General features: G+C 33.8%; 5 protein-coding genes across 21 annotated transcripts; 3 read left to right on the forward strand and 2 right to left on the reverse strand.

Moving 5' to 3' along the window:
- Positions 1–10,926: 10,926 nt before the first annotated feature.
- On the reverse strand, positions 10,927–15,245 carry LOC139824006 (uncharacterized). The gene is made up of 3 exons (XM_071796501.1): positions 13,150–15,245; positions 11,727–12,091; positions 10,927–11,641 (listed from the first exon to the last, which is right to left on the reverse strand). Exons 1-3 carry the CDS (start codon positions 13,181–13,183, stop codon positions 11,168–11,170), a joined length of 873 nt encoding a protein of 290 aa, XP_071652602.1. The 5' UTR covers positions 13,184–15,245; the 3' UTR covers positions 10,927–11,167.
- A 7,238-nt stretch (positions 15,246–22,483) lies between these two features.
- LOC139823995 (uncharacterized) lies at positions 22,484–32,024 on the forward strand. The gene is made up of 2 exons (XM_071796482.1): positions 22,484–29,811; positions 30,627–32,024. Exon 1 carries the CDS (start codon positions 24,015–24,017, stop codon positions 27,780–27,782), a length of 3,768 nt encoding a protein of 1,255 aa, XP_071652583.1. The 5' UTR covers positions 22,484–24,014; the 3' UTR covers positions 27,783–29,811; positions 30,627–32,024.
- A 6,651-nt stretch (positions 32,025–38,675) lies between these two features.
- Positions 38,676–41,382, forward strand: LOC139823989 (uncharacterized). Its single transcript, XM_071796478.1, has 2 exons — positions 38,676–38,862; positions 39,058–41,382. The coding sequence occupies exon 2, from the start codon at positions 39,097–39,099 to the stop codon at positions 39,913–39,915; it is 819 nt and encodes a 272-aa protein (XP_071652579.1). The 5' UTR covers positions 38,676–38,862; positions 39,058–39,096; the 3' UTR covers positions 39,916–41,382.
- Positions 41,383–41,504: 122 nt separating this feature from the next.
- LOC139823987 (uncharacterized) lies at positions 41,505–52,921 on the reverse strand. Of its 12 annotated transcripts, none has more exons than XM_071796463.1 (9): positions 51,931–52,141; positions 51,589–51,724; positions 46,195–47,048; positions 45,148–46,099; positions 44,558–44,771; positions 43,579–44,421; positions 43,056–43,279; positions 42,690–42,852; positions 41,505–42,391 (listed from the first exon to the last, which is right to left on the reverse strand). In XM_071796463.1, coding segments are annotated over exons 3-8 (2,385 nt in total). In that variant the 5' UTR covers positions 46,197–47,048; positions 51,589–51,724; positions 51,931–52,141; the 3' UTR covers positions 41,505–42,391; positions 42,690–42,702. The 12 variants fall into 12 exon arrangements, with proteins under 12 accessions (XP_071652564.1, XP_071652566.1, XP_071652565.1 ...); XM_071796465.1 differs by having other exon boundaries at positions 45,148–45,728; positions 45,863–47,048; XM_071796464.1 differs by having other exon boundaries at positions 45,148–45,731; positions 45,863–47,048.
- Positions 52,922–53,005: 84 nt separating this feature from the next.
- Positions 53,006–59,690, forward strand: LOC139823988 (uncharacterized). 6 transcript variants are annotated; one of them, XM_071796476.1, is made up of 9 exons: positions 53,009–53,329; positions 54,144–54,277; positions 55,358–55,630; positions 56,349–56,653; positions 57,120–57,197; positions 57,275–57,809; positions 57,911–58,137; positions 58,341–58,503; positions 58,800–59,690. In XM_071796476.1, exons 6-9 carry the CDS (start codon positions 57,692–57,694, stop codon positions 58,919–58,921), a joined length of 630 nt encoding a protein of 209 aa, XP_071652577.1. In that variant the 5' UTR covers positions 53,009–53,329; positions 54,144–54,277; positions 55,358–55,630; positions 56,349–56,653; positions 57,120–57,197; positions 57,275–57,691; the 3' UTR covers positions 58,922–59,690. The 6 variants fall into 6 exon arrangements, with proteins under 6 accessions (XP_071652573.1, XP_071652577.1, XP_071652575.1 ...); XM_071796474.1 differs by having other exon boundaries at positions 56,349–57,497; positions 57,596–57,809; XM_071796475.1 differs by having other exon boundaries at positions 56,349–57,274; positions 57,596–57,809.
- The last annotated feature ends 637 nt before the right edge of the window (positions 59,691–60,327 follow it).

Here is a 60,327-nt window from a genome sequence, read left to right on the forward strand (position 1 = left end):
ACCAAGTAAACAAAGCAGAAGAAACAATGCCGCGTAGCGAAAAAGTCGAAAAATTGATACGCACACAACACTTAAACGAAGAAAAAAAGAAAACCATTATGGAAATTTGCAGAGATTACAGCGATGTATTGCATGTGGAAGGAGAACCACTGACATGCACTGATATCGTCGCGCATAAGATTACCACGAAGGCGGGCAGCGTACCGGTCAACGTCCGACCGTACCGTTTGCCAGAAAAGCACAAGGAAGAAGTGAATAGACAAGTGAAAGAGATGTTGAAAAACGGAATTATTAGACCTAGCACCAGTGTTGCGATTCGGGCTAGGCTATTTTGCGCATGCGCGGCGATACGGTGTCAGTAAAGTGTCTAGTACAAGTGAAAAGAGGCACTACTGTTACCCGGCTATTAAAAGTATCTAAAATTTGTTTAATTTATTAAAAATGTGAAGTATATACATATACATGTGAAAATAGAATTAATATATATATTTTTATTGATGAAATGGTTAAATTGTGTATATATCTATACTAATATATAAAATTCTTCAAAGAAGTTTAAAACTTAAGCACCTAGAATGTGTTATTTATGCGGAAAAGTTAAACTACCGTCTTTAAATTAACCACCCGACATACTCCTTATGTTTGTCCACAATAAGGATATTGAAACACAAATAAAGTTGTTTGAAGAAAAACGACGCCCGGGCGAAGCCCGGGTAAACAGCTAGTAAATATTATATATATAATTTAACTATTTTTATAAATATTAATTATAATAAAGAGAGAACAAGAAGAAGGAAAGGGATTATACATTCTTTAAATAAAACAATTTTTATATAAATAAAATAAAAATATTTTATTTGGCAGAGATCTCAAAGAATACCAACATTCGTTGCAAGGGTAAGGAAAACTGCCAAAAACCTTACCAGTATTCATACAACAAAAACATATATGCTATTAATTAATAACAAACATACTTAAAATGAGGATATACATATAATATTAAAAGAAAATAAAATTTTAAATATTTTATTAATAATAATTAAAATTTGGAAAACTATTAGACATAAAATAAAAATCTTAAATTAACAAACATAATATTGCAACGTATTATTAGCTCTCCTCAGGTACTTCACGTACTTATGTATATCAAATCATAAATATTAAATAAAAAATATAATAAAATCTGAAAAAATAAAATAATATTAATTCTTATACATAACTAACATGCATGGAAATTATATTGGCTAGATGTTTTATGCTAAAGAACAAAAAATAAATGTTATACAAATAATTAAAAAATTATGTACAAAGCATAAAAAATAAAATACTAAAAATAAAAACATTAAGAACCATCACATGATTTGCTTGAAATGCCATATAAATTTTGCGGATTATGTAATTTGAGATGCTCGGAATCAATTTCGAAATTCATACAATTAATACCTTCCGCTTGAAAACTCGATCGTATAACACTAATCGCGGAAACAGTTTCGTTCGATAATCGGTTTCTTTTTTTACTTTTTACGTCCGTAACTATTGAGAAAATACGTTCAGCTTCGGCATTTGAATGGGGAAGAGAAAGAACCGCGTTGACTAATAACTGTAAATGTTGAAATTTTTTTTCCCTTCAGAGTTTTTAAATTCTAATATGTTTTTCCACATGTCGTCAATTTCTAAAGTGGCTAACTTATTTTTTTCTTCATCATTAAAAGCTGCAGGTAAAAATCTCCACTCGTTAGCTAATTGTGTTAAATCAATATTTCCTATACGCGTTGCAAGAATATTTAAATTTTCAAATTTATCTCTAGCTTTATCACAAAGAGCAATTTTTGGATGTAAAAACTGGAATTGCTCATAAACGGGATCTTTATACGGCAAACGTTTCAACATTTCGCGAACCGCAGTTACATAAAACTCTAAACAATTTGATTTAATTTCGCGCGCGCATTCTAATGGCAATGTTTTTAATAAACTTTCACATTCCGGTCCAACATATATGTTATTAACATCTTTCCTAATACTTTGATCATTTATATTGAAATCAATAATATTCTCTAAAGCTTCCGAAATTACAAAATTTTGTGCTATCTCGCGAATTAATTGTTGGCTACTTTCAAATAATGTATGAATTAGAATTTTACGAGATTGAAACTGAGCATTAAAGCTATTAAAAAAATTTAATGAATATTTTAAAAATAACAAATATGCTTTTATCAAATTATTATTTAATTGATTTAAAATAAGTTCCGCAGATTTTAACTTTTCTTCTACTGCAGCCAACATAAAATAATGTTTTAAAGCTTCCCAATTATCCAGTAATCTAACAATGCATTTGTGTAAAACTAACCACCGAGTATTGATAATTTTAAAATCTTATTGTTTTCTACATTGAAAAATGTCTGAAATTCACTAAAAATTTCAACTCTCTTAGCACTACCCGAGATATACGTAGCAACTCCTCGAATCAAATTTTCGCAAGACTCTGAAAGTTTTCCACAAGCTTTATTCGATATAAGCGCTGATGAATGACAAATACAATTTAACGTGATAAGACCCGGTACTTCTAATTTCAAACGTGACATAAAAGAATTATTGCATCCAATCATAACAGATGCATTGTCACTTGCCATTCCGACAATATTTGTTAAAGGAATTTCTTTTTTTGCAAATGCAGTTTTAAATGTTTCAAAAATTTTGTTCGCGGAACTATCTGTTGCGTCCATACATAATAAATCTAATAATTGTGTTGTTACCTTTTTAGTTAAGGGAGAAACATACTGAACAAGAACACACATAACTTTTGAATCGGATATATCTGTACTTTCGTCTATTAAAATCGAAAATTTACTATTTTGAATATTTTTAATAACTTTCTCAGTTTCGCGTTTTGCAATTACTTTGGTAACAACATGTGTGCACTTATCTCGAGCTAGTGAAATATCTGCTACAACTTCAGGTTCTTTGCAAATATCTTTTAGTATTGAAATTAAATGATTCAAGCACTGAAAAGAAATATTATGCTCAGCAAAAAATGCTCCTAATTTTATTTCGGCGCGTTTAACTTTATCTTTATGAGAAAGAGTGACTCTACTATCCTCGGTGTCTGCTAAATCAATATTTAAATTTTGAGACTTTATGTTTTTTAAATGTTGGACCGATTGCGAATGTTTAGTTAGATGTGTTTTGCAACATGTGATGGCTTTATTGCATGCAGTACAAAGAGCTTTTTCTTGTGTAGGATGTGGAGCTAACCATCCTTTAAAAATACTTTCATCTAGCCATAATATTTTAAATTTTCTAATTTTGCGTTTCTTAATAGCTCCTGTGCTTCTATTTCTATTGCAATCATCCATGCTTAACTTAAAAAATCTTTGCCAATTGCAGTCGATGAAATAAACGTCTAATGTTATAAAATCTTACCAATACTACGTTTACACGAGCGTTACTTCTGTAGTAACTTACGATAATTCACTCGTTTACGCGGAGTAAATTATCGTAAATTATTACAAAATCCCGTTTACGCGAAGGAATTATCGTAAGTTACTACAGAAGTAACGCTCGCGTAAACGTAGTACTACTTACCTAACCTTGTCCTGTCCCGCCAAATATATCCCGCCAGGCAGAAGGGCACCAAGAACTGTGCCAGCCATACGTGTCGTGTATATGCACGTCGCTGTATCCCCACTGCTGCGCATGCGCAAAGTCACGCATACGCCATATTGCCTAGCCCGAATCGCAACACTGCCTAGCACGAGCCCGTGGAATGCGCCGTTGCTAGTAGTACCGAAGAAAAGAGACGCATCAGGAAAATTAAAACTGAGAGTGGTAATAGATTTTCGGTTTGTGAACGACCTAACGGAGGGTGATTCCTTCCCATTGCCAAACATAACCGATATACTAGACCAACTGGGAAAAGCAAAATATTTTATCACGCTAGACCTCGCCTCGGGATATCATCAAATCCCGATGGAAGAAGAAGATAAAGAAAAAACAGCGTTCTCGACACAATACGGACATTACGAGTATAATCGAATGTCTTTTGGACTGAAAAATGCCCCAGCGACATTTCAACGAGCAATAATAGCCGTTTTAGCAAGACTAGTAGGATTACAATGCTTAGTCTATCTAGACGATATAATAGTATACGGAGCAAGTTTGCAAGAGCACAATAAGAGATTAATTGAAATGCTAAAAAGACTGAGAAACTATAATTTGAAATTACAGCCCGATAAATGCGAATTCCTTCGGAAAGAAGTGACGTATCTCGGACATGTAATAACAGAAAACGGAATCTCGCCAGACCCTTCAAAATTAGAAGCAGTAAAAAGCTTCCCGAGACCAACAAAGGTAAAGGACATCCAGGTTTTTGTAGGATTAGCCGGATATTATCGAAGATTTATTAAAGATTTTTCAGCAATCGCCAAGCCACTCACAAAAATGACCAGAAAAGATATCAAATTGGAGTGGAACGCAGAACAACAAAACGCATTTGAAATATTTAAAGAAAAACTAACCACAGCACCGGTATTAAAATACCCGGACTTCTCCCAAGAATTTGTAGTAACGACCGACGCGTCAGATTACGCAATAGGAGCCATACTGTCACAGGGAAAGATAGGTCAAGATCAACCCGTGGCGTATGCGAGCAGAGTACTATCTAAAGCCGAGCAAAATTATAATACTACCGAGAAAGAATTACTAGCGATAGTATGGGCGGTGAAACACTTCCGACCATAGATATCCACAATTACAGAGGATCTAATAGAAGACGTGAAAGACACGCTAGACTATCTCACATATTCGCGAGAAGGAAACTTATCACAATGAGTTCTTCACCATAGCAATGAATTCAAATTGTGTCCAATTTGTGATTCAGATATATATAAATCAAACTGAGATTGTGCATTGTTAATGGAATCTGACTGGAATAAAAAACTAATGCCGTTTCTTTGGTCATTTCGTTAGAATCAACATCCATAGGTTCATCATCGTGAATTAAACTTTTGACGTGCTCGATAATATCCCGCCTCATTATTTCAACATCTAAAGATTTATACCTAGGATCTAGATAACTAGAAATTTGCGCAGCTGAAATGGGTTTCGGTCCTTCATCAACATCATTAACAAAATCGACTTCAAGTTCAAACCTTGATTTCAGTGACGAACAGGCTGATTTTGAATTGTCTTACGTTTTGACTATTACTTGGCAAAATAAGCATATGCTTCGTTATAATACTATTAATAATGGGCCTTACGCTAGACAACGTTGGTATCTCTTCGCTGCAAAATATTGTGGTGGCTACTTGAAATGGTTTTAAAATTGTTACCATTTCTTTCATTTGAGACCATTCTTCTGACGTAATTTCTAATTTTTGAGCTAAAGCCTTTGTTGTTATTTTAGAATCAGTCAGCACAAGGGAAATCGCTTGTCGATTTCGTAGAAAACTTTCACACATTTCCAATTTCGAATTCCACCTTGTCTCACAACTTTGTACTAATCGTTCTGAATTTTGTTGCAACTGTGTCTGCCTTTGACATAAAGCTTTACTAGCTACATTAGATTTATGAAAATGGGTTGTAATGGAACGACCTTTTGTGCATAAATCATTATATGCCGGAACAGCTTTCAGAGCATCTTTTACACAAAGTTGCAAAAGGTGAGCATTGCATCGGATGCTATAAGGGATTGTGTTCATAAGATTTCCAGCTGAAATCATAGCACTTGCACTATCGTGTACTACAGCTATTACTTTATCCCTTAAGTTCCATTCTCTGATCACAGATTGGACTGTTTCAGCTATGTTCACTGCTGTAGCACGGCCGTCAAGCAATTCATTGCATAAGGTCACACGTTGCATTCTACCTTGTTTATGGAAATACTGTGCTTCAACAGAAATGTATGTATGTTGAACCCCTGATGTCCATTCATTAATACTTAAAGATACATAGTCAACTTTTTCAAAGTTTTTCATAATTTCTTGTTTCATTTCATCGCGAAGTAACTGTAAGCGAGTACGGACGGTAGTCGCACATGGCACCTTGAATCCAGGTTCTAATACATGCATGAAGTCGAGAAAACCTCGAAAGGATACAAATGAAAGAGGCAATAATGTAGTTCCAATCATGCGTATGAGACTTTGGCAAATAAATTCCTGCCTTTCTGAACTACAACAACTATCTCCCTCACATCTTCTTCTGCGTTTTCTAGGAGTGAAATTAGATTGAGATGACTGTTCTGCGGAATTTCCCATTCCATACTCATCATCTTCATTGATACTTAAATCACCTTCAACACTAAAATATATTATTTCTTGACAAAATTTTAATTAAATAATCTATTTTGATCTTCAGAAAATTCTGATTATGTTAAAATATTACATAACAATTGAATACCATGTATTAAGATCCACAGAGTTTTTTTTACCATGAACTTTTTTTAAATTGTTTGCGATACATGAAGGAGAACCATTATAATACAAGACAGCTTTACAGATGTTGCATACAGTGTTGCGATTCGGGCTAGGCAATATGGCGTATGCGTGACTTTGCGCATGCGCAGCAGTGGGGATACAGCGACGTGCATATACACGACACGTATGGCTGGCACAGTTCTTGGTGCCCTTCTGCCTGGCGGGATATATTTGGCGGGACAGGACAAGGTTAGGTAAGTAGTACTACGTTTACGCGAGCGTTACTTCTGTAGTAACTTACGATAATTCCTTCGCGTAAACGGGATTTTGTAATAATTTACGATAATTTACTCCGCGTAAACGAGTGAATTATCGTAAGTTACTACAGAAGTAACGCTCGTGTAAACGTAGTATTGGTAAGATTTTATAACATTAGACGTTTATTTCATCGACTGCAATTGGCAAAGATTTTTTTAAGTTAAGCATGGATGATTGCAATAGAAATAGAAGCACAGGAGCTATTAAGAAACGCAAAATTAGAAAATTTAAAATATTATGGCTAGATGAAAGTATTTTTAAAGAATGGTTAGCTCCACATCCTACACAAGAAAAAGCTCTTTGTACTGCATGCAATAAAGCCATCACATGTTGCAAAACACATCTAACTAAACATTCGCAATCGGTCCAACATTTAAAAAACATAAAGTCTCAAAATTTAAATATTGATTTAGCAGACACCGAGGATAGTAGAGTCACTCTTTCTCATAAAGATAAAGTTAAACGCGCCGAAATAAAATTAGGAGCATTTTTTGCTGAGCATAATATTTCTTTTCAGTGCTTGAATCATTTAATTTCAATACTAAAAGATATTTGCAAAGAACCTGAAGTTGTAGCAGATATTTCACTAGCTCGAGATAAGTGCACACATGTTGTTACCAAAGTAATTGCAAAACGCGAAACTGAGAAAGTTATTAAAAATATTCAAAATAGTAAATTTTCGATTTTAATAGACGAAAGTACAGATATATCCGATTCAAAAGTTATGTGTGTTCTTGTTCAGTATGTTTCTCCCTTAACTAAAAAGGTAACAACACAATTATTAGATTTATTATGTATGGACGCAACAGATAGTTCCGCGAACAAAATTTTTGAAACATTTAAAACTGCATTTGCAAAAAAAGAAATTCCTTTAACAAATATTGTCGGAATGGCAAGTGACAATGCATCTGTTATGATTGGATGCAATAATTCTTTTATGTCACGTTTGAAATTAGAAGTACCGGGTCTTATCACGTTAAATTGTATTTGTCATTCATCAGCGCTTATATCGAATAAAGCTTGTGGAAAACTTTCAGAGTCTTGCGAAAATTTGATTCGAGGAGTTGCTACGTATATCTCGGGTAGTGCTAAGAGAGTTGAAATTTTTAGTGAATTTCAGACATTTTTCAATGTAGAAAACAATAAGATTTTAAAATTATCAAATACTCGGTGGTTAGTTTTACACAAATGCATTGTTAGATTACTGGATAATTGGGAAGCTTTAAAACATTATTTTATGTTGGCTGCAGTAGAAGAAAAGTTAAAATCTGCGGAACTTATTTTAAATCAATTAAATAATAATTTGATAAAAGCATATTTGTTATTTTTAAAATATTCATTAAATTTTTTTAATAGCTTTAATGCTCAGTTTCAATCTCGTAAAATTCTAATTCATACATTATTTGAAAGTAGCCAACAATTAATTCGCGAGATAGCACAAAATTTTGTAATTTCGGAAGCTTTAGAGAATATTATTGATTTCAATATAAATGATCAAAGTATTAGGAAAGATGTTAATAACATATATGTTGGACCGGAATGTGAAAGTTTATTAAAAACATTGCCATTAGAATGCGCGCGCGAAATTAAATCAAATTGTTTAGAGTTTTATGTAACTGCGGTTCGCGAAATGTTGAAACGTTTGCCGTATAAAGATCCCGTTTATGAGCAATTCCAGTTTTTACATCCAAAAATTGCTCTTTGTGATAAAGCTAGAGATAAATTTGAAAATTTAAATATTCTTGCAACGCGTATAGGAAATATTGATTTAACACAATTAGCTAACGAGTGGAGATTTTTACCTGCAGCTTTTAATGATGAAGAAAAAAATAAGTTAGCCACTTTAGAAATTGACGACATGTGGAAAAACATATTAGAATTTAAAAACTCTGAAGGGAAAAAAAAATTTCAACATTTACAGTTATTAGTCAACGCGGTTCTTTCTCTTCCCCATTCAAATGCCGAAGCTGAACGTATTTTCTCAATAGTTACGGACGTAAAAAGTAAAAAAAGAAACCGATTATCGAACGAAACTGTTTCCGCGATTAGTGTTATACGATCGAGTTTTCAAGCGGAAGGTATTAATTGTATGAATTTCGAAATTGATTCCGAGCATCTCAAATTACATAATCCGCAAAATTTATATGGCATTTCAAGCAAATCATGTGATGGTTCTTAATGTTTTTATTTTTAGTATTTTATTTTTTATGCTTTGTACATAATTTTTTAATTATTTGTATAACATTTATTTTTTGTTCTTTAGCATAAAACATCTAGCCAATATAATTTCCATGCATGTTAGTTATGTATAAGAATTAATATTATTTTATTTTTTCAGATTTTATTATATTTTTTATTTAATATTTATGATTTGATATACATAAGTACGTGAAGTACCTGAGGAGAGCTAATAATACGTTGCAATATTATGTTTGTTAATTTAAGATTTTTATTTTATGTCTAATAGTTTTCCAAATTTTAATTATTATTAATAAAATATTTAAAATTTTATTTTCTTTTAATATTATATGTATATCCTCATTTTAAGTATGTTTGTTATTAATTAATAGCATATATGTTTTTGTTGTATGAATACTGGTAAGGTTTTTGGCAGTTTTCCTTACCCTTGCAACGAATGTTGGTATTCTTTGAGATCTCTGCCAAATAAAATATTTTTTTTTATTTATATAAAATTGTTTTATTTGAAGAATGTATAATCCTTTCCTTCTTTTTGTTCTCTCTTTATTATAATTAATATTTATAAAAATAGTTAAATTATATATACAATATTTACTAGCTGTTTACCGGGCTTCGCCCGGGCGTCGTTTCAAACAACTTTATTTGTGTTTCAATATCCTTATTGTGGACAAACATAAGGAGTATGTCGGGTGGTTGATTTAAAGACGGTAGTTTAACTTTTCCGCATAAATAACACATTCTAGGTGCTTAAGTTTTAAACTTCTTTGAAGAATTTTATATATTAGTATAGATATATACACAATTTAAACCAGTTCATCAATAAAAATATATATATTAATTCTATTTTCACATGTATATGTATATACTTCACATTTTTAATAAATTAAACAAATTTTAGATACTTTTAATAGCCGGGTAACAGTAGTGCCTCTTTTCACTTGTACTAGACACTTTACTGACACCGTATCGCCGCGCATGCGCAAAATAGCCTAGCCCGAATCGCAACACTGGTTGCATATAGCATCTTTTCTATCATCAGATTTATCTGCATGCGTCCAAACCCAACTGGGTTTTTTAGGCATAATTATATTTAAGGGGATCCTGCACCCGTATGATTTACCGACATTATCGTTAAGCAATGGATCTTTTAATTGGCTTTACAGAATTGCAAGTTTTTGGTCTAGAATTAAAGTCCGCACAAAAATCTAGGGTGGAAAACGCGATTTTATATCAAAAGCACCAAAAAATTAAAAATATTACTTATTTGGGCACATACAGCTGTCACCTGACGACAATATTTGCTTAAAACAAAAATTCTGCAGTTTATACGTACATAATATTTATCATCCACCCTTGGGAAAACATGTAGGAATAATATCGTGTAAGTAGAAGTAAGATTCAATGCGTACAAAAAAAGATCCATTGCATAATTATTTTAGTAATGCAAATACGGATGCAGAATGACAAGATTGACAAGAAGAGCAGTGTTGCGGGCAACAGTAGTTGCCGGATCTTGTCAGAGATGGCGTTGCAATCGTAGCCAGGACTGCCAGGACCGCGCGAACAGCGCTGTGAGCGTGAATTGGACCATAGCCCCCTTGCCCGTTGTAGACAGGAAGGATGATCCTACTCGCGGCACTTCCTAGTGAGTAGTGTAGACGAATAAAAATAATTGATTATCCATGATTTTTACCCGTCTACACTACTCAGTACTACTCACTAGGATGAGCCGCGAGCAGGATTATTCTCTAGTCTAGAACGGGCATCTTCTGTATTGTATTATATATATACATATATAATATATGTATATATATATACATATATATATATATATATATATATATATATATATATACGTGCATGGGGTGTGTGTGTGTGTGTGTGTGTGTGTGTGTGTAATATATATATATATATATATATCTATATATATATATATATATATACACACACACACACACACCCCCATGCACGTATAAAACGTACCAAAAAAAAAGAGAAAGAAAAGAAAGAAAAGAAAGATAAGAGAGAAAGAGGATTTACATGTGAGGGAATAATACATGTGTACACTGATATAAATATTATAATTTATTTATTACACCTATTACAATGTAATAACTATGATGTAATAATTACAACATAGTTATCCCGGGCGGTGGGGTGGCGGACGAATCAGTACGTTTCCCGCTGCCCCCCCCCCCAACGTCAGGTAAAACGTGCTGAGAGGGACAACCGGGGGGTTTTTAGTGCGTTGGAGACATAACCGCCCTCCCCGCCCGGGGGAGGGGGTATTCGTGCGGATTTCCCCCCGTCAAAAAAGTTATCCCGGGCGGTATCGCGGAATGTTCGTGCCAGGAGCGGGCACGTACCCTGGGCGAGGAGCGGGCACGTATCCTGGTGAAGGAGCGGGCACGGGCACGTATCCTGGTAGAGGAGCGGGCACGTATCCTGGTGGAAGAGCGGGCACGTACCCTGGAGGAGGAGCGGGCACGTACCCTGGCGGAGGAGCGGGCACGTACCCTGGCGGAGGAGCAGGCACGTACCCCGGCGATGGGGCGAGCACGTACCCCGGCGATGGGGCGGGCACGTACCCTGGTGGAGGAGCGGGCACGTACCCTGGCGCTGGTGCCGAAAACGTACCCCGGCGGTGGCGCATATCTTGGAGCACCCTTGCGCCGCTCCTTTTGAACCGCTTTTCGAACAATTTTATTTATTTGCTAAAACAAGAAATATTTTATAAATATTTTTTAAACATAATATATATTAGTTATATATATATATTTTATATATGTGTGTACTTACTTTTTGATTAGCATATCTCGGCGGTAGCAGAGGCGGTGCCAGAGCAGGGGTCGGTGCCGAAACCGAAGCCGACGGCGGTGTTGGTACAGCGGGCACGTACTCTGACGGAGGTGCCGGTACGTACCCCGGTGGACGCGCCAGTATGTAATTCGGCCAAGGCGCCGGTACGTACCCCGGCGGAGGTGACGGTGTCGGTGCCGGTGCTGCTGAAGCCGGTGTCGGTGCCGACGAAGCGGGCGGTAGCGGTAGCGGTGGCGGTGGCGGTTGCGGTTGCGGTGGCAGTGACGGCGGCGGCGGTGGCGATGTCATTTCCGCTGCCTGCGGCGTCGCCGCTGTATCCGGCACATTTGTGCCTAAACTTTTTGCTGGAATGGAAAATTAGAAAATATATTAGCGCTGCGTTTTCTCTCTCTCTCTCTCTCTCTCTCTCTCTCTCTCTCTCTCTCTCTCTCACTCACTCACTCACTCACTCACTCACTTCTTCGCCCGTTCACTCGCACGTTTTTTTATCCGTTCTGTGTATCTGTCTCTCGTTCGCTCGTCCTTTCGCTCAATCACTTACTCATTTACGCACCCGCCGTTTCCTTACCGTTCTCTCTCTCTCTCTCTCTCTCTCTCTCTCTCTCTTCTCCTCTCTCTCTCTCTCTCTCTCTCTTTCACAACTCCTTCGGCTGGATTCGGGGAGCGCGCTATTAGCGCTATTTGCTTATTCTATCCTTGTTTTACACTTGATGAGCGATAAAGATAGAATGATGCAATAGCGCTAATAGCGCGCTCCCCGAATGCAGCCTTCGCCCGTTCACTCGCACGTTTCCTTATCCGTTCTGTGTATCTGTCTCTCGTTCGCTCGTCCTTTCGCTCAATCACTTACTCATTCACGCACCCGTTTCCTTACCCGTTTTCTCTCTCTCTCTCTCTCCCCTCTCTCTCTCTCTCTTTCTTTTACACACTCCTTCGCCCGTTCACTCGCACGTTTTCTTATCCGTTCCGTGTATCTGTCCCTCGTTTGCTCGTTCTTTGCTCACTCACTCATTCACTTACGCACCCGTTTCTTTACCCGTTCTCTCTTTCTCTCTCTCTCTCTCTCTCTTTCTTTCTCCCCCTCTCTGTCTGTCTCTCGCGTTCGCCTGTCCTTTCTCTCACTTACTCATTCACCCGTTTTCTTACGCGTTCTATTTCTCTCTCACTCTGTATTTCATTCACTCACTCACTCACTCACTCACTCACTTATACTACGTTTACGCGAGCGTTACTTCTGTAGTAATTTACGATACATCACTCGTTTACGCGGAATAAATTATCGTAAGTTACTACAAAATCCCATTTACGCGAAGGAATTATCGTAAGTTACTACCTGAAGTAACGCTCGCGTAAACGTAGTATCACTCACTCTTACTGTAATATATAAAATTATTATATTTACATCTTCTGATTCCGCGACTCGCTCCCGGCGGCATGTCGAAGACAAATGATTTGTCTTGGCAGCGCGAATTTCAATCGCCGAGAGAGCATCGGGCGATGTCGGTGACATTCGTTCCTTATCCATGAGACTTTTTCCTGTGTTGGTAATTCAACACAAGCAAGATTCACTCACATATACACTACAAGCACGGCACGTTTTTGTTTGTAAACAAATGATATTCGCGTGACTGCGAACTGCGAGCTCACGTATTCGGCAACAGATTTTTCCTTTCAATATTGACGAAAGACTTGATATACAGGGTGTCTCGTTATAAATGTCTGGGTGAATATCTCGTAACTGTTTGCAGTCATATAAAATATCAATAAAGGAAATTTGTATGATTCTTAGTTCGCAACAAAATACAAGTAAAAATTTTTTTATCCACGACGGACTAGAATGCTAGACGTTTCATGTGCTCTTTCCGACTTTTTTTAGCTTAGATAATATTATATATCTATATATTATTTATTTATTATACATTTATTTATTTATTTTTTACTTTATTGTATTACATAATAACTTACTTGAATACACTTTTAAAAGAAAAGGCTAAAAATAATCGGAAAAAACAGAGCTCGAACATGAGATGTCCAACGCTCTAGCAGTCTTAGCCTGTCGCGCATCGTCTTACTCACTAATAAGCTACGCGTACTACCTGACATTCATTTCTATTGGTACGGTACATTAGGTTTATGAAAACGATATATATTATCAATATTTTACTCCATTCAATTTCAATTCGTTTTATTTCACACTATACATATATATTGTAAAAACATCTGTATGTATCTAATAAAGGGAGGTTGTTTCGAATTTGGCGAAGATTAGTGAAAGGGTTACCGATTTCTGCCTAAAAAATGTATAGGGTAGACCGAGGCAAATCGGATTACTAATTAGCACGATAAAATTGCTCGTTTAAAATAAAATACTAACAAAAATTGTCTTACAATTTATATTAATCCAATTCGCCTCAATCTACCCTAAGTTATTTGATGTGTGGATAGCCGATCCTCAAAACCGATCCTCAAAAAATTTAAATTCGACGTTTTCGAACATAAGCAACACATTGGCATCGAAAACTCAAAAAACAATTTTTACTTCGGTCTTTTCTACCCCTATTTCATATATAATTCTTTTAAATTCGGTTGATTAGACTTAGCTTTATATGCGATCAAAATTATGGACCTTTGATCGCGTATAAAGCTGGGTCTAATCAACCAAATCTTATAAAATTATATATGAAATAGGGGTAGAAAAAACTAAAAAATATAAAAAAATTAGAAATAGATCGATATCTCCAAATTTGTGGAAGTTAGAGCAACCACGGACATTTCTAAAAAAATTCAAAATTTTTTTTAAAAAGAACCCCTTTACCGATCATCGCCAAATTCAATACCAACCTTCCTTGAATGATACTCTATCGATTAAAAAAAAAATAGCCCGATATCTCAATATTTACGGAAGTTAGAGCAACCACGGACATCAAATCTGCACATACACACACACATACGGACATGCGATTTTAATGCAATATTTAGACATTTTAGAACACTCTGAACATATTGGCATCAAAAACTCAAAAACCAATCTCTTCGTTGGTTTCTTCTACCCCTATTTCATATATAAATCATTTAAATTTGGTTGATTAGACCCAACTTTATACGCAATCAAAGGTTCATATACAAAATTCACGAAAACAAAGCTTCCTCTATGAGGAAGCAAAAATAGGTTTTTTTTAGAACTTGGAAAGTAAAAAAGAAGATTTTACTTGTATTTTCCTATTTTCTCTTATTAAAAAAGAAGATTTTACTTGTATTTTGTTGCAAACTAAAAACCATGCAATTTTCCCTTATTGATATTTCCCTGCAAGGAGTTATGAGATATTTGTCTAGACATTTATAACGATATATCCTGTATACTGCTGCTTGATTTTATTATGTTATATAATGTTGTGAACATAGTTGTTAGTTTTACATTATTTTAGACTAAAATTATATATAATTATTTTTAAAAATTTTAATTTGCTTTCTCTTTTTATGTGTAAGTAACATGAATTCATAAAAATATCATATATTATTTATTGATGTACAAGGTGAGGCATTTAAAGAGGGCCACTTGAATAACTCGCCCTGCTTTTGGCGATAGAAAAAAATACATTAGACTAATTTTGCTTGGTTTTTCTTCGGGGGATATAATTTGAGGTCAATAGTTTTTTTGTAGATGGAGATGTGGAGGAGAAGGTCAACTTCGTTTATTAAATTAAAATTTTATAACAAAAAGTCTAAAATTAAAATATGAATATTTACGAAGTTATTTACAGTGTGTTTTATTTCGCGAACGAAAGAAATCGCGCAGACGAAGGCACGAGCGAAATGCAGTTTTTCGTGAACCACGAAAGAATTATCGTGAGGAAAGGCTCGCGGAAAAGGCAGCTCAACAAGCTCAATTATTGCGAGCAGCGAAATAAAGGCTTGAAGCCGACCGACAGAATATACCGAGCACGGAATCGTACACCCTCAAACACGGAATCGTAATTTTGATTCGCTCACTATCAACTCGGTGTACTGCTATCGAATGCGAATCCACGCACGGAGGTCAGGGGCTTTTACCGCGAACTCCGGACCACCGGCAACGAGCTGAAAAATCGGCGGAGCCAATCGGTTTGCCGACATCCCCAGAAAGCGGTTGATTTGAAAAATGTCAAACAATTCAGCACATGTCGGAGTTGACAACCGATCAGCTGTTTTCGACGAATTTAAAGTATTTAAAGTATTTCTTACAGAATTATGTAAAATACATCGATTGTATAAATATTCACCTTTATTCATTGTTTGTGGTAAAAATAAAACAAAAAACAAATTTTTAATATAAACAATATAAGAATAATACTAAAGAAACGGAAAGCATTAGTCATTTTTGCAATTTATACTTGCGATCTACTATTATACATACATTTAGAAGAGGTAAAGCTCATATAATAGCTTTTCCTGATTATTTTACTTTATAATTATAATTAAATCAATTTTGAAATATTTGTGTTTTAGAGAAAACATTTGTGTTAAATATTTCTACATGAAAAATAAAAAACAAACTGCAATAAAATGGAAAAGTAGAAGGAATAAAATCTGCTAAATTGGATACGTTGTTATTTATCCGTATAAAGATTCTTACGAAACTTTATATGTACTCTATGTATATAGGATGTTTTATGCTCGCTAATTCATGCTCGCTAATGACACATAAGAAGAGATTGAAAAGCAAAAACATTTTAGAAATAATTTATTTATATATAATTTTAGTCTGAAATCACGTAAAGCAACTATATGTATGTTCATAATATTATATTAGATAATAAAATCAGGCAGCGGTATACATATACGATATCTTTCGTTTTCAATTTACAAGGTATTTCATATTTTATATAAAAAAATATCATGACAAAATTTAAAATATCTCAGGAAAATCGTTATGAAAGAGAGCTTTATTATAGTGAAAACACTCGACGAGATGTATAACTTTTATGTCAAGAAAAAAATCAAGTTTTATTTAAAAAATTAGTCTTTAAAATTTCTTGAAAAAGACATGTATGTACGACGTGGCTCACATCGAAATCATGTATCCCCCTTGAAGCCAAACAACTTTTGTCTGAAATATTTTCAATGAGATCGTCAGTGTGCGACAATGGACACCCTGTATTATTATTTTATAATTATCAAAATTATTCGCATATTTCTTAACAATGTTCAATCAGGAAAGGTAACAATTCTCTTATTATATAATGGAAAAATAAGAAATTATACTGACAATCTGCAAAGAATTTAATTATTTTATTACGTTATATTATTATATGCTTTCCTACAACTTTAGAAGTTTGTATCTTACAAAGTTACATGTACAATAATTACATTCGGTTATATAATACATAAATTTCTTGCAGAATTTCCAAATAATTTATTATTTTGAAATTAAATAAGGACATTATATAATCTTTCGTAATTGTAACAAAATGCGCGTAATTCGACTAGGTCACGGTCACAACATGAGAATTTCAGCGAGAATGCTCTATAAAGATTTTTTAAGATTTACACTCAATAAAAGAAGATATAAAAAGATATAAAAAGAGAAAGCAATAGCAGAATAGCGGCATCGATCGATATCAGCTGAGTGAGAGGGAAGAAGAGGAAATGTTATTCTTTTTTTCGCTCGCTCCGGCCCACGCCGAACTTGCATAAACAAAACAATCTTAGTGGACGCTACGATTCCGTTACGAACAATCGTGACATAACGTGCTCCACTGAATTCAGTATTCTGAAGTTTTCAGTTTAGTGTTCTGAAGTGGTGAATTTAGTGTTTTTTGTAAGTACTTTTATAAATACTGTTTGTGTACTATGGGTATACACCCGGGTATACATAATAAATCGAAGAAGCCTACTACGTGTGGCCGGCGGCTCTCTCGGAGAAAAGCATTTGTACGAAGGTAAGCATGTGAGTCATTTCATATGAGACAACGTTTACGCGAGCGTTACTTCTATCACTCATTATTGAGATCTCAACAACTCGTCGCGTCGCGTAAAAGAGTCACGATGCGATCTCGCTTCGCGCGTACTTAGCGCGAGACACTACCGTGGCTACGGTCAACGTGACGCTACAAATGCTTCGAAGCATTCCTCTTCTCTTTTCTTTCAATGAAGAAAAAATAGAAGAACACTAAAGCATTTGTAGCGTCACGTTGACCATAGCCCATGTCTCTTGATAGTAAAGGATAATCCTCGCTACAGATCCTCGTTTATGCGGAATGAATTATTATAAATTAGTACAAAGATAACGCTCGCGTAACGTAAGGATTGAGTTTCAAAGTGACAGTCATATGATAGGCAGACAGACAAACAGACAGACTTGACACACAGACAGATAGACGTTCCCTGGTAAAATTTTGTCACATAAAAACATATATAAATTAATTTGACATATAAATTATAAAATATATAATTATACATCAAATATGTCCATACATGTTTCTTTTGTACAATCTCTGTTCGTATATACAGGAAAAATAATAAAGAGAAGTTTCTAAAAATTAATAAAAGTTTATTGTGGTATTGCATTTTTTATAATAAGTGAGGTTTGAGGTAATGAGACAAATGCCCACATATAATCGTTGTATAATAACTATATATGATTATGTATATGCACATTTTTCTTATTATCTCAAACCTCATTTTTTTTTTTTTAAGAAAGGCAATGCAAATATAATTTTTGTAATTATTTTTAGAGAGATTCTTTTTTTTATTATTTTTAGTGTATGTACGAACGAGATTGTACAAGAGAAAAAAATGTGTATGGGCATATGTGATATATCATTACATATGTTGATGTTTTTATATGAAAAATTTTTTGCCGGTTCTGTATTACAGTGTGACATGTTTTTATTTAAAAATAGAAGCTCAGTTTACTGCTGAAAGAAATTATTGTATTTACATTTCTTGTACGTGGGTGCATTGGGGCTACATCCACCTAGAGGCCCGAAAAATAAGTCAAAATTCAGATTTTTTTTTTTCAGAAACTATTAGTGGGAATGAAACGAACTTTGTTTGTACTTAAAGATACATGTTTTGAGAGCTTTAAAAAAAATTTTTATTAAAAAATTTCCAAACACAAAAAAGTTATGGCCGCCGGCAGATGATGAGTTTTTTTTCGACACGTTCAGATCTGGAAAACCGCTCGATGGATCGTTTTGAAATTTACACAAAATACGCTGAGAAACATTTAGAGGTCGTTGATGGTCGCCGATTTTTAAAATCGATTTTTTAAACAAAATGGCAACGAAATGAAACTCAGGTATGGACAATTTGTGAGAAAATGTATAGTCATTTTTACGTAATTATTAAAAAATAAAGATCGATTTAAAAAAAGGAAGATCGTCAACGACTTCTAAATGTTTCTCAGCGTATTTTGTATAAATTTCAAAACGATCCATCGAGCGGTTTTCCAGTCAATCTACATACACTATGCTTATGTATTTTTATGTAGATTGAAAATTCAGAAGCCATAGGCAGTATGCAGACACCATAGCGCATGCGCATATGGCTTCTGCATTCGTGCTCATGGCTCCTGCAATTTTATGTGCTTCCACCTTTAGTATGTACTCATGCCCTAGATGCGTACATAAAAGAAATTGCAATTTTCTATATAATACCACGTATTAAATATAACGTTTGCAAACTTTTATTTATTAACTGACGCTATCAATAAAGAAATATAAGAAATAAAGCACATTTATTCACTTCTATCCTATTATATTACTGGTTACACAGAGGAACGTTATCGATAAAGATAATTATCGCTCGTCAAAAGCAAAAGCTAAGTAGTAGAATACGGCTGATTTTCCGAGCAATATTGGGGCGTTGTTAAAAAAAATATATAAGAGTATTTGAAATAAATTTAATTATCAAGCCAACGTTTTGACCTTACTTGGTCTTTTTCAGGACATACCATAGAATTACATCCAAAGATAATAATAAAGGAATAAAAATAAAACTAAGCAAGATGTGGTAACTATTATTATTATTATTTATTGTTAACTTCAGCTACATAGCCAAGAAGTGGACTTGGTTTACAAATAACCTTAATCATTCATTCTTCCATTCATACACTACTATCCTAACTTACAAGTAACTATTGCACATATTGATACACAATTGACCTTCTATGTTTTAATCCAACTTTCTTTTTCGCTCTTTTTTCTCTAACGCTGACCGTTCTCTATATAATCTTAACAATATCTTCTCTTTGATGCTGCCCATTTCATCATTCCAAAGCCTCTCTAATCTTTTTTTATTATTCTTACCTAATTCTATAAACCAATTTTTTATTGCTTCGCATTCTGATACATAATGATTCGTGTTATCCCTACCTTGTTTACAAAACATACAAATACCTTTCTCCTCTTTCAACCAATACACATTCGCGTCCTCCAAATTACCACATTTTAAGTTTACCAGTGCTCTAATAATTTCGCTTTTATCATATTTATCCATATATTCCTTCCTCAAATATTTAGGGCCACCTATTTCTCTACTTAAATTCTTATATTTCTTATTATACCTAGAATTTAAAATATTACTTTCCTCATTTGTCTTTGTACATCTTCATCTCTTTTACTCATTTCCTTAACTAAATCTCTTCCCTCCCTTCTTAAAGCATCCACAGCCATAGTACTCCAACCATTCCTATTAAAATATTTTGATCTTTCTCTACCATATCTATCTTTCCAATTATTTCCTTCTTTATTTAACCAGCACATTTTAATCCATCTATTATCATCAGCTGCTCTAATTTTCTCTTTATATCTTATAGCCCTTATCCCCTACCCTATTCTTAATTTCTTTAATCCCAACTCCCTTGACATCATATATCTTGGGGTACAAAATTTCAAATTAAAAATCCATCTAACGTAGTCCAACATAATTTTTTTTAATTCCTTTCTTTTCTCCCATCCCCATATTTCTACACCATACGAAATCACACTTTGAACCAAATATTTAAACAACATCCACCTTCTACAAAAATCGTTTCTACAAATTCTTTCCCCCAAACCCCAAACCTTATTTACCGCAATCTTCCCTTTTCTGCATAAATCTTTTACATGTTCTGCATATTTTCCATTCCTGCTGAACACAAATCCCAAATATTTAAACTGCTTAACTTTTTCAATTTCTTTATTATCCCATTTCCATCTTTCAAATTTTTTCCTACCTTTTTTATTGAACACCATCATCTTAGTCTTTTCGGTACACAATACCATTTTCCTTTTCCTAAGAAATCTTTTAATTGTATCTATCATATCTAACATCGCAACCCTATTTTTAGCTAAAAATACCATATCGTCTGCATATTTTAACGACCATACTCTATCATTTCCTAGTTTAACTCCGCCGATTCCTCTATCCTTCAATACATTCCTAATGTCCGCCATAAACAAGTTGAATAAAAGTGGACTCAGAACACAGCCTTGCCTCACGCCTTTCGTAACCCTGAATTCTTCTGTTAATCCATCCTTCGTTCTAACTGCAACTTCCGTAGTTTCATAAATTTCTTCCATCTTCTTTACAAGCTCCTTTTCAATTCCCATCTTCCTAAGAATCTTCCACAGCTGACCTCTGTCTACATTATCAAAAGCCGCCTTCAAGTCAACAAAGAACGCATAGACCTTGTCCTTCTTTTCAACCCTATCCTCCCTCTGTGTTAGATGATCCAATACAAAAATGTTATCCATCGTTGAACGTCCTTTCCTAAATCCCGCTTGACTCCCCGGCAGCAAACCTTTTTGTACCACAATCTTTTCCAACCTTCTTCTGATTATCTCCGCATATATTTTATAGGCTGAGCACAGGAGAGAGATTCCCCTGTAGTTTCCAACCTTATTTACTTCTCCTCTCTTATATAGAGGGACTATAATTGAAGTTCTCCAATCCTTAGGAATACATCCCTCACTCCAGACTTGATTAAGTATCTCCATCAACCCTTTCCTTACTGAGCTGCCTCCATACAACCATGCCTTTTATAATTTCCCATTTTTCATTGTCAATCCAAGTTTTCACTCAAACTCACAAAATCATAAACCTTGATGTAATTCCAAAAGTCTCTATCTTTACTTTCTAAACCTGCCACGTTCCAAAATATAATTTTCTTACATATTTCCTGTAACCCTCCCTTATTTTCGTTCTTCTCCACTTCTTGGCTTATACAAAACTCTGCTCTTTGCTTCCATCAATATACAAGATGTGGTAACTAACTATACATACCTTTTTTTGTAGAGCGTAAAATTATCTACAATATAAAAATATTATATTATATTATATTATATTATCTACAATATAAATAAATAAAAGTTTGCAATCGTTATGATATTTAATACGTGGTATTATATAGAAAATTTCAATTTCTTTTATGTACGCATCTAGGGCATGAGTACATACTAACACTGATAACGAACGGTTTACGTAGAGACCCTCAGGTTTACGGACAAGCAACAAATGATGAAGTATGGTTGGCGAATATTTATTCCTGTACGAATGTTGCTTGAAATTACAAATAACACGTACTAATTAATAATTTTTCCAAATAATGCAATCAAAATAGGATAAAAAGAGACGAAATAATTCCAATAGTTTTGAAACTTGGTAGAGATGTTTGTTTAGACTTACTAATGAACGTCTAAAAAGTCCTGAAAAATTTAAGGTGAGCGTTTGCCGCCATCTTGACAAATACATGCACTTTTTGGTTGTTTTGCATATATCTCGGAAAATATTGACTATTGAAAAAATAGTTATTATTAAAATAAAAGCTTATTAAATTGTCTACAAAAAAGGCAGGTATTATTCAATTTTTTGACAACTATAATAGTTTGTACAACTTTAGGCTGTATGTCGCGTGAATAGCTAGTGAGCTCCAAATACTTTCTATATTATACAGTTTGTTTTTAAAAAAAGGGCTCAAGACTTACTGGGTAGATAGTATTCATTATATACCGAGTAAAGAAGTTTAATAAACATAGGTCGAAAGCTTAACCGTTTATGAGATTATAAACATTTTTGCATATTATTATGTCTTAATAATAATATCTGAATAATACCTTTTTTGTAGACAATTTAATAAGCTTTTATTTTGATAATAACTACTTTTCAAATAAAGTCAATATTTTATGAGATATGCAAAAAAAAATGCGAAAAAGTGCACCTATTGTTCAAGATGACGGCCAACGCTCACCTTCAATTTTTCAGGACTTTAGACGTTCATTAGAAAGCCTATACAAACATCTCTACCAAGTTTCGAAACTATTGGAATTATTTCGTCCACTTGCTTCAATCGGACCTATTTAGACTGCGCTAGGAGGATAAATTAAAAATGTAGCGAATGTTTCTTAGTACACACATTTCACTAAACAAACTTTTTTAAATACATTTTTCGCGGATTTATGCTTATTTGATGTTATGTGAAAGTTACATATGAACTTGTGTTGCGACAATTATGTAGACCAGTGTAACTAAAACAATTATAGATATTGTCTATCGTGATTACAAAGAAGTAAAACAACCTCTTAAACAGAAGAATGCGATTTAACATATTAAAAATGAACTGTATGCAAATGTTTTATTACTATACTTTGTATTAATTATTGTAATAATGTAATGCCAGAAGCGTCTATTTCGACGGGACTGGTTTATATAAATACCAGAAGCGTCTATTTGGACGGGACTGGTCCACATAAATACCAGAAGCGTCTAATCCGACGGGACTGGTTTATGTAAATACCAGAAGCGTCTATTTCAACGGGACTGGTTTATGTAAATACCAGAAGCGTCTATTTCGACGGGACTGGTTTATATAAATACCAGAAGCGTCTATTTCGACGGGACTGGTTTATATAAATACCAGAAGCGTCTATTTGGACGGGACTGGTCCACATAAATACCAGAAGCGTCTAATCTGACGGGACTGGTTTATGTAAATACCAGAAGCGTCTAATCTGACCGTATTGATAGTAATTTGAACCAGAAGCGTTTGCTCTGACAGTATTGCTAATAAAACATTTTCAAAACATTACATTTTTATTTATGCTATTATAGTTTATTTTTAATAACAATATAATGAGATGAAATATATATATGTAGTAAAAAAGAAGTAAAGGACCATTGTAATTTTTAAGAGGTTGTTATATGTTTTAAGATTAATATGTACATGTAAATTACACAATATTATATAATATGACACAATACTGAACATTATTATATAAGATGCTTTTTCATTAATTATTGTGTATATTTATGTTTATTATTATTTGCAGGCGACAGTTGCTGAAGAAGCAGTGCAAAGAAGCAAATGGCACTGAGGGTACAAAGAAATCTACCAATGTCCGGAAATCAGTGGAATCACTGGTTACTTCCGATACGATGGATGAGGAGCTTTGTACCCAGCAAACGTGCCCAGCTGTAACGCCGAAATGCACAGGTACGTATGATAATGTCCAATATCGCGAAGATGACGATATTGACAATTATAGTCTTGTTGAGGGCACGAAGGAACCTACTAATGTCCGGAAATCAGTGGAATCACTGGTTACTCCCGGTACGATGGATGTGAAGCTTCGTACCCAACAAACGTACCTGGCTGTAACGCCAAAATGCACAGATACGTACGATAATGTCCAATATTGCGAAAATAACGATATTGAACATTATATTCTTGTTGAGGGTGCGAAGGAACCTACCTATGTCCGGAAATCAGTGGAATCACTGGTTACTCCCGGTACGATGGATGTGGAGCTTCGTACCCAACAAACGTGTCCGGCTGTAACGCCGGAATGCACAGATTATGCCCAACATTGGACATTACCTGAAGATGACGATATTGAGAATTCTACTCTTGTTATCGAGAAAGGCGGTACGGATACAGGTCGTATCGCAGAACATGAACCTGTAGGTCGTCGCATTATAGACCCAGCTTTTTACTTGAAAGAATTGCATCGAACATTTGACAATCATAAATATAAGACAACATTTCAATGCTCATTTGAAGATTGGACATGCGTAAAATCTCGTCGCCTTGGGTTACTCACGCAATTCTTCTTCAAATGTCAAATGTGCAACTCTGAAGACAATTTTTGGTCTGAACCCGTAAAATCCGACGAAATATTAGATACTAATAGAGCTGCTGTAGCTGGAACAATAACAGTTGGAATTGGTTACGCCCAGCTGGAAGAGCTATGTGCAGCCATGAACATTTCTTGCATGGCTGAACACACATACATTAAGTATCGCGAAGAGTTAGTTGACAGTTTTCTAGAAACAGCCATGGAAAGTATGAAAATGGCAGCCGAGGAAGAAAAACAACTCGCGATAGAAAAGAATGAAACGATAAATGGTATTCCGTATATAACTGTTGTTGCGGATGGCAGTTGGATGAAGAGATCGTACGGTAAAGCGTACGATTCACTTTCAGGTGCAGGTGCCATAATCGGTCACCGCACAAGGAAAATTCTCTTTGTTGGCATCCGCAACAAATATTGCACGGTATGCGACGTAGCGGAGCGAAGTCATTGTGAAGCCAAAACTCATAAATGCTACAAAAATTTTGATCGCAACGCAAGCTCCACAAGTATGGAGAGCGATGCCATTGCAGAAGGTTTCAATAGTAGCCTGGAAGTGCACGGATTGATATATAGAACACTTATCGCCGATGGCGACAGTAATGTATATCACTGTATACTCAAAAATGATCCATATCGCGAAATGAAGGTAAGGGTAATAAAAATAGAATGTACCAACCATTTGCTTCGTAATCTGAGCAATAAATTAAAAAACGTGGCTGAAACAACTCAACCAAAAGGGCAAAAAAGGAAACCTAATTTTGTACAGCTTAGAAATGTTATAAAGAGCAACATTTTACCAATGCGAAAAGAGGTGATGGAACTAGCTTCTTCACGAAGAGGAGAAAACATACCTCCTCATTTGCAGGCTACAAAATTACGAGATGATATTTATAACATGAGTCCTAACCACGTATTTGGTGAGCATACAGAATGTAAGAAACGCGGTCGTAAATGCGAAGATGCAACGAAAACAAACTACGTAGACGATCTAAAAAAGCATGGTCTGTACCAAAAAATACAGATTGCTTTAAGATATATAGCAGCTCATTCAGAAAGTTTGCTGTTAAATTACACGAATAATCCTGCAGAATCGTTTAATTCCATAATCTGCAAAGAAATTGGCGGAAAGCGCGTTAATTTTGGCAAACGAGGCTCTTATAATGCTAGAGTTTTGGGATCAGCTGTGCAATACAATACACAAGACATCCTTACAAGAGTGCATAAGGTCAAAGGTAAAGCAGTTCCACCTGTTGTCGAGAAACTGGAGCAGCGACGGCAAATAAAAGTTGCGAGAACCAGAGAATCTCGACAAATCGATGGAAGGCAAAAGAGATCGAAGCGAGAATCAGGAACAGATCGCTATTATGGCCCGCAATCGCAAAAACCAGACGTTACCGATGATGTATTCGAAAAAAATCGGCAACAACATTTTAAGATGTTGGCTGAAAACGCGAAAAACAGGAAGCAGATTGAACGAAACACAATAGATCAACGTGATTCTGAGCTGTGGTTATTCACAAGAAGTCTCATGTTGACAGCATCCAATTTTGGAAAGGTATGTCGTATGAGACTGGAAACGCCTCGTGCATCAACAGTGAAAGACATTTTGTTTCCTCCGTGCACTGACACTGCAGCCATGAAATATGGTCGCGATCGAGAGGAGGATGCGAGAAAAGAGTTAGCCGCAAAACTCAAGAAACAAATAAAACCTTGCGGATTGTTTATTGATGGTGAAAATCCCTTCCTGGGTGCTTCTCCCGATGGGCTCATTGACGAAGATGGTCTGGTGGAGATTAAATGTCCTAAGTCGGCTGAAAATTTAACAGCAGAAGAAGCCATAGAAACATCGGCTTCCTTGAGGAACATTTTTGATAAAAATAATCGTGACAATATGAATAAAAATCATCGATTTTTTTATCAGGTTCAAGGTCAATTAAACATAACGCAACGAGAATATTGCATTTTTGCTGTATGGACACCAAAAAGCATGAAAATAGTGCGTGTAAATAGAGACAATGCTTTTTGGGAAACTAATATGCTGCCTTTGCTAAAACGCTTCTACCACGATAGCATGCTTCCGGAAATCTTGGATAGTCGTCATAAAAGGAATATGTCTATAAGGGAGCCAAGATATATTATAGAATCACAGAAAGCAAGTAAAAAATTAAGTAGTCGAAAAACTATTGAGCAAAATGCAGTAAAGAGCGAAAATGTCATTAATGAAAATAACGAAACGTTAAAATGTGACATTTTGCCGATGAAAACAGCAATTACCACTGCTATGATTGCTCAAGATATGGAGCAGGATGATGATTGTACATACATTGGTACAAGCTACAAGCGAGATATAACCGAAGAGGATAAGGCAAGACGAATAATAAATTTAGATAAAGTTATTATACCTATTTCCATTGTGAAAGAGAATGTCTTGTCTGGCAACGAATTAACGGACGAATCAATAGATGAATTTTTACGCATTGTGAGACAAAATACTCCTTTTGAAACGCAAAGTGTACAGTATCAAGGATTGCCTGATTATATTGACGCTAGTAAGAGCGATTTAAGCTTACAAATAATTGGAGGAAAAAATCAATACTTTGCAGAGGGAATTCAACACTGGCGATGTATATTTTTTGAAGGCACCAAACTGTTCGTATATGACAGTATACCTGGCTGTACATACGACAGATTAGTGCTCAAGGAAAGAGAATATATAAAGCGTCGATATCCAAAAATAAGGCAAAGTGATATTATTTTTGAGAAAGTCGATGCACAACCAGACGGTACAAGTTGCGGAATTTACGCCGCAGCTTTTGCCACAACTGTAGCCTTAGGAGGCAATCCTTGTGATGAAAAATATTCCAAAAACGTAAAGTGCATGAGACAACACTTTATTAAAATTATAGAAGAGGAAGATCTGTCGTTATTTCCAACACGTTCATAGTACTATTTACAAAGTTACGATATGTATAAATATATTGTTCAGATAAAACATGTCTCAATAAATAAAATATTTTTTTGGTATTGGAAAACTAAATGTTAGAACGTCTGTCCTGATGCAACTGGCAAAAAAAAATGCCACAAACGTTTATCCGGACGGTACTGATAATAATAAAAATCAGATGCGTCTATTGTGACGGTAATGACAAAATAAAATGCCGCAACCGTGTATTCGGACGGTACTGATTATAATACAAATCAAATGCGTCTGTTCTGACGATACTGAAAAAGTAAAATGCCACAAGCGTGTATTCGGACGGTACTGATTATAATAAAAATCAGATGCGTCTATTGTGACGGTAGTGACAAAATAAAATGCCACAAGCGTGTATTCGGACGGTACTGATTATAATAAAAATCAGATGCGTCTCATTGTGACGGTAGTGACAAAATAAAATGCCACAAGCGTGTATTTGGACGGTACTGATTATAATAAAAATCAGATGCGTCTGTTCTGACGGTAGTGACAAAATAAAATGCCACAAGCGTGTATTTGGACGGTACTGATTATAATAAAAATCATGTGCGTCTATTGTGACGGTAGTGACAAAATAAAATGCCACAAGCGTGTATTCGGACGGTACTGATTATAATAAAAATCAGATGCGTCTGTTCTGACGATACTGAAAAAGTAAAATGTCAGAAACGTCTATTCAGACTGTTGATTATAATAAAAATCAGATGCGTCTGTTCTGACGGTAGTGACAAAATAAAATGCTACAAACGTTTATTCGAATGGTACTGATTATAATATAAATCAGATGCGTCTGTTCTGACGGTACTAACAAAGTGAAATGCCAGAAGCGTCTATTCTGATGGTACTGATTATTAAAAATGTATCATTTCAAAATTAAAATCGGAGAGACGAACATAAATATGTATATTGGGTGCGTTCTCACGAGAATAGGCGTTGGAGGGGCCTATTCTGTAATCCATCTATAATATAATAAAAATCAGAAGCGTCTGTTGTGACGGCATTGATTATTACAAATGTACTTTTACAATCGGAGAGACGGAAGAAAATATATTGGGTGCGTTCTCACGGGAATGGGCGTTGGAGGGGCCCATTCTATAGTATCAATAATCAAAATCACATAATTTAGATCCTTTTTGTTACATTTGAAAAAAAATGTGCTGTGCATGTATTTGTCACTTGATTATTATAAATATATAAACTGTACGTACAAGATGGACAAAATAAAGCGTAACAAATTTTTATCCTCACAACTTATTTGCAGAGAAATATAATGTTTCAAACAAAAGTTGTTTGCTTTGAAGGGGGACACAGGATTCCGATGTGAGTTGTGTCGTAGATGTCGTCATTCTAAAAAAATAAGAAACTAATTTTTTATGAAACTTGATTTTTTTTCTTCACATAAAAGTTGTATATCTTATTGAGACATTTTCGAAATACTGTAATAAAGCTCTCTTTTATTAGAATGTCCTGAGATATCTTAAATTTTGTCATATTTTTTATAAAAAATGTAATGTCTCGTAGAATATTCACTTTTCGATGACTGTACTTCATACTTTTATACATAGAATAACGAAATGAAGCAAATAATAATATTATTTTTGACATTTACAATTTTGCAAAATAAAGCAATAATGATATTATTTTTAAAATTACAATTTTGCAAAATTGAATGCCTGTACGAAATGCAATCAAGTTTTTAAAATAATTTTTGCCCTTTTTTCAACAAAATCGATTCTTTTTATTCTATGTAGAAAAATATCAAGGTAAAATCCTTGAAAAACGAAGACTTTACGAGATATTTCATATAAAAATTTTATTCAAAGATTTCATATAAAGATTTTATAATAAAAATATCATGACAAAATTTTAAATATCTTAGAAACGAAAGCTTCATTTTAGTAAAACTTATCGATGACATGTATAACTTTTATCAGACAAAAATCAAGTTCCATAGAAATTAGTCGTCTTTTTACTTTCGGTGTGGCTGTGTTTAATCGTAAGTAAGTCTTTACAGATATAAATTATCAAATTTACATGTCATCTCCCGTTTTTAATCATTTTCATTTCGTTTTTAGTGTGTTTTCGTATGAATATATTTTATTAATTTTAAATCTTATTCATTATCAAGTTTATTTCTTGTTTCTCTTTATATTGTTTATTTACGTCTCGTCTAGAAAGACGTTTCAACTTATTATTAACCGGTTATAGCCGGTTGATTTAATTAGGGGAGATAAAAGATTTTAAGACTCCAATGAAAACTGTTTTAAGTGCAACAAAAAATTGGCGAACAGTTTAGTAGGTCGAAAATTTGTGTACTTGGAAATACACAGAAATATTAGGCTACCAAAATTCAGTTCAGTAGATCGTATATGGCTTTTTTTCGAAATAATTATATATCAAAACAGTCTTGTCTTTCTCTATATTTTTTAAAATACACTCCGCCAAATAATTAAGGGATCAAAAAAAGTGTCTAAAAAATAACCAATTTTAAACAGCTGTAACTTTAATTGTTTTAGAAAATGGGAATCCAAATCTAAAAAGAAACAATTATAAAGCTTAAAATGTCTACTTTGGACAGAAAACTTTCCATTTCGTCAAGCTTGTCGTTTTCTTTAAAATTATTATAATTGAAAAAAGTGAAAAATAGCTGCGATTTTTTGAAAGTAGAGATTAAAAGTTTCAAGTTTTAAAAGTTTTTTTAGATTTCCCTTAATTATTTGGGGAATGTAATTTTGCTGCAATTTTTTATGGTGTTTTAAATTATTATATATCGTAGACAAAAAGAGATTAGTTTCTGTTTAAATACTTTAGAATGCATGTTACGATCCGCATACGAACAAATGGACACCGTGCGCGCCTATGTTGAAGAGGTGAGGTAACGTAGTGTAGGCGTAAGAGTGATAAACGGTTGTCTTTATGTACTGGTGGTTACAATGCTCCGACTGGCAATCTTAATGCTAAAGATTCGACTATGTAGAAAGGTAAAACCGTTATTATATTATACGTTAAAATTGTCAAATTACATATAAATATAATGCAATGTGACAATATAGGTATAATTCTAAAACCGATTATGGTTGTCTAAAAATATGGATATATAGTTGCGCCAAATGAGTGTGCCCCTGGATGCAGTTGGTGTGTGCGTATTAGGTGACCGACTTATGGCTGTGGGAGAATAGACGCACAGTGGGCCAAAACGGCAATCTAGCTGGACAAAAGTCGATTTTCGAAGATTAATATTTCTTAAAATAAACGATTATATTTTTAAGAAAGATATCTGATAGTTTATTTTCTACAAAATATTTACCATTTACACTTGTAGTTGTGTTATAACAATCATTTGAATACGTCGTATAAATGTCATCTCGCAAAACGTTAAATCATTACTTTAGCAGCGCTTGAGAAAGAAAGAAGTATTCTGCTTATATTGAAGAATATTAAAACTTCAAATTAGATAAATATAGAGAAAGGTATATATTTTTAAATTTTATTAACAAATTTTAATAATAGTTTTTTTAATAATAGCGGTATTTTAAGTCAAACATTGCCGATTTTTAATTATAAAATTTTCAAAGTATGAAACTTAGAAAGGTCTACAAAAAAAACGCTGTGGATTGCTGCCGTCATTTTACCAGCATATTATTTCTTAGACATTTCTGAGTTTTATCCTTGAAAACTAGCTGCCACTAAGTGCCGCTCTCATAGATACAGCGTTTTTTAGAACTCGCAACTCGTCCGTTTGCGTAAAGATACACGAGACGGTCTCGCGCTGCGCGTGTACTTGGCGAGACTACCGTGTCTCTTGATATTGACATCTATCTATGGTTATCTATAATTGCTGCAACGGTGTACGATAAACAATATTAACAATAACAACGATGACACTAATTCGCAAGTGATAAACGGACATAAAAGTCATGTGAAAGAGAAAGGTAATAAATAAAAGTTATAATAAAGAAATATGGAAATAAATAAATTGTGAGAAAAATAAAGACATAAAAAAGTGAAATGAATAAGGCATGTCAAAATAAATAAAATGTAAAATAAATAACTATAGATAACCATAGATAGATGTCAATATCAAGAGACACGGTAGTCTCGCCAAGTACACGCGCAGCGCGAGACCGTCTCGTGTATCTTTACGCAAACGGACGAGTTGCGAGTTCTAAAAAACGCTGTATCTATGAGAGCGGCACTTAGTGGCAGCTAGTTCTCAAAAATAAAACTCAGAAATGTCTAAGAAATAATATGCTGGTAAAATGACGGCAGCAATCCGCAGCGTTTTTTTTTGTAGATCTTTTTAAGTTTCGTACTTTGAAAATTTTATAATTAAAAATCGGCAGTTTGACTTAAAATACCGCTATTATTAAAAAACTATTATTAAAATTTGTTAATAAAATTTAAAAATATATACCTTTCTCTATATTTATCTAATTTGAAGTTTTAATATTCTTCAATATAAGCAGAATACTTCTTTCTTTCTCAAGCGCTGCTAAAGTAATGATTTAACGTTTTGCGAGATGACATTTATACGACGTATTCAAATGATTGTTATAACACAACTACAAGTGTAAATGGTAAATATTTTGTAGAAAATGAACTATCAGATATCTTTCTTAAAAATATAATCGTTTATTTTAAGAAATATTAATCTTCAAAAATCGACTATTGTCCAGCTAGATTGCCGTTTTGGCCCACTGTGAGACGGTCAAAATATTTTAAAGTTGCTTGTCTTAAAAGCCGTGCGGGACTCTGTGTTATTGCTGTTTACTCTATTTTATTTTTTATAAAATATAAATAAAAATTATATGTTCAATTCAAATTCGTCAATTATTTACTACAACAATACTTAATTGATTTCTCATGTTTCTTTAAAATGTAATGTATTATAGTTGTGCATTGTTATTAGTCCCGAATTTCCTAAAGGACGGCCAGAGTGATGCCTGCTGCTTGCGAAAAACGGTCTGCAGATCACGCGTAAAACAAAGGGGGGAATACGCTTCATCAAATTGCTCTTACTAATTGCAACATATGTATATATATATATTAATAAATGTTTAAATATAGATTATGTCTCGATAATTCGACCGAAATAATAATTTCGAATTTTTATTATGTCTTGACATAATTTTAATTCGTCAAATTATTATGTTATATCATAATTTTAATTTAATATCTAGTTTGAATTCTTTATTATTAGCCTCAAAATATTTTGCTATTAAAACGTACAACTTACTTGCAAGCGAGCCGATTCCATCGTCCCGGGAAAAAAAAAGATTATGTATAATTATATATAATATATATGATTATATATGAATTTTGTCTCTATATTATCATATATATATATAATTATATATAGATATATATAATGATATTATATAATCATATAGGGTTATATATAATTATTATATATATATATAATCATATATACTTCCATATGAATCTATATGAATCCATATATAATCATATATAATATATATATTTATATGTAATTATATATAATTATATATATAATCTTTTTTTCCCGGGGTGCCTTTCGTATTGTTCGGCACTGGCCGGCTCGCTCGCTTCCAAAGCCGCACAAACGTTTTGACAATTTTCGGTTTCGATATCGGCAACACCGAAATGTCATGTATGTGGTAGTAGCGTCGTACGATCTACTACCACATGCATAACAGCACCATTTGGCATCACTGTAAGAGGGGTTAGGAAAAGGGATAGGTGAGGAAAAGAGGGAGTCTAAGGAGATAGATAGCAATTTTTTTAATCAATAAAACGTTTTTTTTTTATGTATCATGCGAAACCGGGATTAGAAATGTCGGTATTATCGACATTTTTAGTTCCGCTTGGGTGGCGTTGTATTCACGTTCGAGTTCGCCTGTCACTGCAGGATCCCTATGAGTGTGCTGGAATGATACATATAAACTTATAAATCACTTTCATATTGTTTAATTAGATCTTCAAAATATATAAAATAATATCATGAAATTTAACCTTCAATCTGTATACATGAAGATTTATTTTTATTTTCTAAACTTGTTAAGTTGCTTCAGTCTTTAAAATTCTTAAGAATGGTTAGAAATTATAAAATCTTGTTAGTCTTGAAAATACATCAATAACATAGTATTAGAGAAAAATAGATTCCTTGAAAACTTTTATTACTTACAATTTACACGAATAAGTATTTTTCATCAACTATCCGTCATATAATTGAAGAATCTATCAAGAAGCACAGTGCAATGAGAAAATTTGACAACTAAAAATTGTAATAATTAATAACTAACTATTAATAAGTCACAATAACAGATCATTCTAACGCGTTAGTTATATGAGAACTGTCAGCTATACAAGCAGATCACATTCTCTGTTTACAACCACGTATACATTCGACGTAGTGATAGAAGACAGTGCCGCAACTAGCCTGCGTTGCGCCCGGTGCAACATTTTGCGCCCCTCCCTTCCCTAATACCATACATCTAATATCCCTAATATTTATAATAAAAAATTGAACGTTTGAATTAAAAAAAACCGGTAATTGCTGTAAATAAATTCATTTTTTATTTTTATTACCATTTATTTCTTCATAATAATCGAATTATTTAAAAATATGTATCTCATGAACAATCCCACAATGAAATTATATTAAAAACCGTATGAGACGGATAACCGTACCCGTAAAAACCGCAAAACCAGTTTTAAACCGTCGTAACCGTTGTTAACCGATTAATCGGTTAACCGTTTAACCGTAAAATTTGAGAGCCCTTGACTGTTGTCAATACTCGCTTTCGTATTTCGTTTTCTGCCTCTCTTTTTCGAGAGCACTCACATAACATGGACAGCATTTATCCGTAGCTCTGTGACTAATATTTAGTTTACCTTCCTTGATGAACCTATTTCTTGCTATATAATTAACGCATTTAATTTCATTCATTTTATCCTTTATCACACATCTCTCTGATCCGTGGCTCCCTGCACAGTGTAGACACGTTTCCTCCTTTTTGCACTCTTTCGCCATATGCCAGAACCCCCAGCATTTATAACATCTCAGCACTCCTACAAAATCAGTAACTCTACATTTATTCCAATTAATGTTTAATCTTTCTGTTCTCAATATTGCCTCATACCAACTAGCGCTAACTTCCACTATAATCGACATATCTCCATATTTAACGTTATTTATACTACGTAATATTCTTAATTCTGAATTTTTCTCTTGCATTCCTAATTTTTCTTCGTTCTGTCTTACAATTATATTTATCAAACTTTCGTCGTCTTTTTTACAATCATCCTTATCTATTCCCACTATCTTTAATTTTGACTTTTTTAATGACGGCACATCAATCTTATACTGTTTTCCTACTACTTTCTCTATATTTTGTTTTAAACAATCCTTATCTTTACTTTTTTCACATACAATAATAATATAATTGATCCATTATTCCCTTTCTTAACCTTATTAACACTAATTTCTAATTTTGCAACATCTACATGCTTTTTAATATCTTTCTTCGTTTCTTCACATTGTTGTTCAACTAAAGGTTTTACTATTATTACTTCATTACTCCGCACATTCCTTACTTTCTCTGCGTAACTTACATAACCTGACTTATGTTTTTCTGTGCTTAATCTTTCCTGTCTCAACATTTTTATCTCGTTTAATAACTTAGCATTTTCTTTTTTTAATTCATTAAGTTCATCCTTCATAACCTCTCGGATCCATCCCTTGATACGTTCTTCAGAGATCTGATTCTCATTAATCTGTGCAAGCATTTTTACCATTCCATCAAGTTTCTGATTCATATCATTATTTTCTTTTCCACTTCTATCTTTCTTATTGTATCCTCTATTACTTTTATCTTGCTTTGACTCATCTTCTTTCTTATTTCCTTTATTGAGAATAGAACCTGACTTAGCTCCTCTATTTTGAACACCTCCAATTTCATTCTTACAGCATATCAACTTGCCGGCTACATTAAGAATCTTCTTTTCTTTTGCACATCCAGGATGATACGCCATATCGCACATATCACATATTACTGGACTGCTCACAGTTCTATGGCACTTAGCGCATTCTCTTGCATCCGTCTCCCTCCCCGCACCGCCAAATCCTCCATCATCGATTCGACTCATTGCCGCATGGAGTGTGCCAGACTAGAGTCAAGCTCAACAGGGTCTTCTTTCCCCGCTAATTTTTCCAAGCCCGTTCCCTTGGCAGTGGTTTCGCTAGATAGTAGATAGGGACAGTGGGAATCTCGTTAATCCTGTGCACACTCAATTTTGAGGTTAGCGTATATATATCCTTTCCGCATAACCAAATTCTTCGATCAAAAGCGGAGTTATTTACTCATACTTTAGCAGAGTTAACCCAAGAACAGGGATACACTAAAATAAAAACCCCCGAAGGGAAGATTACTGCAGCTATAGCCCTTTCTCAGGAGCAATGCAACGTACGATGTATTTCTACTTGAGAGAGAGAGAGATTGATTGATTGATTGATTGATTGATTGATATTTATTATGCCATAGTAAAGACTTTAGGCAAGTAATGAATAATAGGATGATACACGTGATGTAAACAACAGCAAAATATAAAAGACAGAAGTTGATATGAGTTAGAAACTAAAAAAGATACAAGACGCAGTGTGATAGCTACCAATAAAGCAGTAAGTAAAAATGGAAACAATGAAAATAATAACGTTTGATATTGCGAAAAGATAATAATATTATTTCCATTCCTAATTAATGCTTCCCTACATGCTATAAAACTAAATAAGTCGAATGAAATGTGCTTAAACATACACATTCATTATGATTATGTAACATCACATACCCAGATTTCATTGGACAAGTATAAATTATCTGAAGTACTGTTGAAGAATCATGTATCAACGAAAATTCCGTCGTTGTGCTCTCTCGAACAAAAGAACATGAATAATGTAACCACATAAACTGGAACTGTGTAGAACTTTCTTAAGCCTGAGGCGATTACCAAGTTAAACATTAAGTGAAAAAGCTTATTGTAATATTATAATCATTAATTTGATATTTTGTGTAGTGGTGAAAAGAAAGGCTCGCATGTGCCGTCACGAATGTCAAGAATAACGAGATCATCAGAAAATAAACAAATATCTAAACGAAAATAAGAAGAAAAGTAGAGAAGCTAAAAACAGATGCAAAACTCAAATATGTAATGAAAATAGGATATGATAAAGAGCAAGTAATACTAATCAGAACTAAATAGTGTATATAAGACTAAGAACTAAGGACTAAAAACTAAAAACTAAAAACTAAAAACTAAGGCGCAGCGCAATTTACTATTACAGCGCAAAAAACTAATAACAAAGAGATCTATGTTATTTTACCGATCGACCGAATATAAAAATATATATATATATATATATATATATATCTTGTATTCAAAAAATATTATTTTATTCGGCGAATACGGTTCGTTTAAAGCTACACGTCAACGTTTAACGGACGCGGCGTAAACGTGTGGAAGCTAGACGTACGGTAAAGTTGACAACGATAGTTTTTTGTGCAAAAGCTCGCGTGCCGCCCGTTTGTTTTAAAACCGTTCCAAAAAAATTTTTTTATACATTTTAAGACATGTGCAACCACCGCGGTCGAACCAAACGTCGATATTTTTTTTATAAAAAGAAAATAAAAAACTTCATCTTTTCGTTCAGGCTTACAAAGTGTGCGTACCCTTTAAGTGTCTTACGTCACGTCGTAAAAGCACAAAGTCCTTCATACGATACTTTTACTGTCGTAAAACGCATGGTTACGACGATATATTCTTTGAAGCGCGAACGTATATAAAGTAAACGGCCCAGTTACAGGCACTGTCCTAGTTTCCGACACCGACGATACATTTATATTTGTAATAAATAAAGTTTTCGTCAAATATTAAAAAGATTACAAGCAACGTAAAGAGCGTTTTTTACTGTTGATTTTTGCACAAACACTTTTTTGTTTAATGTTTCGTACTTAACGTACCGACAGTGACGGGGGCGACTCGCGCGTTTCAGTGGCTCTCGAAGGGCATTTCTAGATGACACATCTTAGTGGTAGCGAACGTCAAACTGCTGATTTTTAGTATTATGTAAATATTAAAACGTCATAATGATTATATGAACATGTTCAACACGAATCACATTATCGATTAGATAAGTAATAGTTTATCTGTATGTTAGTTTTTCCCTTAAATTCTTGATGCCAAGAAGTGCGTCACGTACGGAAGGATATGTTTCACTTTTTGGCACAGAGTTTGTAATATGTTGCATCATCACGTTTGCTTTATTATTCTAGAACGTGAGGTAGATTTCGTGATACTTGTAACTCGAAAATTTATAATAAAAAACATTTTTTATGAAAAAAATACGTCTACGGACGTTCTATGAAATTTATTTGTACGTTCGTACGTATTGAATACATTTTGACACTTTACGCTACAGATAACGTTTGTGTTATGTATCGGCGTAAGTAGCGCACGTTCACTATCCCGACGAGCGCGCGTCTTCTAAGAGACGTGCATCCGCAAGGTTAGCGACACAGGTAGATCCGCGTCTCTCCGATAGGGGAATCGAACGTGTGTGCGGAGCCCGCGGGGATCGGAGTCTTGTTCCAACCGGCGATCTCGCAAGTCACTCAGACAGTTATTGTATTACGGAAATACATATATATATATATCGAACCCGAGTGGTATATTAAAAGTGAAATATACAACAGTTGGCGACGAGGATGGGATTTTACGTAATCACCGGGCAAAGAGTGATACGTAAGACACGCGCAGAGCACGTGGACACTGGTGTAGAGAAGCCACGTGATCAGTGAGTGCAGGGCGCGGAGCACTCTAGAAGGACGGTCAAGCATTCGACAAAGATGCTGAATCAGAGCACTCAACCCTCCGACGTAGGTATTTCCGGACAGCTGACCCACAGCTAACGGAACAAGCTTCCGGACGTAGCATCATTTGCGTGGATTTCTTTGATCCGAAGCAGCAAACATTTCAAAGATGGCTACAGCGGTTGGAAAGAGCGTTTAAGGTATTTCGAATACAAGAGGGACAAGAGAAAGTCGCGTATCTGTTACATTTTCTGGGCGTAAAAGCATTTGGAATCCTGTGCGATCGACTAGATCCGGAGGATCCATACCAACGTCCTTACGACACCTTGTTAAATAAATTGAAGGAATATTATGCCCCGGAACCATTAGAGATAGCAGAAGTTTTCGTTTTTCAGAAACGCGTACACGTGCCAGAAGAAAGCGCTCAAGAATACATGGCGGCGTTGCAAAAGCTGTCGCTACACTATAAGTTCGGGGAATATTTAAAGACTGAACTCAGAAACCACGTCGTGTATGGGCTGCGGAACCAACGGATTCAAGGGCGGTTCGTGGAGACAGCAAACTTGACGATGGAATCAACATTGAAGACGGCCAGCGAGATGGAGTTGGCGGAGAAGGGCGTAAGTGAGCTGAAAACGAAGACAGCCGCAGCCGTAGCGTTCGTTGGAGCGGACGCCAGAAGAGTAAAAAAAAAGGACGACGAGGCTAAACACAAGGGACAACAGAAGACGTCCAAACATGGAAAAAACACGCATTATAAGTCAAAATCACAACCGTCTCATAATTCGAAATCTAATAGCGTTTCTTGTTATAGGTGTGGACGGAATTATCTGGCGTCTGACTGCACCCTTCCTCGACATGTAAAATGCCACGAGTGCGGCGGACAAGGGCATTTACAAAAAGTCTGCAAGAAGAAGTGTAAGATGCACGTATTAGAAGTTTTTAGACTGGATAAGACGGAACACGCCCGTTTTCGCGAGAACGTCACAGTCTCTCTCTACCTGGAAAAGCGGCGAGTCAGCTTCGAAGTAGATTGCGGAGCGGCGGTCACTCTGGTGAGCGAAAAATGGTTGCGGAAAATATTTCCAAGGTTAAAGATACAGAAGACACAACTAAGGTTGCGTTCATATTGTAAACAGACGTTTGCGCCGTTAGGATTTGTCAAGGTCAGGGTACGCGATATAAATGATGTGCGCGACGTGAACATGTATGTGGTTCACTACGATCGAAATCCATTATTAGGCCGTGAGTAGATCACGGAGTTAGAAATTTTAGAAAAAGTAAAGTCGAGTCTAAAGGAAATTGAAAATATTAAAACGCTCGAGACACAAAGTTACGATAGTTTAGCGCAACTGTTTAATAAATACCTCGAGATAATAAGTGAGGAATGTTCATCCATGCGTAAGGTCGAAGCTCATTTAAAGTTAAAAGAGAATGCAAACCCGGTATTTTTAAAAAGCCGGACGGTTCCATTCAAACTAAAAAAAAAAATTGAAGTTGACGTAGAAAACGTAGTCCAAGCAGGTATTTTAGAAAAAGTAGAGTTTTCAAGATGGGCCACGCCCATAGTACCGGTATTGAAAAAGAACGATCAAATCCGACGTTGTGGTGATTTTAAAGTCACGGTAAACCTATGGCTACGTGTGGATGAACACCCCTTACCGACAACAGACCAACTTTTCGTGTCGATGGCTGAAGAAAGAGTATTCTCTAAGATAGATTTAAAACAGGCATATCTACACGTACCGTTAGCCGAACAGGATAGAGAGATTTTAACATTGAATACACATAAAGGGTTATACCGAAGTAACCGATTGATGTACGGAGTAGCGTCAGCGTCAACACGTTGGCAACGAACACGAGAAGAGATTTTAAATGGAATTCCAGGAATCGCGGTATTTTTGGATGATACAAGAATTTCGGGAAAGAACCGAGAAGAACATATGCAACGGTTAGAACTAATTTTTAAAAGATTAGCGGAGCATAATATATGCATTAATAAAGATAAATGTGAATTTCTTAAAGACAGTATTACGTATTGTGGGTACGAACGTGGTAAAAATGGACGTTCTAAAGAAAAAAATAAAATTGAAGCGATACGGTTAATGCCGAGACCTACCACGATCACAGAACTAAGAGCATTTATTAGGTTAATTACGTATTATGGGAGATTTCGTAGACACCTGAGTGATTTACTACGCCCCGTGAATAACTTACTTAAAAAGAACGTTGCTTTTAAATGGACAAGGGATTATGAAGTAGCGTTTAAACGAGCAAAAGCGGAATTTGAGAAAGAGGAAATATTAGTTCCTTTTGATACTAAATTGCCACGTGTTTTGGCCACTGACGCTAACCCGTATGGAGTGGGCGCTGTATTATCACACGTATACCCGGATGGAAGCGAGCGAATGATACAGTGCGCCTCAAACTCACTTACACACACGCAAAAAAAGTACGCGCAAATCGATAAGGAAGCGTACCCAGCCGGAATGCTAGCGTCTATCCGACGTCGGACCGACGTCGAAACGCACGTCTATAGACGCGTCTACATCTAATCTGAAATAAGGTCGACGCAGACCTAAAAACGGCCGTCTTTTCGACATCTAATCGACGACGTCTAATCGATATCGGATTCGACGTCTTACCGACGTCTTATCGACATGTTATAGATGTTTTAGTTTCCCAGCGAGAAATGATCCATCGATAATCTATCGAAACGACGTCTAATTAGACGTTGTTTCGATGGGTTATCGATGGATCATTTCTCGCTGGGAATAAATACCAGCCTAAAAATACCTAATGCACATTGTCGGGTCTTGTTAAAGAAAGAGTGAACACAACATTTAATTTAAAAAAGTTCTTTAATATATTAAAATATATTAAAATTTATATATTAAAACCGCGTTACGCCTTACAAATGTTTAATATTCTTACATTACATGTTACAACACGTTATATCGATGATGTATACATATTTTTTCACGCAACAATTCCTGTTTCAGTTTCGGCACATATCATATTTATTAAAGAAAAAAAGGAGACTTTCTTACATATACACTAGTATTTAAAAAAATGAACAAATTAAACATCGTGATGCTTGATCTATTTTTTGTGCAATCATTATAAATAAATATTTTTCGCAGAACATAAATTATTACTACGGGAACTTGCACCTGTGTTCGCCTGCATACATAGACAATTGTACTTATCAAACTCCGTGTCTCAATTCTATATATATAAAAAAAAGAGCTATAAAAATCTAGCAACACAATTTTCTCTTACTTATTCTCACAACTTGAGAAGAGCGACAAGAAACAACCCGTTTAACATTTACGCTAAAGTAGAAAGGTAATGAATTAATAACAGCCAATTAGCAGCTACTTATTAGCTAAAGTTAGTAATACAGGATTACCAAAGCTTTACACGGAAAAAATAAAAATATCTTATCTTAGACGAGGCGCAAAATATCAAGAATAATTTAATGGAACTGTGGTCGCTCATGCACTTTCTTATGCCTAACGTTTTCCAGTCTCATCGCGAATTTAAAGAGTGGTTTAGCAATCCTGTCACAGGCATGATCTCCGCAACAAAAGAGAGAAATGTTTTTCTAATGGCTATCAGAGCCAATATATTCCTCTTGTTTCCTACCGCTAGCATTTCGTAACCATGACTTTATGGTTTTAAGTGCTGTATCAAGGTCGCTGTCCGGAAATTTAAGTGACAAAGACCCTGCAAAACAAGAAATAATTAAATTATTAAAGGATAAGACATCCATATTAAGTTAAACAACAAAAATAAATTAAAGAATATATCCGCAACAAGGATATAAACACAGTAGTGTACAGTAATTTAGTACACTAATTCAGTACAGTAAGTATATCAATGTAGTGTATATCAAGTAATGTATATCAAAATTATAGGATTATTATTTCAGAGTTTGTTGGTATATAAAGTATTCCAAATTTGCAAAAAAGATAACAAGACAATATTAACTAGAGAGCAAACTAACAAGACATTAGGATCTTACCTTCAATAACTGTTCACAGTTGCAGTGTTTTTAAGCCTCTTTTCTCACCATGGCCATCAAAATTATAATTTTTGGCCAAAGAATTATACATAAGTTTTTGCATAATTATGGTAGCAGTTTTTCTTTCATCACTAGCAGATCCAAAAGAGGTAAGATAATCACACTAAAAATAATAATATACATAACATATACATTTCATAATCAGATATAACTAGAATTTGTTAAGTAATAAAATTTATAAAAAACGATTAAATGCTACTGGACAAGAGAAAAGTTAAATAAAATAAAAACAGATAAAATAAAAGGTAACATAAAAGAAGTAAAATAATAAATTCAATAAAAAAATTTAATAAAATATTCGTGTACCAAGGCAATTTTATTTTCAGAATCACACAGCCATTTCTCCATTGCTTGGACATCACTTTCGTTACGAAAAGGCAAAGAAGGCATGTTATGTGGTTTCACTATTTTCTTTTCCTGAGGAAGCAAACATCTGTTTAGTTTTCCTTGATTCGTTATAACTGTATCTATTTTGTGACTTATTTCCTCCAATAATTTCCTGTCCACGTCAGATAAGTGAAACTTCAAATCTGGAAAAAAAGTAAAAATATTTTTCAACTTTTGAAGAGAAATCATTTTCCGTATTAATAATTACATTGATAAATGTATCACAAATTACGATTTTTACTTTTTTTATTTCTACTTTCAGAAAAAATCTTTTGTATCATGAAGTAGAGACAATCAGATTTATATAGGAAGATGTGTTTATAATTATAAGTAAAAATGAGAGAACAGAAATATTCAGCATATTAAATGTGATTGTCAACATTAGATCTGATTGTGTCTAGTTCATGACACAAAAAATGAAAACCAAATGTAGAATATATACCTTGCATTTTATTTTTTCTCTCTGACGTCGTAGAGGAAGAATTCTGACTCTTATCAATATTTTCGTCAACCTGTGATAACTCCATGTGCTTCAAGTTTGATGCTGCTTTAGAGGGAATATCCACATGTTCCTTGATTGTTGTATCATTCGCGACAGAGTCTTCAGTGCTACTAGTAAAGTCAACTGAATCTTCAAAATCTGAATTCTTTTCAATATTCGATAACGATGGTAGGAATTTCTCAGACTGTTGAAATTTATTGTTATTCTTCTTAGTCACTTCATTATCCTCAGACAATGTCTGTTTATTACATTTCGATCTCTCAGTTTGCATCTGTAATTCAGTTTGGTGCTCCTGAGATTGTTTCTTCAGAAATTCTTCTGAATTTGAAGCGTTAGTAACTTTGTTGCTGGAAAGTGATTGCGAACATAATTTTTTCTGCAATTGCTCTGTTGCCCTTTTCCTTGCATCCAATACATTTTGCACAAGTAGTGTTTTTTCTTTAACATTAGAGCGAGAAGGAGTTTGCTGTTTCGGTATCTTCCGGGATTTACGCAAATTGACTTTGATATCAAGTTTCTTTTTCTGGCTTTCATTGCCATGTGAACACGTAGGGACAGTATTATAAAAATCATTAGGAAGAGGTGGTGGCACATTTGGAGGAGGTACAACAGCTTTGGTCGATTTTTTTACACGTTTTTCTTCATCTTCATCAGAATCTGAAGTAAATAATGGGTTCTTATTCTTTTTACGCTTGCCTCTACCTAAATCCTTTTCTGTTTCATAATTAGAATCATCATGTTTAGTAATTCCTTGAACATTGTTTCTTGCTTTTATATATTCATCTATAAGTGTGCAAAATGGTAATGGTATTATCAAAACGGGCAATTTTTAAAAAATCATATATAAATCCATAAACGTCCACACAAAAACAAAAAACAAAAAGAAGAATGATTCGAGTAAATAAAAATAAACATATACCGTGATATCTCTTAACATATACACGGTATTTAGGCCAGGTTTTGTCTGCATTTACTTCTTTACGGACCAAGCTTCCAGCTTCAACATTATTCGGTGGCCAATATGTCTCACCTTCCATATCTTCATTCACTTCAATCAACCACTTTGTGAGGCCGATATCGTAGTAAATATTATCGTTGTCGACATCATCAGGTGCAAATTTTAAAACGACAAACTGAAATAATACAAATGTAAAGAAAAATACTAATATTTAAAAGTTGCTTGTATTACTGTACATGTACATAATGCTTAATAAAAAATTAAAACATAGGCATAGAATGTAAAAGAGGAACTGAAACAAAAAATTCTTTGTAGGGTATTAACCAACATTTTGATTGAATATTTGTCAATGGTAGTACAATTCTTTGGTCACCCAGATTTGACACTTTAAAAATCCGAATAAGAGATGAAGGAAAAGGATATGTATAAAAATTTTCTTTTTTGTTAAACTTGTTTGTAATCAGGTAAATATCTTCTTGTCTTTTCACAACGTTTAATAATACAAATACATTTCCGTCAATTGTCATAAAACAAGAGTCTCTCTGACCAACCTGTAAAACAACATTACCAATGGAAATACTTCGAAAATAAGAACCTTCAATAATCTCGCCATCACAATAATGTCTATGTGACAAACTAACTTCTTTATCCTTAGTTGGAAGATGCACTGACACTGATACTGTTTTTTCTAGATCACGACGCGCAGCTTGCTGTAAAGGTTTGTAACCTGATTTAAGCAAACTCTTGAGAGATTTTAAAAAATTCTCAAAAGGAAAGGCACTAAATTTATCCAATGATCCATGAGACAAACATTCCTGAGCTAAATGAGAAAGTGAATGCACATTATACACTACAAACGTTTTACCATAAATTACAATAGAATGATTAATAAATGCTCGTAGCAAATCATTAGAATAATGACACATGATCTCTGACTGAACAAGCATGGGACTGGAAAGAATAGTAAGAGCACCATGCAACATCAAAAAATGATGGTAAACGTTTTCTTCGAGATTATCTTTAAAAACTACGATACCATCATAAAGACACAAACGACGTTCTTCAGTAGCTTTATACGTTCTCCATTCTTTTAGTGATCTTGGTTTTCTTACAAAATCCCTTGGACAAGTGCCTGCTAAGGAAAGAAGAAGAAAATATATATCCCATCTTATTTCTCTATAGAGTTTCCATGGACCATTCCATGTGTGCCACACCTCAAGCAATCGTTTAAACACTCCATGCCAAACCAAGTGAAAAGGATCTAACCTGAATTGAGAAACCATCCCTATAATCTGTTCAAGAGGTGATTGTCCACAATAATGAAGAGGTTGTTCCCTATTTTTAAATGATTCGTCTGTTCTTAAAGGTTTATCGAGTTCAAGATAAACTCGCCTTGAATGTACCGTTTCTCCTATAACAGTGCATTTTTCACACGATCCGTATCCTCCGTGTCCTATACAGCATTTTACCAGTGAACGAGCAGGTGCATCAAGAATGAAATTCCTTATAACGAATGGATATGTGATCTCATTGAAAGTATAACCATTTTGAAATAAATCTTCAACTTCATTAACAAAATTATTCAAGAAGCTTCTTACATCTGTGGGATCTGTTCTTCCAAAATAAATACTTATAACAAATGGTTCATTTTCCGAATCAATAAGACGACCTAATATTGGCCAAAATTTAAGAGGTGAACTTTTAGAGATTGGAAGTCCATCCATATTAACGTCAATACAAATTTGATGATATGTCTCTAAATATTCTTCCAACAACATAGCATCAAGATTAAATCGTATGCCTTTGTACCATATTTCAGCTTGGTCCGTTTCTATGATATTTAAATGAGAGGAGGTCTTTAATAATGACTTATAATTCTTCGGCAAAGTAGGATGCACTACACGTAGTCTCAACAATAAATTGTTAAGTTTTGTCATAGAGATAACTCCCCCCTCCAATGCCCACTCACGGATTGTTTCTGTAACATACACTTCTTTAGCTTCATTGTTATGAAATTGAAAAACACCATCATCATTGTCACTTGTAGACTCTGACTGCTCATTTTCACTTATAGACCCAGACTGCTCATTTTCATTGTAATCAATTGCACTATTATCGCTACTAGACCATTCACGTTCCTCACTATCAGCAACAAAGCTATCATTATTCATTTCATACTCAAAGTCATGAGATTCTCTTGCATGTTCAATTCTGTCGCATGAAAATCTATTGAAAGCAATCACGGTTTCCTGGTTTTGTTCACAAAATATCTTAGGTTCTAATGACTCATCTAAGTTTTCATTTAAGTTTTCATCTGATTCACTTGACTCCTCTCCGAATGATTTCTGAACTTGTGTCACTATATTCTCTTTACTTCACTGAGTCTAATTCTTTTCTGTCTCTCTTTTTCTATTTTTCTGCGCAGCCTACGCTTATAACATTGACTCTGCATCTGAAAAAAAATCAAGTACAAGAAAAATTATATATGAAATAAAGGTAAAACAGACCGAAGAAGATAATAGAATTAGAAATAGCTCGATATCTCAAAATTTGCGGAAGTTATAGCTACCACAAACATTTCTCAAAAAATTCAAAATTTTATAAAAAATAAACCCCTTTACCGATCTTTGCCAAACTCAGTACCAACCTTCCTTTAATTATATTCTACATAAAAAAAATTGAGACCGGTATCTTCAAATTTACGCAAGTAAGAGCATTAACACCCATTTACAAGGTGTACGTATATACACACGCACAGACATTTTTTTAAAAGTATATTTTTCGCCGTTTTAGAACATTCTAAACACAATGGCGACAACTAAAAAAAATTTTTTCATGAAAACAAAGATTCCTTTATGAGGAAGCAAAATAAAAAAAAGTAGAATTTATGACACGAGAAGTGATCAAAATCATGTATACGATGTTAAATGCATAAATTAAAAGTAATATTAATCGGCAAACATTAGAAGACAAATTCTAAACAGAACAAAGAACAAGGCAATCTAGTCAAAATGACATCAAATTAATAAGAAGTATGATGTTAAAATGACTGGTCAAAATAATGAAAAATGATGGCAATATGACTGCATAACGTCCCATACAATGATTTTGACTGTCATTTTAACGTCTGTTTGACGTTAAGATGATAGTCACCCTGTACAGGAATATAAATGCACAATTACAATTAAATTATATTGAATAAGAGTAAAATAAGAGACAAAATAAATTACATATGGTACAACAGTTTTACAGATGAGTAACATTATGAATATAAATTAAAAAAAAAACAATAATATAGAGCTAAGAGCCATTATTTGGTTACATAATACATTAATCAAAGAATTGTACACGTCATATTATGATAATGTTTCTGATCCATGAGTTGCCAAACCAAAACCAAATTTGAATGACGAAACATTTTACCTTTTATTTTGTCCTATAAGTGCTTGATAACGTTTCAGGAAATTCCGGATCCCAAAAACCTTTAAAAAAATTACATTTACTGTATATATTACATATAACATAAAAAAATGATGGGAGAGAGATATTATACCTTCTGGTGTATTTGGTCGCTCATATTTGTATCGATGTCGCGAGCACCGATTCTTCCGTTTTTGTTCTTCTTCTTTTGATAAAGACAAATTTTTGTAATACTAAAAATCAAATATTATAAATCATTTTTTTATAAAAAAAATATTTATATTTACTTATATTTATAGTTATATTTATATTTATTTATATTTATTTTTTTACTTATATTTTTATTTTTTTATATTTATATTTATTTATTTATATTTATTTTTTATTTATGTTTATTTATCTATATCTCATATAAATATACTCTTAATATTGCTTACTTCTCTGCATTCCCAGCAATCCCAGCCGTTTAACTTTGCTCTATCAGCTTTACGTCGTATGTTAAGCTGTTCCGAAACGTACTTGTCTTTTGACCATCTGTAAAAATGTTTTTATTGAATATATAAAAGCATCATACATTACCACAATTATTAAGTGATACTTACACATTAAACTTATCCAATAACATATTTTTTTTAGGTGGCTTGTTTTCTGTGTCATCCTTTCTATTTGCAGTTTGTTTTGCAGGGAGATAAAAAGTTTCGTCTTCGCGGTCAAAATTTATACGTTTTACAGGAATTTTCCTCTTAAGTTTTAAAAGTTCGAGTTTTGACTTAAAACGCAACTGAGACGGAACACTTCTTTGCGTAGGACTTACTTCTATCACTTCTTCATCGGAAATTTCACTATTGTTGTTCACTAGTGTTGTAGCACTACTTTTAGAAACTGTTGCATTTGCAGTAGCATTTGCTTTAGAAACATCTTGAATAAAATTCTGTTTAACATTATGCAATATATTAGCTGTCTCATGGTTCTCTATATTTGAGGACAGTACCATCTTCTCATTCTTAACTGGATAAAATGCAAGTCGAGACTTTTTCCGTCTCTTCCTAGTAGACAATACCGAAGGACTTTCAGGCTGATTATTTTCATACGTATTTTTGTGCAAAGATTCATTTGCATCTGTTGAACTCAATATATCTAATGTATTTATATTCAAGTATTGTGACATCGCTTCATCCTTTGTTTTCATACAGGAATACATATACAATAATTAATTGATGAATTAAAATATGTTTGCACAATTTAGGGTGTCATTTTGGAACAACTTTTTTTTTATTTCACGAATAGCATATATACTTCCAGGAAGGTAAAATAAGATACCTGTTAAAATTTCAGCCCTTAATATTAATATTAACAGGTCGCTCATCGTGATTTTTTATTTTTCATTTAGTAAGATAGAAGAAATTTTATAACTATCTAACAAACAGTAATACAGCATTGCGCCACATAGATTTTCTGTAGTAAATTTACCGCTCTACAAAAAAAATCTCTTATTATTTTTTCATAAATTCAACCGTTCAAAATATATTCAAAGTTAAAGTTTGATAAATTTTATAAAACTTGTTTTTGCTTCTTATGAATTTTGTATCATATCGACTATCAAAAAATATGAAATAATCAATACGTATTTTTGTAGAAAATTTAACGATTTACAAAAAAGATCTCTTATATTTTTTCCATAAATATAACCATTTAGACGATATTAAGGTTTAAAGTTCAAAGTTCAAACCTTAATATCGACTAAATGGTTATATTTATAAAAAAAATATAAGAAACCTTTTTTGTAGATCGTTAAGTTTTCTACAAAAATATGTATTGATTATTTCATAATTTTTGATTGTCAATATGATACAAAATTCATAAGAAGCAAAAACAAGTTTTGTAAAATTTATCAAACTTTAACTTTGAATATCTTTTGAACGGTAGAATTTATGAAAAAATGATAAAAAATCTTTTTTGTAAAGCAATAAATTTACTACAGAAAATCTATGTGGCGCAATGCTGTATTACTGTTTGTTAGATAGTTATAAAATTTTTTCTATCTTACTAAATAAAAAATAAAAAATCACGATGAGCGACCCGTTAATATTAATATTAAGGGCTAAAATTTTAAAAGGTATCTTATTTTACCTTCCTGGAATATGCTATTCGTGAAATGAAAAAAAAAGTTGCCTCAAAATGACACACCCTATTGCATATAAATAATACCGAATTTACCAAAGAATCAATTTTATATTTAAAAATTTAGTGAAAATTACACAAGTGAGCGTATTCACCAGGTGTTAACCAATAAAGTTATAAATATTCTAATTGCTCACTTTCGTAATTTTCACAAAGTTTAAGTACACAAGCGATTTGTAGGTAGAACAGAAAAAGTGATGAGAAACGACGAAATTTTAATGTCATATTGCCATCATTTTAACTGTTTTTACTGGAAAATTTTTAATAATAAGAAATTGTTTTTTATAATATATCTGCTGAATGGCCTAATATGTTGCATAATATATTGTGGAGTTTTAAATTACAAAACTGATATGTGGCAATTTTTGTAAGTTTTAAAACAAAGAAAAAAGTGTCAACCTTTCTGTCTACAAGTGTACATATCAATTGGAAATATTATAAATTATAAAAATATAAATTATAAAAAATGTTTTTTGAATATTGACAAGATACATTAAACCGTTATTTACTAAAATAAAAATAATAGTATACAAACCTGCTAAAAAAATTTTTTTATAAAAACAAATACAAATATATATAATCATATAATAATATATAAAATATATGAAATATGTCCATATATATATATATATATATATATATGTCCATACTATGTTTCTTTCTCTTGTATGATCTCTGTTTGTATGTATACAGGAAAAATAATAAGAAAAAAAATTAGAAAATAATTAAAAGGATAATTTCTACATTGTTTTTTTACAAATTAAATCTAAGCAAATGTAAAAAAAATAATTCTACATATAATTATATTTTATATACAATTATTACATTATATATAAGCAAATTTTTCACATTACCAGGTTTGTATACTATTATATTTATTTCAGTAAATAACGGTCTAATGTATTTTTATTAGATTATACATGATTGTAAATGAGCAAAGTTTTCACATTTGCTCAGATTTTATTTTTTTTTGTAAAAAAAACGGCAAAAATTATTCTTTTATTTTCTAATTTTTACTTTTTATTATTTTTCCATTAAAAAATTTTTTTATTGGAAATATATACTTTGTAAACCAAAAAAATTGACGCATTAGATAATTGTTATCGATTACGGCGTTTTTCCCTTGTTTAATTGTATATTTTACACGATCGTATAAAAATCTTATACTTAAAGTATATATATATTCCCGGTAAGAAATTTTTTATATGGGAAAATAAAAAAATAAGAATTAGAAAAAAATAATTTTTAGTTTTTTTACAAAAAAAATAAAATGTGAGCAAATAGAAAAAATTTACATTTTTACATTTTTGATGCAATAAAGAAGCTTTTAACCAATGAAAATATAATACAATAAAAAGAACGTAATAAAAAAAGTAAAAATGTGTACTTACTGGAAGGTCAGCCATACTATTTCTCCTTATTTTTAACTTCCTCTTATTATTAAACCTTGATGCCCTAAATGGGCTCGAGATATGCGTTCACTTCAAGAGTATAAATATCGGATAACGCACTAATCAAATATAAAATCTGGAAAACAAAGTCAGAAATGTATGTTAATGAGTGTGTGGTATGCTGTGTGTCCGCAGCGGCCGGTATTCATTGTCGGTTCTTATATTTAAGACCCGTCTTAAGTACAATCTTAAGATGTCATTAACTAATCACAAAGCCGTATTAACGTTTTAAGTTAAGAGATTACTTAAGACGGTCTTGAAATATGTTCTGATTATGAATACCGGCCAGCGACGAACTCGAGCTTAACAAACTCGTAGGTTTGTTAAAGGATAAAATCCCTTGCACAATGCCAGGCAACAGGCAATAGGAACAGGGAATAGAAATAAGAAATCATGTATAAATGTAAAATAAACAGTGACACAGGCAATAGACACAGAGTTTCCGTCACGTTGGAAATTCTGTGCCTATTGCCCGTTGTCAACAAATTTTTAAGGTTATAATTAACCATTTTTTTGTTATTTCCAGATCCTATTGCTTGTTGCCTGGCATTGTGCAAGGGGCTTTATGCGTGCGAATCAATCCTTCCTGTTCACACACACACACACACACACACGCATGCACGCTCGCACACGCACGCACGCACACGCACACGCATACGTACACGCACACGCAGGCACACGCTTCGCACACGCCTCGCACATGCCACGCATATGAACACGCACGCACACGCACACGCCACGCATACGCACACACACAACCTAAATTTATTACGGGTAAATACCTCAGGCGTGGAGGTGCGATTATAGTTGTACCCTCGTCGGCGTTTCGCGGACGGCCTCGTCGTTGCAGCGGCAACGCACCTCTTTCTTCTTCTTGCTATTTTTGTATTGGCTTCTGCCGCTTTTCAGCAGACAATATGGCTAGATTTGCCACTGTTTAACAGTCTGAATCACTGATTGCGTAGCGAAATCTAAGTGGAAATTACTGGAAGTCTGAATAAAAATTGTGATTGCATCAGCAATCTTGAAAAATTTATTCAGGACAAAACACGTGTTCGAACACGTCCACTACTCAAGCGCGACTTTTACTTAGACCAGCGGCAACGCACGGATGAACGACGTTACACAACGCCCATTCGGAACCGGAAACTGACAAGATACTATAGAACCAGTGCGCTGCGCGGTCGATTTGGTCGGATTTGGCGGTCGAATATATCGATATATCCGCGGTCGATCGAAGACCGCGGATATATCGAGCTGCTTCGTGGCCGGCGCACTAATTCTATAATAGTATCTTGTCAGTTTCCGGTTCCGAATGGGCGTTGTGTAACGACGTCGTTCATCCGTGCGTTGCCGCTGGTCTCATGTCAGTAAAAGTCGCGCTTGAGTCGTGGACGTGTTCGAACACGTGTTTTGTCCTGAATAAATTTTTCAAGATTGCTGATGCAATCACAATTTCCACTCAGACTTCCAGTAATTTTCACTTAGATTTCGCTACGCAATCAGTGATTCAGACTGTTAAACAAACAGTGGCAAATCTGGCCGTATTGTCTGCTGAAAAGCGGCAGGAGCCAATACAAAAATAGGAAGAAGAAAGAGGTGCGTTGCCGCTGCAATAACGACGAGGCCGTCCGCAAAACGCCGACGAGGGTACAGCGATAATCGCACCTCCACGCCTGAGGTATTTACCCGTAATACATTTAGGTTGTGTGTGTGCGTATGCGTGGCGTGTGCGTGCGTGTGCATGTGCGTGGCATGTGCGGGGCGTGTACGTGTGCGTTTGCGTGTGCGTGTGCCTGCGTGTGTGTGTACGTGTGCGTATGCGTGTGCGTGCGTGTGCATGTGCGTGGCATGTGCGGGGCATGTGCGGGGCGTGTGCGAAGCGTGTGTCTGCGTGGCGTGTACGTGTGAGTATGCGTGTGCGTGTGCGTACGAGCGTGTGCGAGCGTGTGTGTGTGTGTGTGTGTGTGTGTGGTGTGAACAGGGAGGATTGATTCGCACGCATAAAGCCCCTTGCACAATGTCAGGCAACAAGCAATAGGATCTGGAAATAACCAAAAAATGGTTAATTATAACCTTAAAAATTTGTTGACAACAGGCAATAGGCACAGAATTTCCAACGTGACGGAAACTCTGTGTCTATTGCCTGTGTCACTGTTTATTTTACATTTATACATGATTTCTGATTTCTATTCCCTGTTCCTATTGCCTGTTGCCTGGCATTGTGCAAGGGACTTTATCCTTTAACAAACCTACGAGTTTGTTAAGCTCGAGTTCGTCCCTGGCCGGTATTCATAATCAGATCTTATTTCAAAACCGTCTTAAGTAATCTTTTAACTTAAAACGTTAATACGGCTTTGTGATTAGTTAATGACATCTTAAGATTGTACTTAAAACGATCTTAAATATAAAAACCGACTATGAATACCGGCCGCTGCGGACACACAGCGTACCACACACACTCATTAACATACATTTCTGACTTTGTTTTCCAGATTTTATATTTGATTAGTGCGTCATCCGATATTTATATCTTGAAGTGAACGTGTATCTCGAGCCCATTTAGGGCATCAAGGTTAATAATAAGAGGAAGTTAAAAATAAGGAGAAATAGTATGGCTGACCTTCCAGTAAGTACACATTTTTACTTTTTTTATTACGTTCTTTTTATTGTATTATATCAAAGTTAAAAGCTTCTTTATTGCATCAAAAATGTAAAAATATAAATTTTTTACATTTGCTCAGATTTTATTTTTTTTTGTAAAAAAAACAATGCAGAAATTATTCTTTTTTTTCTAACTTATTTTTTATTATTTTTTCATATAAAATATTTTTTACCGGGAATATATACTTTAAGTATAAGACTATACGATCGTGTAAGATATACAATTAAACAAATCATGCTCTTCAAATTATAAAATTTATAAAATTCTAATAATTTACGCGAAAAGTCTACAAAGGTAGGTAGTACCGTTAACAGAATGTATGGAATCTGACTTTCCTCGATGCGAAATAAAACGTTTAAATAATGTCAAAAACGAGTCAGTAAGATCGTTAACTAATTCAATATAAAAACACACGTCAGTGTACGAAAATAGAATAAAGAGCTATATATAATATATATATATATATATATATATATATATATTTTATATATATTCCTCTCTCTAACACCATAATATTATAGGTATTTAAATCTATATGAACAACATGCGTTGCAAATAATTATAAATAAAAATGCAATGACATAAAAATTTAAAATACAATATAAAACATATTTTATTTTATACTTAATCTTTACTGCCATATTATGAAACAGATGTATCCCAGGTAGCAGAGTGACATAAAATGACGCATTAATAAGATCTCATGATGTCTCTGACATCAATAATACACCATGAATTAAGACGTTTTTAGACGTTAATTATTCTGCTATTTGGAATTTAGAATATTGTTATATGTATTGTGTGTTTGATCTTTCAACCTTAAACTGCATTTCATTTGCATCTGTTGCTTAAATCACAAGTAGTTCCATTGATTTGATTGGTTATAAAACAGAAATAATTCAGTTCGTGCGCAAGTGGTTTTAGCTACTACTTGCGTAATACTTCATGCGTTCGCGTTTGATTACAATGGCGAATTACAAGTGATTTATTCGATTTCTATCTACATTTCTCTATCGATATAAAAAAAGAGACAATGATTCTAAGTGTTTCAGTACCTACATGTTGCTGAATTGTCATTGTTAATATTAGCTTTGTTTTAAAAGTAATAAATAAGATGACAATTGATCCGGTCAAATGATCCCTGCATTCTACGCTGGACAAAGTGTATTTGTGACAGGTGCAACAGGATTTCTGGGTAAAGTGTTTATTAAAAAGATATTGCGATCGTGCCCAGACGTTCGTGAAATATTTCTGTTAATGCGTTCAAAAAAAGAACTAAATATTAACAAAAGGCTCCAACAAATGTTGAATTTACCGGTAAGTTTGATATGGAAAAAAAAACTTTTTGTAACGACGCATTTCTTTAAAATTATTGAGATCTTTAATATCATTGTATTACATATTTAAACATATGGTAAAATAAATTTCTTTTTTAAACGCTATGATAACGTCATTATTAAAGACAGTTACTTTTAACATTAACTTTTTCTAAATAGATATGTAATAAAATACTAGAATGCATTTAGAGTAAAATGTTGTAAACGTTTATATATGTTCTATCCTTCTAATGTTTCATTATTTTGACCAGTCATTTTAACATCATACTTGTTATTAATTTGATGTCATTTTGACTAGGTTGCCTTGTTCTTTGTTCTGTTTAGCTTTTGTCGTCTAGTGTTTGCCGATTAATATTACTTTTAATTTATGCATTTAACATCGTATACATGATTTTGATCATTTCTCGTGTCATAAATTCTACTTTTTTTTATTTTGCTTCCTCATAAAGGAAGCTTTGTTTTCATGAAAACAATTTTTTTAGTTGCCATTGTATTTAGAATGTTCTAAAACGTCGAAAAATACACTTTTAAAAAAATGTCTGTGCGTGTGTGTATATACGTACACCTTGTAAATGGGTGTCAATGCTCTAACTTCTGTAAATTTGAAGATATCGGGCTATTTCTAATTCTATTATCTTCTTCGGTCTGTTCTACCTCTATTTCATATATAATTTTTCTTGTACATGATTTTTTTTCAGATGCAGAGTCAATTATAAGATTATAAGCGTAGGCTGCGCAGAAAAATAGAAAAAGAGAGACAGAAAAGAATTAGACTCAGTGAAGTAAAGAGAATATAGTGACACAAGTTCAGAAATCATTCGGAGAGGAGTCAAGTGAATCAGATGAAAACTTAAATGAAAACTCAGATGAGTCATTAGAACCTGAGATATTTTGTGAACAAAATCAGGAAACCGTGATTGCTTTCAATAGATTTCCATGCGACAGAATTGAACATGCAAGAGAATCTCACGACTTTGAGTATGAAATGAATAATGATAGCTTTGTTGCTGATAGTGAGGAACGTGAATGGTCTAGTAGCGATAATAGTGCAATTGATTACAATGAAAATGAGCAGTCTGGGTCTACAAGTGAAAATGAGCTGTCAGGGTCTACAAGTGACAATGATGTTGGTGTTTTTCAATTTCATAACAATGAAGCTAAAGAAGTGTATGTTACAGAAACAATCCGTGAGTGGGCATTGGAGGGGGGAGTTATCTCCATGACAAAACTTAACAATTTATTGTTGAAATTACGTGTAGTGCATTTTACTTTGCCGAAGAATTATAAGTCATTATTAAAGACCTCCTCTTATTTAAATATCATAGAAACGGACCAAGCTTCACTTTTTCATTTAGCTCAGGAATGTTTGTTTCATGGAGCATTGGATAAATTTAGTGCCTTTCCTTTTGAGAATTATTTAAAATCTCTCAAGAGTTTACTTAAATCAGGTTACAAACCTTTATAGCAAGCTGCGCGTCGTGATCTAGAAAGAACAGTATCAGTGTCAGTGCATCTTCCAACTAATGATAAAGAAGTTACTTTGTCACGTAGGCATTATTGTGATGGCGAGATCATTGATGGTTTTTATTTTCGAAGTATTTCTATTGGTAATGTTGTTTTACAGGTTGGTCAGAGAAACTCTTGTTTTATGACAATTGACGGAAATATATTTGTATTGTTAAATGTTGTGAAAAGACGAGAAGATATATACCTAATTACAAACAAGTTTAACAAAAAAGAAGATTTTTATACATATGATTTCCCTTCATCTCTTGTTCGTATTTTTAAAGTGTCAAATCTGGGTGACCAAAGAATTGTACTGCCATTGACAAATATTTAATCAAAATGTTGGTTAATACCCTACAAAGAATTTTTTGTTTCTATTCCTCTTTTGCATTCCATGCCTATGTTTTAATTTATATTTTTCTTTATATTTGTATCTTAGTTTGTCGTTTTAAAATTTGTACCTGACAATGTCGACAACGATAATATTTGCTACGATATCGGCCTCACAAAGTGGTTGATTGAAGTGAATGAAGATATGGAAGGTGAGACATATTGGCCACCGCGTAATGTTGAAGCTGGAAGCTTGGTCCGTAAAGAAGTAAATGCAGAAGAAACTTGGCCCAAATATCGTGTATATGTTAAGAGATATCACGGTATATATTTATTTTTAATTATTCAAATCTTTCTCAAATTTATTCAAATCTTTTTGTTTGAAAAGGTTTAAGTTGAAAAATATTTTTACTTCTTTTTCCAGATTTGAATACTCAGAATCCGTTCTCTAAGTTGGACAGGAAATTGGAGGAATTAAGTTGCAAAATAAATACAGTTATAACGAATCAAGGAAAACTAAACAGATGTTTGCTTCCTCAGGAAAAGAAAATAGTGAAACCACATAACATGCCTTCTTTGCCTTTTCGTAACGAAAGTGATGTCCAAGCAATGGAGAAATGGCTGTGTGATTGTGAAAATAAAATTGCCTTGGTACACGAATATTTTATTACATTTTTTTATTGAATTTATTATTTTACTTCTTTTATGTTACCTTTTATTTTATCTGTTTTTATTTTATTTAACTTTTCTCTTGTCCAGTAGCATTTAATCGTTTTTTATAAATTTTATTACTTAACAAATTCTAGTTATATCTGATTATGAAATGTATATGTTATGTATATTATTATTTTTAGTGTGATTATCTTACCTCTTTTGGATCTGCTAGTGATGAAAGAAAAACTGCTACCATAATTATGCAAAAACTTATGTATAATTCTTTGGCCAAAAATTATAATTTTGATGGCCATGGTGAGAAAAGAGGCTTAAAAACACTGCAACTGTGGACAGTTATTGAAGGTAAGATCCTAATGTCTTGTTAGTTTGCTCTCTAGTTAATATTGTCTTGTTATCTTTTTTGCAAATTTGGAATACTTTATATACCAACAAACTCTGAAATAATAATCCTATAATTTTGATATACATTACTTGATACACTACATTGATATACTTACTGTACTGAATTAGTGTACTAAATTACTGTACACTACTGTGTTTATATCCTTGATGCGGATATATTCTTTAATTTATTTTTGTTGTTTAACTTAATATGGATGTCTTATCCTCTAATAATTTTATTATTTCTTGTTTTGCAGGGGCTTTATCACTTAAATTTCCGGACAGCGACCTTGATACAGCACTTAAAACCATAAAGTCATGGTTACGAAATGCTAGCGGTAGGAAACAAGAGGAATATATTGGCTCTGATAGCCATTAGAAAAACATTTCTCTCTTTTGTTGCGGAGATCATGCCTGTGACAGGATTGCTAAACCACTCTTTAAATTCGCGATGAGACTGGAAAACGTTAGGCATAAGAAAGTGCATGAGCGACCACAGTTCCATTAAATTATTCTTGATATTTTGCGCCTCGTCTAAGATAAGATATTTTTATTTTTTCTGTGTAAAGCTTTGGTAATCCTGTATTACTAACTTTAGCTAATAAGTAGCTGCTAATTGGCTGTTATTAATTCATTACCTTTCTACTTTAGCGTAAATGTTAAACGGGTTGTTTCTTGTCGCTCTTCTCAAGTTGTGAGAATAAGTAAGAGAAAATTGTGTTGCTAGATTTTTATAGCTCTCTTTTTTTTATATATATAGAATTGAGACACGGAGTTTGATAAGTACAATTGTCTATGTATGCAGGCGAACACAGGTGCAAGTTCCCGTAGTAATAATTTATGTTCTGCGAAAAATATTTATTTATAATGATTGCACAAAAAATAGATCAAGCATCACGATGTTTAATTTGTTCATTTTTTTAAATACTAGTGTATATGTAAGAAAGTCTCCTTTTTTTTTCTTTAATAAATATGATATGTGCCGAAACTGAAACAGGAATTGTCGCGTGAAAAAATATGTATACATCATCGATATAACGTGTTGTAACATGTAATGTAAGAATATTAAACATTTGTAAGGCGTAACGCGGTTTTAATATATAAATTTTAATATATTTTAATATATTAAAGAACTTTTTTAAATTAAATGTTGTGTTCACTCTTTCTTTAACAAGACCCGACAATGTGCATTAGGTATTTTTAGGCTGGTATTTATTCCCAGCGAGAAATGATCCATCGATAACCCATCGAAACGACGTCTAATTAGACGTCGTTTCGATGGATTATCGATGGATCATTTCTCGCTGGGAAACTAAAACATCTATAACATGTCGATAAGACGTCGGTAAGACGTCGAATCCGATATCGATTAGACGTCGTCGATTAGATGTCGAAAAGACGGCCGTTTTTAGGTCTGCGTCGACCTTATTTCAGATTAGATGTAGACGCGTCTACAGACGTGCGTTTCGACGTCGGATAGACGCTAGCATTCCGGCTGGGTATGCACGTATATTTGATATTAAAAAGTTTCATCAGTTTTTATATGGTAATCATTTCACGTTGGTAACGGATCATAAGCCATTAACACAGATTTTCAATCCGCAAAAAGGTTTGCCAGCGTATAGCGCGATGCGACGGCAACACTATGCAATATTTTTACAGGCATTTAATTTCTCGATTAAATATAGAAAGTCAAGTGACCACGGTATGGCGGATGGATTCTCGCGCGTACCACGAGCAGAAAAGCGGATAGAGGAGTACGACCCCATAGATGTATTTCTAATG

This window comes from Temnothorax longispinosus, unplaced genomic scaffold (genome assembly GCF_030848805.1).
Source record: "Temnothorax longispinosus isolate EJ_2023e unplaced genomic scaffold, Tlon_JGU_v1 HiC_scaffold_24, whole genome shotgun sequence".
Classification (NCBI taxonomy): Eukaryota; Metazoa; Arthropoda; class Insecta; order Hymenoptera; family Formicidae; genus Temnothorax; species Temnothorax longispinosus.

Coding starts and splice junctions, on each gene's coding strand:
- LOC139824006 (XM_071796501.1), bottom strand. CDS start 13,183: ATGCCGCCGGGAGCGAGTCGCGGAATCAGAAGAT. Junction 12,092..13,149: donor GAGTCGCGGAATCAGAAGAT/GTAAATATAATA, acceptor TTTCCATTCCAG/CAAAAAGTTTAGGCACAAAT. Junction 11,642..11,726: donor CGAGATATGCTAATCAAAAA/GTAAGTACACAC, acceptor TTCTTGTTTTAG/CAAATAAATAAAATTGTTCG.
- LOC139823995 (XM_071796482.1), top strand. CDS start 24,015: ATGTTTATTATTATTTGCAGGCGACAGTTGCTGAAGAAGCAGTGCAAA.
- LOC139823989 (XM_071796478.1), top strand. CDS start 39,097: ATGGCGGCGTTGCAAAAGCTGTCGCTACACTATAAGTTCGGGGAATAT.
- LOC139823987 (XM_071796459.1), bottom strand. CDS start 46,767: ATGAATAATGATAGCTTTGTTGCTGATAGTGAGGAACGTGAATGGTCT. Junction 44,772..45,147: donor TTGGTAATGTTGTTTTACAG/GTTGGTCAGAGA, acceptor GTATTATTTCAG/TTTGTCGTTTTAAAATTTGC. Junction 44,422..44,557: donor ATATGTTAAGAGATATCACG/GTATATGTTTAT, acceptor GCACACTTATAG/ATGAATATATAAAAGCAAGA.
- LOC139823988 (XM_071796472.1), top strand. Junction 57,810..57,910: donor ATATGTTAAGAGATATCACG/GTATATATTTAT, acceptor TTCTTTTTCCAG/ATTTGAATACTCAGAATCCG. Junction 58,504..58,799: donor ACTGTGGACAGTTATTGAAG/GTAAGATCCTAA, acceptor CTTGTTTTGCAG/GGGCTTTATCACTTAAATTT.